The sequence below is a fragment of the Capsicum annuum genome, chromosome 1 (assembly GCF_002878395.1).
Source record: "Capsicum annuum cultivar UCD-10X-F1 chromosome 1, UCD10Xv1.1, whole genome shotgun sequence".
NCBI classification, from domain to species: domain Eukaryota; kingdom Viridiplantae; phylum Streptophyta; class Magnoliopsida; order Solanales; family Solanaceae; genus Capsicum; species Capsicum annuum.
Genome location: NC_061111.1, coordinates 153,549,502 through 153,621,590, shown reverse-complemented (window position 1 = coordinate 153,621,590; position 72,089 = coordinate 153,549,502). Strand labels below are relative to the sequence as shown.

The 72,089-nt window shown below is 34.6% G+C and overlaps 1 protein-coding gene and 5 pseudogenes across 1 annotated transcript; 3 read left to right on the top strand and 3 right to left on the bottom strand.

Moving 5' to 3' along the window:
- Positions 1-20,741: 20,741 nt before the first annotated feature.
- On the bottom strand, positions 20,742-21,908 carry LOC107858932 (annotated as a pseudogene).
- Positions 21,909-22,790: 882 nt separating this feature from the next.
- On the bottom strand, positions 22,791-24,297 carry LOC107840005 (probable carboxylesterase 13). The gene has a single exon (XM_016683695.2). The coding sequence runs from the start codon at positions 23,948-23,950 to the stop codon at positions 23,033-23,035; it is 918 nt and encodes a 305-aa protein (XP_016539181.1). The 5' UTR covers positions 23,951-24,297; the 3' UTR covers positions 22,791-23,032.
- A 943-nt stretch (positions 24,298-25,240) lies between these two features.
- On the bottom strand, positions 25,241-52,879 carry LOC107858939 (annotated as a pseudogene).
- Positions 29,372-30,302, top strand: LOC107856503 (annotated as a pseudogene).
- Positions 52,880-58,857: 5,978 nt separating the features above from the next.
- LOC124898190 lies at positions 58,858-66,668 on the top strand (annotated as a pseudogene).
- Positions 66,669-68,731: 2,063 nt separating this feature from the next.
- Positions 68,732-69,592, top strand: LOC124887995 (annotated as a pseudogene).
- The last annotated feature ends 2,497 nt before the right edge of the window (positions 69,593-72,089 follow it).

Genomic DNA, 72,089 nt, shown 5'->3' with positions numbered 1-72,089 from the left:
AAAGGGGTGTCCTCTCTTTTTATAATAAAACACCCTGAGGTCCTTAAGTTATTGGCCAAAGGATTTTCATCCTTTTGACCAACGGACAAAGTAATTATCCAAAGGGTAGTGTCATTGAGTGGTTGTTGGCAGATGTGACGAGACAACAATGAGTGATCATTGTCGGACGTGACAATACATTATTGTGTAGTCGTTGTCGGATGTGATAAGACATCGAATTATTATACTGCACAAAAATAATTGATCTGACTCAGCATTTGCAGACTGTAAAATATAGATGTTGAATGATAAAATGTGAAGAATATTAAAATTATTAAACTATAATTAATTTAAAAATACTATAAAATATATATATATATATATATATATATAACGTCATGTCATACAGTGTGCGGGTGATTGTAAAATGTTAAGAACGATAATGAATTGATAAAAATCCTAAAATTAGAAAAATTATTAATAAATTATAAAAAATAAAAATATGACAAAAAATTGATTAAAACCCAAAGAAAGGATAATTATTAATAATTTATCAAATAATTGTAAAAAGATGTGAAAATTATGCTTCATGTCCTTTAACGAACAAAAAGCCTGAAGACATTAATTTTAGGCATCAAGAACAAAAATTGGGTGTCAACAGTTGCCTCTTTTCATTTGAGGACGATGTAGAAGTCTTCATATGAAAATGTTGATGTGTAGCCAATTTTGCTCGAAAAAAATGATTTGAAGAAAATTCGATCAAACTCCAATTTAAAGTTACTTACATACCTTGAGTTGTATGAGGATCAGGTCAATGTAGTTCAAACAAATTTAAGCAAATCGCCCTGTTGTTAAGGGTGAGAGATCATGCGAAATGATTATTGGGAAAAGGACTAATTGGAAACAAAAGTGTTCATCTATTTTCGATGCCCCTTTCAAAATTGCCCGTGTGAGATGCTGGAGACGCAAGATTGTGTACTTACTAGGGAGAAAGAATGATTGCAGTTATGATGATCAAACTTTGCACAGAGCTTCCTAAATATCTCGATTGTTACGAGAATCAGATCACTGTAATTCAAATCACAACAATATCAAAATTTGCCTCAGTGTAGAGTTATGGTGACACTGGGTTCCTTCAAAGATGACAACAAAGATTTTAACACGAATGGAATGAATACGGGTGCTTGTTCCAAAATTGACTGTTTGGGTAGCTGGAAATGAGTAGATGTCGGATAGCACAATTTGCTGGGGACTTTGAGGGAAAAGGAGATTGCGAATTTTCAAAGATTGCCCTAGTATCAATTAAGACGACATTGAGCAATGATAATAAGAATTATAAAAATGAGAGTTTTGGGTCGAGTTGAGTTGAGTTTTTCTGCCAAAATTCCTGACGTAACTAGGGATCCCTAACATTCCGCTAGCTTGCCCCAGTTTGCTGCTAAGAGCATAGTTCTACATTGTACTACATGTTCCAGTATTGTCTCTGTTTTTGAAGGAAATCCACCTGGCGGGGTGATAACTGAAATATAAATAGCCTTCTTGGCTTAGTAGTAATTGAAATGTAAATAGCCTCTGTCGGCTGAGCAGTTGATGAAATATAAATGGCCTCCATCAGCCAAAATTTAAATAGCCTCCATCGGCTGAGCAATTGCTGAAATGTAAATAGCCTCCTGCGTAATTGCTGAAATGTAAATAGCCTCCGTCGGCTGAAATGTAAATAGCCTCCGCCGGCTGAAATGTAAATAGCCTCCGTTGGCTGAAATGCTTGTTGAGGAAGTGAAAGTTGCATTGGGGGCGGGCGTGCCCTGTCCTGTTGTTTGGGGTGGACTGCCCTGTGTTATATTAGAGTTTTGTGAACATCTGTTAGTACTTGATGACCGAGTCTTAATGGGGATATCCCTTTAATGCGACCTGCAAAAAATTATGAAATTTCTTTTAGAGTTAGAAAGTATTAGCGAATGAATTGATAAAACCTGGCTTCCTGGCTTGTGATAGAGATGTGATGTTGAGTTTCTGATGGAATGTTGTAAGATACTTGACACGTGCCTCCTTGAGCATTATTATGACCTGCAAGATTCGAGAAGATTCTTTAGTGTCTTGGAATAAATATGGATAAATTGATGACACCTGGATTCTCAGCTTGTGATGGTGAGGCAACATTTAGACTTCCAAGATGTTTGAACCTTTGTTGTAGCTATGTTGTACCTGCGCTTAAAGAAAGTTTCTTAGTTTGGAGAGGAGATGTTGATTTTGTGTTGATCGAGAACTCGGCCGAGCAGCTATCTCGTCCTTCAATCTTTCTACAATCTGTAATTTATTCAGGATTTGGAGTAGTGACACTTCCTAACTCCACATAATGTGCTTATACTAGTATGTCTTCTGGTGGGAACTTTCTCCATCTAGATCTTTGCTTTCAGACTTCCATCAAAGTGACGTGGTTGTTGTAGCTTGAGATGATAAATGAAATTTTAAAAGATGTAAAATATTATGTTGTTGATATGACAGAGCCTGACTTAAGCTGCCTACATATCCTAGAATAGGAATTAAGTCAAAACGTAGTTTTGTGTGAGGGAAATCAATAAAAATTTGGCCACAAAGGTGAGTATGTGGAGAATGGTAAGGTTGATAATCATGAGTTTGCTTTGGAAAGCTTATTTGGCCATTTTCTGAAGCGGTGCCTCTTATGTATGAGTCTTCAACATCTTATGACTTTTTCTTGTGCTAACGATTAACATCAACGAATTTCTTAATTTGAGCAATGCTTTTGTAAGTTGTTGGAGTTGATCAAGCGTTGAGAGTAGTGAACGCGTTGTATAAGCTATCTTCATATATAGTCTCGCTGACTTGCATTTTGATGAAAGCAAGAGGATTGGGTACATGCGCGAGTCTTCTTTGTGTAAACTCTAAATATTTCTTGGACGCCTCATTGATAGTCTCCTTATCTTGTGGGCGTCTTTGTATATGAACTCTTTTTGGGTCCACTGCAGTCGTTCTTTCGTGTACCTGTTTGAAAAGAAATAACTTGCAACAACAGACACAACAACCCTTTTGGTTGTTGCATAATTATTTGTCAGTTGAATGTGTCTTCAAAGTGGGGTGCATCTTTTGGACACCGATGCCACTTTACGCAGAAGGGCCTCTGCGATCGTGTAATCCTGTGTTGATGTGGTAACCCTTTTGAGTCACCTATAATGCTTGTGGAATGATAACCTCTCTGGTTATTGCTAATAAATCCTTGCATATGATCTCGAAAAAGTCTTGCGCATCTTTTGTATCAATACTACTTATAGATTCCTCTTGAATCGTCAATCTTTAGATTATCTTGCCCATTATTTGATGTTGGATACGAGGTAACTTATGGATATCCTTTGAATTGTCAGCCTTTAGGTAATCCTGCGCATTATCCGACTTTGGATAAGAGACGACTTAAAGATATCCCTTCAATCGCTAGCTTTTAGGTGTTCCTGCACATCTTCCGACCTTTGACATAATATAACTTATAGATATCTCTCAAATTGTTAGTCCTTGGGTAATCCTGCACATAATCGATCTTGGATATGACGCGGATTATAGAGAACCCTTTGACATACCAATTTGATAATCTCGCATATTCTCCGGTAAGGATTTAGTCGCGATTTATGGGTAACCTTCGGACAATCAATTTAGGTAACCCTGCATACTATCCGGTTAGGATGTTATTGCATCTTACGGATGACCTATGGGCTATCAACTCAGAGATAATCTTGCACACTATCTTATTTCAAATAATATGACTTATAGATGATCCTCAAATTATCAATTTCAAGGAAATCTCATATGACGTTCGCTTTCAAATAACGACTTAAAGACGAATCATATGCTTTTGATGAATTGAGATGCTGATTCATAGGATGATGAGATATCCTCGACACCAACGTATGCTATCTCACGTGTCAATAGATATTGAATGTTGATATCCTCGATTAATGTATTAGTCATAATCCAATCTTGAACGCTTTTAAGCATATTTTAGAAATCCTCCTGAAGATTTGGTTGACCTCTTTATGACTGAAGTAACGAGTGTTTGATCCTGCGCTGATCGTTGATGTGATTTTGGAGCATTTGTATTGATAGTATCTTTTAACAATATTTGTAGTGAAGATCTTTGGTTAAGTGGTGGAAGTGTCTTCTGTATTGACCCTTGGTTCATTTCTTTTGATATTGTAGTTAATTCATCCCCCGTTGATGTCTTGTAGCTCTAATGATGTCCTGCATTAAGTTGTTGGAAATTGTGCAGTAAGCGTCTGTATATATATTTATATGTGTATCATTGTTGTTGATGGTAAAAAATGAAACAAAAATGGAGGTTGTTTTCTATATATGCGTGTGTTTGTGTGTTTTTTTTTATATTTTTTTTTTGTGTGTGTTTTGAAGAGAAAAATGGAATAAATAAAATATACTTGTATTTTTATGAATATGTGTGTGGGTTTGCAAAGAAAAAATGTGTCCAAAATGTGTCCTCCCACCACCTATTTATATAAAAAATTGAGCACCCCTTTTATCCAATGGATAAAGGGGTGTCCTCTCTTTTTATAATAGATCACCCTTAGGTCCTTAAGTTATTGGCCAAAGAATTTTCATTCTTTTGACCAACGGACAAAGTAATATCCAAAGGGTAGTGTCATTGAGTGGTCGTTGTCAGATGTGACGAGACAACAACGAGTGGTCATTATCGGATGTGACAATACATTATTGTGTAGTCGTTGTCGGATGTAATAAGACATCGAATTATTATACTGCACAAAAATAATTGATCTGACTCAGCGTTTGCGGACTGTAAAATATAGATGTTGAATGATAAAATGTAAAGAATATTAAAATTATTAAAATATAATTAATTTAAAAATACTGTAATATATATATATATATGTCATGTTGTGCACGTGTGCGGGTGATTGTAAAATGTTAAGAATGATAATGAATTGATAAAAATTTTAAAATTAGAAAAATTATTAATAAATTATAAAAAATAAAAATATGACAAAAAGTTGATTAAAATCCTAAAGAAAGGATAATTATTAATAATTTATCAAACAATTGTAAAAAGATGTGAAAATTATGCTTCGTCCCCTTTAACGAAAAAAAGCCTGAAGACGTTAATTTTAGGCACGAACAACAAAAATTAGGTGTCAATATCGACAATCAATGCACATACGTCAAGTCCCGTCTTTCTTGGGAACTAGTAGCACCGGAACCGTACAAGGACTCATGCTCTCCTTGATGTACCCTTTGTTGAGAAGTTCCTCAACTTGGCGTTGCAATTCCTTGGTATCCGTCGGGTTGCTTCTATAAGCCGATTTGTTGGGCAATTGTAAGCCCGACACAAAATAAATTTGGTGCTCAATGCCGCGAAGTGGAGGCAATCCTTTCGGCAATTTCTTTGGAAAGACATCCTCAAAATCTTCCAAAACATTAGAAATAGGAGGAGAAATAGAAATATTAGCGGGGTTAGTATTAAAACAATGAGCCAAGAGGAGCATCGGAGTGTCCTTATCATAATCCACAAATAGTTCCTTCCATGCTCCCGTGCCCCTTAGAATTTATGGACCCCTCAGCTTCCCCTACTTCCTCACTCTTGAATTCTCCTCTTTTCCCCTCACTCTCGGCCTTCTTTCCCTTTTCCCCCAATTCCCGCATATTTTGGTGTAATTCATTCACTTGGGAAGGCAATAAGGGATGAAGAGTAACCTTTCAGCCATCCTTCTCAAGTGTATACCGATTGGACCTTCCATCATTTTTGGTCGACCTATTGTATTTCCAAGGCCTTCCTAACAACAAGTGACAAGCTTGCATTGGTATCACATCACAAAGCACCTCGTCATGGTAGTTGGCAACCTTAAAATGTATCACACATTGCCTTGTGACCTTTAACTCACCGCATTCATTCAACCATTGCAACTTGTAAGGACTAATGTGAGGTGTAGTTGGCAATTTCAAGAAGTTCACCATTGCAACACTAACCACATTCGCACAACTTCCACGATCTATCACCATAGTGCACACACTTCCCTTCATAAGACATTTAGTATGGAATAAATTCTCCCGTTGGCTAGGATCATCTATCGCCTTACTAATCATGGCACGTCTCACTACAAAGTTTGGAACCACGCACTCCCCTTCTTGCAGATAAGCATCCTCACAATCATCATCATCATCATGTGGCTCCTTTTCGGCCGTATCTCCATCTTGAGACTAGGCCTCACTCTCATCACCCTCAATACCCACTTCTTCTCCAAGAAAATACAACCTACCTCCCCTTAGGATTACATTGCGTCGGTTAGGGAATTCATTGGCTTTATGCCCCCAACTTGGCACTTGAAGCATTGAAACCCTTTAGGATTAGGATACTTGTGAATTTCTTGCCTCGAAGGGATTTTGTGGGCTATTTTGGGCTCGGGCAGCCTAGTAGTGGCGGGTTGGTCCTTGTTTTTGGGCCAACCCAAAGAGGATTAAACCATATCCTTGCCCCTCGGCCAACCCAAGGTTGATTGTCCCTTTACTTTGAACGATGAACTCTCTCTAAGTTCCCTTTCAATCTCAAGAGTCGCTTGGAAAATACCTTCGACGGTATCAAAATTGTGAAGTGTCAAATGAGTGGAGATCTCTTTGTTCAACCCACACTTGAACCAAATAATGTCATGACTAATGTGTTCTCCACGATGATCAAGCTTCAACATAAGTTGTTGAAACTCATCATAATATTCCATTACACTTCGATTCCCTTGCCGCAAGATGTACAATCTAGCAAGCAACTCATGTCGATAACTCTCGGGAAGGTACCGTTGTCTCATTAGGTACCTCAACCGAAACCAAGGTGGTGGTTTCCCATCAATCAACTCATAGCCAAACCGTTTGACGTATTCCCACCATGTGTTAGCATAGATTTCAAAGTGAGCTATGGCGTAACAACTCTTCTTCTCCTCCGAGATATCATTCACTTGGAACACTTTATCGCACACCGACTCCCAAGCAAGATACACCTTAGGGTCACTTTCACCCTTAAAGATAGGTAGGCTCAATTTGATGGTATTAACGCCTAAGTCTCTCTCTTGGTGCCGGTTTTCCCTTTCTCCATAACTTCGGTATCTCCTTGGATCCACATGTCCTTCTCTCATCTCCTCCTCCCTTATGTAAGCATCATCAAAGGCTCCATACTCTTCATAATCCTCTCTACCATATTCCTCAAAGTGGATGGGATGGTTTTGGACATTTAGAACTTGATTTGGAGGAATTGGATTTTGTGGATGTGGTGGTCTTCGGTTTAGTGGAGCTTGGAAGGGAGGGTTTGGATTTAGTGGAAGTATTGGGCGTCTAAGTCCTTCTTGGAAAACTTGAGGATTTTGGGAATGGGTTTTTCTATTGGAGTCTCGGGTTAGGGGGTTATGGGTGGTTTGGCTTGCGGCATTTAGTGGAGCTAGGGAAGGATTTGGTAATTGAGGCCATGTTTCGGGAGTAACGGTAGCGGAGGAATTTCTATCATGTCCACTTGATGAAACATGTCGAGGAGTAGAAGGGCGAGAGTTCCTTTGACTCTCCGCTTGTTCTAACCTCCCACTAATAGTCGTCACTTCCCCCTTTATGGCTCCAACCTCCGTACTCAACCTTTCAAGAGTTTGGGTCATAGCCTCAAGAGTAACCCTCATATTCTCTATTTCATCAGAATCCACAGTTTGAGATGTGGTACCCTCCATTGTCAAGGTATCACCTACACAAACAACAAACAAGTTAGTTAAAAATCCCTCTGCTCATTCACACTCTTTCGGTTCACTCACACTCGAGCTCCACAAGTTTTGTAGATTAGCTAGTAACCCGTGAATCCTTAAGGTATGAGTATGATCTTGTCTGGAATGGGTTCTTGTTGGAAACTCAAAGAATTCTCGTCGGACTAGAGCCAAGAGCTACAACGTATTCAAATGACAAAAGCACACAAACAAACGTTGACACGAACACTAAGCTTCAAAGGACTAATTAACAAGCTAGTAGGAATGTACTAGGTCGTTAATTAGTGTTCGAACCAACAAATAAAACTAAGAAACAATGAAATGAAACTAAGAAATCTAAAATTTGAACTCAAAATATTGCGTGAACAGTAATTTAGTGATGTGGCAGTCCACTATTGGCCTCGGTTTTGTCAAAATTTTACTCTCCAATTTCAAGTCTTGACCAATCTACAATTTGGAAATGGTGGAATTGGTTAATAAAGGGAAATTTGGTCTTGAAGCTTCTTTTTTTTCAAGTTCAAAACAAGACTTGACCCTTTTGGTACTTTCTCCTTGAAACAAGATCCTTAAATCAAGGAAAGTAGGTGAAAAGTGGTTGTCAAGTCTTTTGAGTAATGTGATCAAGTCTTTCATCAACAAATACTACAACTTGGTGCTTCACCTTTTGTGAATCTAATGTTCACTTTTTATTTTAACAAAGATGAAAAGGGTGAAGACTAACAAGAACACAATAACAACACCAAGAACAACCAACAACAACCAATAGCCAAAACAGTCCACCACAACAACTATGTTCAACAATGGACAGCCAAGTTCAAGTTCCCAATAACAACATCAATTTTTTTAGAGCTCAAATCTAGATAGACTCCAAGTGTTAGTGAACAAGAGATCTAACAATAGAAACAACACTTAAGACAAGTAAAAATCTTGGCCAAGACACAACAAGAATACAATTTTCGGCTAAGAACACAACAACAGACATATTTGACTGTTTCTGAAATTTTTCAGTTTTTAATTTTTTTTTGTAGTTTTCAAATCCCAAGCCTAAGATTGATCTTATTAGAACAAAATAAAATATGTCTTTGATACCAAATGATACAAGTTCAAACTTACAACAAGGAATCAAGAGAACAACAAGAACAACATCACTAGAGAATCAAAGGCCCCACTCGACTTCTCTAGGCTTTCAAGGCCAACAATTTTCAACAAGATAGATAAATAACACAAGATTCCAATAACTATAGTGAATCAAAAGAGCCCCACATAGCTTCACTATATCAAGATAGAAACAACAAGATTACAAAATGATGGATAGTAATTTGACACAAAATATCCTAAAATCTAAGAACCCTAATATGAAGACTAGGACCCTAAGACTAAAAGATATTTACACCAAATTCTTACTTGAATCAAGAGGAACTCATGACCCTCAAGACCCCAAGTTTCTAGCCAAAGAACAACAAAAATGTTACTATACTTTGTAGTCTAGTTTTGGGTTCACTCTTAAGAACAAGAGAGAGAAGTTCTCAAATATTACAAGACTTGTGTAGTGAAAATATCAATAATGAACTAAGTCCAAGAAATAGCCCTATTATTGTCTATTTATAGTACTCCACAAAATAAAAGAAAAATGATCATTCTAGCCTTTGTCTTGTGTGGCTTTGGAGTGTAATTAAAAAAAAGTGTTACTACACTTTTTGGAGTGTAATAAACTTACACTTCAAAGACCCTCTTCATACTTCAAAACATAAAATACCTTAGATGAATTAATTACACACTCACACACGACCATTTGCATGAACATGACTTGAAGTTTTTGTAACTCCCGAGCTGGCTATGTGTGAATGGTCTTGAGCTAGTTGTACTTGTATCACACAAGCAGGTGCATATTCGGGCAGCTGCTTCAGCGCGCAATTCAGTTGAACCCTACTTTCAGCTAGACTTATGCTTATGTAATTAGAAAAGCCAAAATATTTATAAATATAATCACCATTATCTTGGACTTGATAACTTTAGATTCTAAATCTCTCTCTCTCTCTCTCTCTCTATCTATCTATCTCTCTCTATCTATCTGTCTGCCTGTCTGTCTGCCTGTTTGCCTGCCTGTCTGTCTGTCTGCCTGTTGATTGATTGATCCATCCATCCATCCATTCATACATTCTTTCTTCCTTCCTTTCACCTCTTCCATCCCTTCGATCTTTCCATCCTTCCATCCATCCCTTCCATCCATCCATCTTGTCCATCCCATTTGTCCCTTTTATCCTGTCCATCCCATCCGCCTGTTCGTCTATTCGTCCTGCCATCTGTCCGTCTGTCCATCCATCTGTTCATCCATCCATCCATCCTTTCATCCATCCATCCATCCATATAGCTATCTATCCCATCTATCCATCTATCCTTCCATCCTTCTATCCTTCCATCCATCTATCTATCCATCCATCCATCCATCCTTCCATCCATCCATCCATCCTTCTATCCATCCATCCATATATCTATATATCCCATCTATCCATCTATCCTTCCATCCATTCATCTATCTATATATATATATAATAGAAGAGGCAAAAACTTCACGTGTCAGCACTATATAATTCTACAACAACAACATACCCAGTGTATTCCCACCTAGTGGGGTCTGGGAAGGATAGAGTTTCCGCAGTCCATACCACTACCTGAGCTGAAGTAGAGAGACTGTTTCCGATAGATCCCCAGCTTAGAACCAATAACAATATAACAAACACAAAACATAAACATATATAAACTAACAACGCTAGCCACAAGATAATATTAGAGCCACAGGATAGTACTAAAACTATAAATTCAAAATCATAGACAATACTCAACAACACGGACAAGAAACTACAGACACAAATAAAGAACACTCCCCTATTGCTACCGATGCACTCTCACCCCCTAATTCTCTACCCTAATCCACATCCTCCAGAGCACCACATAATTCTAATTTAAAAAAATAAAAAATAAAATTATAAATCCAATTAAAAGCCTTATGGCATAAACACAAAAGATATTTGATTTTAATTTTCTCCAGAAACTCCCTTCTTCCCCAATTGTCAAATGCACTCCACATTCTCGACGCAATATTTGAGAAATGAAATTTCAATCCCTTATCCATTAATTTATATCAAATACAATTAAGAAGGAAAATCAGACATCAACATGTTAGTTTCTTTACAACAAATATCTCAATCTTAGTTTTTCTTTCAATTTTGCCTCTCTTTCAATTTTTTTCTCATTCTCATTGGTTGCTAAAAAAGTGTTATTGATAAATTTTTATGATAAGACAAGGAAAGAACTACCAGTACTACGTAAGAAAGTAGAAACAAGGAATTCCATTTTAATGGGTAATGTTTATTTCGTTATTTGTTAGTTTTTGGGTTCAAGAAAGTTTTTGATCTCAGTCAAATTTGTGATTATTTTCATGTAAAGAATGATAAAGCTTTTAACTCAACAAATTGTGGAAATTTCAGTTATCTTTCTTAGATTTATCAGTTTCTTCCCTACATATTGCGGAGAAGTTCAAAATTAAATCTATAACTGCTCCATGTTCATTTTATTTTCTTCACCAATAATCTTCAGTTTCTTTTTCCAGATAGAACACTTAGAGATCGAAAACAAACCAAGGAGAAAAAAGTGAGAAGAAAAAAATCACAGAACTGTCACTCAGGTGATCCAATTCTAATTCAATGGATGGGTTTTCGCAAACCATTAGTAACTATTTTGAGATATTCTGCAATCTTACCATCTCGATGATCTTTCATGTTTGTACTTTTGTTTTATCTATGATTTTGTGTTTGTTTTATTTCGGTACTTAACTTTCAAAGTTTTCTTAGTTTGCCTCAATGAGATAAATGTATGATGGATAATCAGTAAAATGAATAATAAATTGAAGCATTTAGTGATAGGTTCTTATTGTCGGTTGATATGTTCCTACAGAACCATACAAATTGAGGTGTTTCAAGGCAGACTTTTATTCTCTAAATAAGCAAGGATATGATGAATGAACCACAACTATGATCAGATTAAAGCAATGTTAAATTAAATTGAAATATATGAATATGTATTATACTTTATGTATTACACTTGACATTATATAAAGATTATGAGTCTTAACTTCTTCATAGTCTTATTCTTGAAGATTTGTCACTACAAAGCATCAAACATGTCTACATTGTTGCCTTTCAAATTTGAAGTACATGGTGGAGAAAAACTGTAGTAAGGACTTAACTGATCTTTAATATGTTATCCCAATCGAAGAAGGGCAAACCGTGTTTGGTGATCGATACATAGAATCTGATACTATCTTCACAAGAAAGATATACATATTAGGATAAATTAGTCCAATGCATATCTATAGGCATGACACTTTGATGAGAAAGTACGAGACATACTGTATATAAATATATTGTTCTATATACGGCATCTGTAAGTCAATGATATACGTGAAATGTCTAGAGCACACAATTCACATGGTTAAATGCTACAGATATAGAGGACAATAAGAAGATCTAAGAACCACCAGATCTCCATTCATAAACCTCTTGGGTTTTGTCTAATCAAATTGGCAAAAACTATTTCAAATTGCATAAATGATTAACTATTGGAAATGTATTTATTGGAAATGTATTTAGTTGTAGACTTAAGATTTTGCTCGAGTTCTTAAGTCTAATGTCCAGGTACCAGTTGATGCATTGAGTACACCGTTCTTTAAGAGTTACAAATTTTGATTGGAAGGTTCTTGTAATGATCCTTCAGGTTATTTTTAATATTTATGTTTATATTTACCATTTGAGCTTCTCCATAGCTGCCAGCAAACCAACGGTTTGGTTATCGGGCAGTTCGTTTGATTTTTAGAGTCAATTCCCTGTTTAGAAGTCTTCACTGGTTCCAAATGACCATCGAGTGAAAATTTTAGTGAAATGATCTCGGATGCAAATTCTGACTACGCCAGCAGATCCAAAATATCAATTTTAGTCTAGGTAGACCTTTTGTTCGGGTCCCAATGTACCCGAGCTAATTTCGAGCTATTGAGTGGAATTTATGAAAAATGAAACTATAGGTGTAGGCCCCACTTTATGCCAAAATAATCTCGAATGAAAGCTTTGATGATTCCAATAAATTTAAAATGTGGTTTACACTCAAACTTCACTATTGGATCATATATTTTGGATTCTGAATAAGTTCTGAGGGTCAAAAATAAGTTTTTGACTTTGCAGGTGGCCTAGACAGTGACTGCGGCATCTCCAAAGCTAGTAGGGGTATTTAAGCATCCTATAGGCCGCGTTTTCACCATTTTTGACTCATTTTTGAGAGCCTAAAATCCTAAATAGGTATGATAACTTAAAATTGAGTCTTGTGGGTGTCTAGGGAGCTTGGTAAACATCTTTTATCATGATTATCATCTGGATTAAGCTGAGATTTTATCATTTTATTGGTGAATTTCTTAGTTCTTGACCCAAAACCTTAATTTAGCTTAGGGCTTGATTTAGCCCTAAATTTGATTTGTTTTCACCCATTAATTGAGGGTTATGATTCCTTGGTGATATATGAGTATTGGGTTGACCTTGAAAATGCAATTTCCATATGTGAGACCCACTTGAGGTTTTTGGTGTCATTTTTGGACCTGAAGCACAATAGTGCAATATGTGTATCATTAGACTCGTATTGATGAGTAAATTATATTTTTGATAGTGTGATGGCATTTTGGGGATTTTGGAGTGAAGACGAGCATGTGGTGCTTTAAGTATGATTTTGCAGTTTAGCCTTGAGGTAGGCTCCTTTCCACTTTCCTTCATAGATGATATATGAAATGTATTGTGTGTGGATATGAATGTTAGGATTTATTATGAGTAATATAGCTTAGCCTTGATTATTGATGTTTTGAGAAATTAGATGATGGTCTTGGACCCGTAAGATAGTATGTTTATAACCTTGTGGACTCCTATTGCCTTCTCCCTAGTTTAGATTGAATTGTAGCATAGATTTGATATATTGATAGATTATGGATGTGGTTTTTATTGTTGAAAGCACGATTAGTATATTTGATCTTATTGGTCTAGTGTGGTATTCTTGGAATCATAATTTGGATGAAATTGACTTAAGTGCCCTTATTTCTAGTTGAAGTACCTATCTTAGGCTTGTATGTGGCTTACTTGACATCTAGAAGTTGAACTAGATATCTTAGCCTATTTTGGGGCATAATGTACCTAATTAAGGAAATTGAGGTTTAGAAGTGGGATTGTCCAGCCAACTTAGGCCTAGACTTGTGTTAGTCATTGTGGAATGAGCTGCAGATGTTAGACATAGTTGAGAATAGTAAACCTTAGTATAAGGTTACTTTGTGACTCAGTATATTGTAATGATGTTCCTCGGATTGTGACTTATGAGTTATAGCTATGTTGTTTCTAATAAAAATGATGTGATAAATGGGCCCATAGAGATGTTATTTCCTCTTAGACTTAATACTTGGCCCATAGAGATGTTATTTCCTCTAAGACTTGATACTTGGCCCATAGAGATGCCATTTTCTCTTAGACTTGATATTTGGCCCATAGAAATGTTGTTTCCTTTTAGACATGATGTTGGGTCCTTAGAGATGATTTTCCTCTTAGATGCGATGTTGGGCCTATAGAGATGCTGTCTCTTTTTAGATATGATAGTTGGCCTAGAGAGGTGATATTTCTCATCGTCATAATGAATGACCTTTATATATGAAATAACTTATAGTCGCGTCATGCTTATTGATATTATACCTCGTATATGCAAGATGCCTCCTAGATGTGAGAGGATTAGAGATATGCTATGACTTATAAATATGATTATAAAGATGAGTTCCAGATATGTATATGGGACGAAGGTCATGATGATGATATTGTGATTATTTTGTACATATTATTGGGCCGAGGGTCGATAGATGATATCGATTGGACATCCGAGAAGTGTTTATCCTTTTTGAGGATGAGGCTCCAGTTTATGAATATATATATATGTGTGTGTGTATATGCGTATACACATCTCTTCGGTATGGGGCAGAGGAAGGTGTGGTATGACACTTATGATTTCACTGATTGAATACTGGTGATGGTATGCATAGATTCGATACATTCATGATTATTATATCGGTTGTTGATGTGATTCTAACTGAATGCGATCTTATGACTGTTCTTCCTAATTATGGTATAAGCTATGTGATAACTAGTTGTCTATTAGGTGACTATAGTACTTAATGCTTGGAATTCTAAATACATTAGTTAATAAGCCTTGCTTAGTAATATGGTAGCTAACGACTAGGGTTGATACGTGGCTATGAAGTTAGGTTTATGGATGGTAGTGATATGTGGCTATTGATAACAAGTTATAATGCCAATTAGTTGTTAAGTGGGGATAATGTAGTCAACATTGCTAGGTGTTAAGGGATGCTAGTGATAATGATGCCTAGTTACTGATGCTGACTAGCTAATAACGAGGACTAGTTAATAATGAGGATTAGTTGGTAAACAATATTAGATATTGATTGGTGTTAGTTAATAAAAGATGTTTGATTGATAAATGATGAATAATGAATAGATAGATATTATGGTTTAATGGTGAACCTTAACTAGACGTTAGGTTTGGCTAATTATTGATTAATGGTTAGTTACTATTCCATGATTAATGATTATGTGAAGAATCTGTTAGATTGATAACTAGAGATCATGTGATGACTAGTAAACTAGCGGTATAATAATGTGTCTTGTCTAGTTAATAATGAGTAGATAGAATATAATGATAAGACAGTTATCTTTGTGATATTATGATTACGGTTATGAGTATATCGGGTTGCATCTATACACCTATTATATGCCTATATTTATGTGTTGATAGTTACGATGATATATTGATACCCGGTAAGGCCAAAGAATATTGTGATGACATATTAATACTTAGCAAAACTGGAGGATATTATGATAATATTGATACCTGGTTCGAGTTCGGAGAATACTATTAAGATGATATTGATATCTAGCAAGGCCGAAGGATATTGTAATGATATTGATACCCCGCTCAAGTTCGGAGAATACTATTGAGATGATATTGATACCTGGTTTGAGTTCGGAGAATACTATTGAGATGATATTGATACTCGACAAGGCTGAAGGATATTGTGATAATATTGATATCTGGTTCGAGTGCGGAGGATACTATTGAGATGATATTAATTCTCGATAAGGACGGAGGCTGATTATGATGATGATGGTCCTAATGAGGATAGTTATACTTTTCATTCATTCCTGCATGCGTATCGCCTATCACCAGCATGCACCTATATTTATCAGCCGGTATGAGACGGTTGCATAGATACAGGTGAAGGATATATCTTGTGTTATTGTATGTTGATTGAACCTTTTGAGCCTCGGGCAGTGGGGGTACGCATAGGCTCTTCTAGGTATTTGGTTGTCTGAAGTAGTCAGTTATTAACACTGTTATTGGTATTGTTATTATCATTGTTATGGCTAGCTATGATAGATTGGTCATTGATCTGGTATTGGGATTTGAGGTATTTCTTAGGCCTCTCCTATATTATGATTGCATTATTATACATGAGTATTTCATGTCTAGCCATGTGGATTAGAATCCTTGAGTATGATAGTATTAAAATCATGATAGTATTATAATGAGGTCTTAAAATGAGAACATGATGATCTAGGTTATGTTTGAGATGACCTCCTATTTATATGCATTATATATATATATATATGTATAACTATACGAATCCATGGTACTATCGAATATCCCTTCTTTCGTTGTTCATATTGTATAGTCATTCCTTCGCTTGTATATTACAATATATCTTTTTCTCTCTCTTTATTTGTATATTGACCTGGGATATACGGTATAACATTGGCATATATTGAATGTAACTGGAATAGGATAGTTCACCTTGATACTTCTTTAGTCTTATTATGTTAGACTCTTGGACATGAATAGGATAGTTGTCCCTTGTTATTCTTATTGACTTATTATATGATTTATGGACTCTTGGTTGTAGTTTTTATTCTGTTTATATGTTGTATATTTACTTTATCTTTGGAGCTCAGTTGGCAGTTGCCTACTAAGTACCATTCATTTGGTACTCATACTACACCTCTGCAGCCTGCAGATCATAGTACGAGTTATGGCCGTTGATGTATGCATCGTGCGGAGTAACCCTGATTCGGAAACTTAAAATGAGCTCCTGATGTTCGGATTATTACTTATCTCTCTCCTATGTATTAGACTAGCCTCTAAGTTGTATTCAGAGGTAAGTTGAATCAGTGTATTTCTCCTTGATATATCACTTTTATACTCTTATTATGTTTAGAAGCTCTTATACTGATACCACCAGGTTTCGGGATTCGTCTATGTATTGATCTTTATTTCATATATTCCGTATTCTTTTCCTTATGTTATTGAGTAGTCTGTTACTAGTTGTTCCGGACTACAGGTTGGCTTGCCTACTGGTGGTGGTGGGTTATGGTAGGCGTCATCATGACCTGAAAAGTTGGGTTGTGACAGTTCATTTCTTCCTCATCAACTGTTATCGTACTGGCTTTAAACATTTCTTTGTAGTATTCCTTTGTTATTGATTTGGGTATGTGATTTTTGCGGTCTTATATATAAAGCTAAAAGCCATGCTCTATATTACACCATAATCAGTTAGATAACAACATCAAGCCTTTTTATAATCTTTTATAAAGCGTGATGCCTTATAAATTTAGGTGTCTCAATAGCATATAAAATTTTTGCTTGAGATAATTCACTAACTTGATTCTTTCTTACATGCCTGAATATCGGATAAAATAGTTGCAGATTGACAAACATAGAGAAGATGTTTTTCATGAATTTTGAAATTGGTGGTTAAGTTGGGTTTCAATATGAATTTTCTATAAATGATACGATCAATTTCGAGTTTTGGTTATAAAAGAGCCTGAAAAGTCACACATGTTTATCGTGTAACATTACAGATCTATCAGCTTGAAGATGCCTTTAGTCGATTTGGTAAAATTATCATTTTCTGATTTGTACTTTTTCATAATTCAATTTTCATTGTAATCTATGCAAATTACTGGAATTTTAAGTACCTAATATGTTTGTGTGTACAATGTGTATTAAATACAACCTTTAAACCTCTTTCTCTCTGTATTTATCAATGTGAGTTACTTTTCTTTCACTTTCATCTGGATTAAGGAGAATCAAGTGGAAGACTTATCTAAGACACCCTAAGATTGAGAAATAGCAGAGCGATGAATTTTTTTATTATGTTTTGTCCTTGAATTTCTATTTCTTTCTCATTCACGAAAAGGGGAGCTCACATTTGTCGTCTGGTTTATTTGAATTACTATTGTTTTGAAATTCAATCATATATCCCATGATTGTCGGCTTGAGGTAAAATTATAGCTAGACTTTTTAACCGTATATAATTTGACAGGAAATAGTTAAAGCCTTCGATGGTACAATAGACTACATATTGAAATCAAATTATAGGGACACTACAATTAGGGAAGGTCACTACACTAGGTATATGCGAAAGTAATATTGTTGTAAACCCTGTTTAAGAAATAAAATACACGTATTTTCTAACAAAAGAGTAAAAATATGAGGGAAGATGTCAATTTAAGAAAATTTTTATTGCATATGAATCAGGTATTGAAAATAGCAGGAAGTTCAAAGGCTAAAAATTAGGTGTGATGGTTATGGAGCTCTATGCCCCGATCCCAGATTTGTCGGTGGTGATGCCATTATGTTCTACTTCCATGGAGCAAAGAAAACTGAATTTGCTATCGTCTCAGATGACAACCTCCATATTAATGCACAATTAATTGGTACACAACTACAAGAAAGGAAGTGTGACTTTACATGGGTTCAAACATTGTCAAACATGTTTGACACCCATACAATAATTGTAGGACCCAAGGAAGTGTCATAATGGGATGAAAATGTTGATGCTCTTACTGTACAGTCATAGTGAAATGGTGAGACAGTTGATGTCCCGATCAATGAAGATGCAGAATAGAGCATTAACTCTACCGAGAGATTAGTGATGGTCGAAAGGATTGATGAACTTAATAGCATGAGGTTCACAGTTTCTAGACTAATGTAATTGGATGTGAAGGTTAGTCCCTATTGGAGAGAGAAAATAAAGATTCACATCTATCAGTTATCAAGAGATGTTTTTGCTCATTTGGAGACATACTTGAAGTTTCTGAATATATATATAAAGATGATGTCGAAGGAATTCTTGGCAAGACTTACCAGTTGGGCTATGTTAGTCCAGTCAAGAGAGGGGTGGTGATGCCAATCATTGGCGGGGAAGACAAATATCAGAAACCATTACTTCATTCATCTCTATACAAAATGTAGGTTTCAAAGACCCTCAAGTGTTGCTTCATCTTGATGATTCAAAGATATTAACTAAATTATGCAAATGCCACCCGATTAAAAAAAATATATTCAATGTAATCCCACAAAATATGACCTGTGGAGGAGGTGTATGCAAACTTAACCTTAAAGATAGAGTAGTTGTTTTCGATCAACTTTCAGTAAAAAAAAATGAGATGTGTATAGTTACGATCGATCCCCCTTCATCAAGGCAGCAACTCTAGCCCTTTGTCACTAGCACTAACCTTATACCGATTCAAAAAATACGCTATTGTTTCGTAATGCAGCTTGACTATCTTAACTAGCCGTAAATACTGCTAGATGTGAACAAGTAGTATTTTGTCTTATCTTATAATGAGCTCTTGCCATCAATCTTAAAATTGTGGCATTTTTATCTTATAATTATCATTATTTGGCTCATGCAATATAAATTATATTATACCAGGTCATACACGTTTTTTTTTTCATATAATATTTATAAATTTTACCATCAATTTGTAATACTCCCTCCGTTTAAAAAAGAATGACCTATTTTCCTTTTTAGTCCGTTTAAAAAAGAATGATCCCTTTCCTTTTTTGGCAATATTCTAATTTCAAATTTCCACATGGCATGTTTAGAACCACAAAATTAAAGGACATTTTGGTACATTTGACACAACTTTAATTTAAGGCCACAAGATTCAAAAGTCTTCTTTATTTTCTTAAACTTTGTGTCAAGTCAAAGTAGGTCATTCTTTTTGAAACAGAGGGAGTAATGAATTTCTTTTTTATAAGGGGATAGTTGCGAAAAAAAACATATTGAAGAAAGAAACAACAACAGTAGAATTTTTTAATCTCAAATAAATTCTTTATTACTCTATCAATTTAGGTGAACAAGATTTTCACCTAAAGCGGTGACTCCATAAAATGTCTTCTTATGCCAAACAATTAGTTGATGATTATATTACTTATTACGGGATATTTTGGAGAACTGAGATATGTACTTGAACAAGTAGAAATTGCAGAATTAGTAGACAACTTGGGTTGTCAATTTGACTATTTTCTCAAACTACTTTATTATCTATAACAAAAAGCAAGTTATACAACACCCTTCATATGGTTAGGAGAATGAATATTCTTAGAGAATACTATTTAAAGGAGATAATTTGTGTATTTGTTTATTGACGTTTTTTTTTTCTTCATACATATATGATATCACTATTTCTTGATAGCTATTTTTTGAGAATAAAAAAATTTAAGCCAGTTGAACATTGGATAAGTAAGAAACAACTTTTATAAGGAGATTTTTAAAAATAAAGCAATCAAACTTTGTATAATGAAATACTTAATCAAACATAAAATAGAGATTATACGTTTTTTAATAGGCTTAATCTTAAAACATGAAATTTTGCTTATTAGTTGTGATTTCGTGTATAGATTTAAAAACTTAATTACTATCCATTTTTTTGTGTTGTTTTCAGAATATTGACTACGTGTTATTTCTTGTTGTCAAACTATTAATATACAAAACATTCAAAATTACCTAATTAAAAGTAACTCCAAATGATAAAATAAATAAAAAATCATAAAAAAAGACGGCAAATAATGTTGAATTTAATTGCAAAGGTTATATAGTTATATTAAAGATAAGTTGTGACCTCTGAACTAATGACAATAACAATTAAATTTGATCAAATAAATAAGATTATAATATTTTAATATTGTTGGCGCATCGTGAATACGTATACTAGTTTACATAATAACCAAGACTTATCATAGCACTAGACCAAGAAGTGGACCAGAGTATTCATCAGATCCTTGGCTTTCTCAGAAGTTTGATTAAATAAGTGGAAGATATGTCCCTCCCCTTCTGACTCTTTTATCCCCATTTCACCTTTCCACCCAATTTTCTTCATCGTTTCGTAATAAGTCCAAGCTCTGTCTCTCAAATAATTTTTACCAATAGTAAAAACATAAATCTTGGAGCATTTCAATTTTGACAGTATCTTCGGATGAGCTGTCGGATTGTATCTTGGATCATCAATCTCATTAATTTTCGGGTATAAATACGTCCAAAATACATTAGGCTTACCATTACCGAAATATGGATCCACTAGTGCCATCCCCACTAGTGATAGGATAAAATGACTTTCCTCACTTGCTCGAACCATCATGTTGTTAGCAATATTAGCTCAAGCACTATCACCAGCTAAGAAAACACGCAAAAAATTAGTATGTTGTTTAAGCCAAGGCTCTTTCCCTCGTGCAGCCCAATTCATTACATCCCATGAATCATCGTAACATGCTGGAATTGGATGCTCTGGAGCTAGTCTGTAATTAATTGATACGACCAATACATTAGCCTGAGCTGTTAGCATGTGGAGGTGACTATCATATAGGGGCGAAAATGCTGACTGCATGCAAAAGCCTCCCCAGTGGATGTAAAAAAGAAGAGGAAATTTCTGATTTTTTCGACTGATTTTGGGCAGGTAAAGTCGTGCTGATACGAATTTTTGAGGCAAAATTGTAATGTCTTTGGATTGGACTCCTGTTTTGGGATTGTTTGATGGAGGAACAAACTTGATCTCTTCATACCTACGAACAGTTCCATTAGCATAAACTTCAAAAAGAGGATAGAAATTCAGGGCTTTTCCTGCAAAGGTGGAATTCATACATATGCATATAGTAATAAGAAATGATAAAAGGAAAATGAAGATGACTAAACAAATGAAGTGCCATTATTGAGTTATGGTAGGTGTGAATAAATGAATGAAATCGTAGACTTTATAGAAGTTTGTGACACTAAAGCGTGTGGCAGATTGGGTGCCGACGCGCCGTGATAAACTCAGGAGGTGCTTTCATTGACCTGCACAAATTACAAGTTGAATTGAATTTTGCTGTATGACATGCCATACTGAATTGGGACCCATTGGAATAATGTGCTGCATATACAACTTTTTTTGTTTTTCGTTTCACAATAATGCCAAATAGTTATTACAATGCAAATGCAATACAGAATTGGAGTGGTTAAGTATTAGTACTCTCCGGTTTCATATTTATGCATAGAGATATAATTCATCAACCATAGAGTTGTTTAAAAATATATGATATCAGATATATTTAGTGGCGGTGCTACTTAATAGTGAGGAGTTCATTCGAAATTTCTTCGGTTAAAAAATTATAATATTATTTGTATAAGTTTAAAATTATTTTTCATATATATAGTGGATGTTGAACCCTCTTCGATTAATTTTTTTGTTTACTTTTTTTTATTTTAAACTCTCTTAGTTAAAATATTGACTCCGCCACTGAGTATATTATGACATTTTTGTGACTATGATATCAAGTAGTAATTTCTAGGACATTCTCTTATCACCGTTAATGTCTCTGTAAACATTGAACACTCTGTGTTACTGCATCAAGGAACTACACATAGTTCAAATGCACCTTTAGAAAATCTAGCTAAAGTATGAGCTATTTTATATATATATATATATATATATCGACATAATTCAACACGCTTGAGAGCTTCCAAATGTAGCAAGCGTTTCAAAATCACGTCAACAACATTTTTAAGGTCACATAAAATCCTCATGCTCTTCCATCTCATACTAATAGCACATTTTTGCCTTGCAAGTTACCTAATGAGAAAGTCCATGGCAAGAGAAACAGTCACTTAAACAAAGCTCGTACATGTTGTAGTCAGTGATTTATACTCCCCAGAAGGAACAAGGAAACAGATGAGCTATTTTTTGGTCTTAAATATACTGCTAGATCTCAAAAATTCAAATTACAAGAACCACAAAATCAATACTGATGCTCATAAAAACATGTTCATCTTATTTAAATGTAACTACTAAAGCACCAGAATTCAGTCTAAAATAACCTTAAAACAAAACCTAGTACCCTTGCTTCAAGAAACCAACTAGTTTATCCACAATAGCAACAGCTTTCTCAGACATTGGATTGAAGAAATGAAAACAATGGCCTTCCCCTTTCGTCTCCATTATATCCACTTCTCCTTTCCATTCACTCTTCTTCAACCCCTCGTAATAATCCATTGCCCCTTTCTTCAGAGGATCATTCTCCGCCACGAAAAACAAAACTTTCTTACACGCCATGGACTTTAACCTCGGATCGATCAAAGGATTTAACCTCGGATCTTCAGAATATTTATCAGCTATTGTCGGATTCAAAGCCTTGTACAACAGATCATTTTCGATCCCGAAATATGGATGAACCAAAAATATTCCTATAATTTTTATACTCGAATCAAGATTGGCGACCCCTGCTCGAACGGCAACATCATTAGTAATATTTCCTCCGGCACTCTCTCCACCAACAAAAATTTTACTAAAATCAGCGTGATCATTTAGCCATGAATCTGAACCTTTTCCATTAACATGTGAAATTACCCATTCAAATGCTGCCCACGAATCCTCATACGTAGCTGAAAAAGGGTGTTCAGGGGCAAGTCTATAATCAACAGAAACAGCAATAAAATTAGCCTTTTCGACTAAAGTGCTAATGAAACTATGGAAAACAATGGAACGTGGAGATCCAATACAGAAAGCCCCGCCATGAATGTAAATCACAAGGGGGAGTTTTCGGTTTGGATCGGTTATTTTTGGGAGAAATAAACGTGCGGAAACTCCTGTTTCGGGTTGAATTACGACATCCTTTGATCTAACAGGAGCTTGTGGATCGTCACAGAGAGGTGCATTAACATCTGGACGTAATCTATTGATGCTCCCATCTTTGTAGAGAATGAAAAAGGGGGACATATCAACTGCTGCTTCTTCGGTATTGGAAGCCATGGCAATTGTGAATTGAGAGAAAATAGTGAAGTGAGGGAAATTAAGAGTGATGGAAAATTGTTAATGGTGGGAAGGAGTTATAAATAGAATAAATTGAATGGACCGGCTCTGGTGTGGGGCGGGGAAAAAGGAAAATTGGTATGGTGGGTGAACCGTCCAACTGTTTTTCCTTTTACATTAGATAAAAAATAGCAAATAGTTTTATCGTATGTTTTTGTATTTCTCCTTTGGACAACATGGATTATGGTATAGTGATAGGACAATTAAATGTAATTTTATTGAAAGAATTATCTTAAAAGTAGATTTTGCAATGCGAGATTCGAATTAGTTGAACATCAATGAAAAGAAAAAAAGGTATTTCACCTTTGATATGTCAAAAAGATTCTTAAAAAGTTATGTAATTATTATAATAGAGGAAATAATAATTAGTGAATTATTCATGCATATAATTTTTTAACTAAATAGTCGATTTGTTCCATTAAGATGTGCTATGGTGTATAATAAAGATAATTTTTTAAACTATTACTGTAATAAAAGATGAAATAAAACTTATTGTTGTCTTTTAAGAAGAATGAAAGAAACGAAAAACATTGAATAAGACTAGGAGAGAGAAGAAAATTGACCAAGAAAGAAACAAGAATAATTAATTAATCAATGATATCATAACATTGTTGTTTTTGTTCTTCCTCACATACCACACAAAGGGAGTGCAACCCCCCTTTTAGGCCACTTGGCCCTCTTAATGAGTTTTAAATACGCAAATTAATAGTGTGATTATTTAATAATTTAAGTATGAAATTAATAAAATATATATAATTTATGTGTGGTTTTAGTATTTCAAAAAGTTGCGATAAAAAAAATTTATTTGGCTGTTAAGTTTCGAACATTACTATCAAAATTAAATTGAGACAGAAGAAACATAATACATGCATTATATCATACTAAATTCCATTATGGGACTCACTTGAACAAGAAAGTTTAAATTAAAGAAAAGGAAACAAAGAAAGAAAAGTTAACTTCCGTAATTTACTGACTATAAAAATGCAATTAGTTTTGGATCAAATGTAACCCCCCTAATTTACTTGCTATAAAATAGCAGAGAATAGCATTGAATATTTTTTCTGTTTTGGCATAGTTGGTGTACTCTCAATTTAGTCTTCATTTGAAATTTTGAACAGATTAGACTTTCAAAATAGTAGAAATTTCTTTCTCATGCGCTTTATTCAAATTTTTGATTGTTTGGCAAAAATGTTACCTAACTTGAAAGTACTATTAAGGTCAAAATGGTGGCTGAATGAAGATGCAACACAGTGACAAGAGCAATTTGCACTCTGCGAGTATTACAAGACTTTCTCCGGCAATCATAATCACCAACAGCTAATTACTTTCTTTTCCACAGACAGTTGAAATTTGACAGCATATCTTCTAGTTCAAGCAGACTTTCTAAGTAGTACTTATCTAAAGCTCTTCGATTTCTTTTTAGATGGCTTGTTAGGACCTGCAATAAATTCCTTAGCATCAATCTTGCCAATTGATTTTTGCTTCCTGAACTCCTTCGCCTTTTTCTGCAGCAACACCAATATGAATGTGCATCATATCATTAGCAATCCAAGAATCAAATTCCAGACACACAAGGATCAAAATCAAGACACACACATATATATAAGCATCATGGAAATACCTTCAATAATGATGCCATGGCAATGACACCCTCTTTATCAATGTTGGACATATCTTGGTTATGTGTTTTTGGTTCCTGCAGAAGTGCACACAAACAATGTTTAAGAGAAAATGTATATATGGGGTGCAAAAACAAACATGCCCTGATGAGATTATATGAATACAAACCTCAGGTGGAACAAAAGCTTGCTCCCATTTTTTCTTGTTTTCAGCAACCTTCTCAGCCTGTTTTACTTGCTTCTCTTCTCACTGCTTTGCCAACTTCTTCTTGTCACTTAAGAAGTACTCACCACTTTTCAGTTGTTAAGGATATATCTTAATAGATCCTTGTCACCGAAAAAGAGGAGACAATAGACATTTAAAGATCAAAATAAATAAACCACAAAATCCAGTGAACGCCAGTGAGATAATAACAAAGCAAAGCAATAGCAGGATTCAATAGAAAAACTAATTACAGCACCATGCCAGACTTCTAGTAATTGTCTAATGACAATTACACAGTACTGGAGCATACTGAAAATGGTTTATTATGCTTAAAACTCTACATATCAAATAGAGATAGAGAAAAGAAAAGTCAAACAAAATAAACGGACAAAGATATGGCCAAAATAGCAACTCACCTTACTAGGTTGATGAGGAGGTGGGAAAGGCATATATGGTTTTTCTTCATTGGTCTTAACTTTCTTTTATTTAATGTTCTTCCTGAATGGATAAAGACGAACAAAATAATATTCAAGGTTTAAAATTGGCACAACAGATTAAAAAATTAATCTGACTCAACACCATATGAAAGGATGACTTACTTCTTAAACTGCGGAAGAAATCTGTCCCAGTTCTCACTAGCCAGAGCTGGATTTCTTGCAAGCTCTCTCTTCAGCATAAGGATCTATGGTTGAAGATATGCCAGCAAAAGTGAATTATCAGATATTTTAGCCAGAACATAATATATAACCGCAGACCCCATGAAATTCATTTTTAATTATCATGCACTTGCTCATTTACCTTGATATGATGTAGCAGATGTATCTTTTTCAGTAGATAGTCCTCTACAATCCTCCTCACTTGTTTTAGACCTTTAAAGGAACCTATAGCAGCAACTGTGTTTCCTTACTCAATTCAAAGCAAGATTCAGGTTTGTTCTCAATTTTGACAAGAATATTTATATCATGCACTCTAAGATTCAATGATAAGAAAAAGCTTTAATATAAAACAAGAAAAGAAAAACAGCACCAAATTGCCAGTTTACATGTATAACAAGTTATCATTCGAATATACCTGGACAAAGATATAGCAACCAGTCAAAATATCCAGTGCCTACATTCAAAGTGATATATATCAAGCTATATGTCAGAAGGTAATAACTCGGAATGATTTATCAGATATTCACCAACATTCATGCAATCTATATCTCTATATTCTATAGATTATTAGATCTGGATGAGTCGCTGGTGAAGGTAGGAGGGTAGGACTAAATCTCACCTGGTTCTGGTCAAGGGTCATCAGTTTACCTGGCAATACCCATGATTAACAACTAACATAAAGGAGCAATAAAATAATTATCCATAAGAAGGCACTACCAGAAATTTGGTCTATGGCAACACAGGCAAAACCGTTGCAGTAGATGAGTAAACCGTTGTTGTAGAGGTATTGCGATAGTTAACAAACTGTTTCATCAGGTCGCGTGGCGATCGGTCTACTGCTACGGTTTTTGTAACAGTTTCATAAACCGTTGCTATACATGGCTGTAGCAACGGTTTTTACCATCACTATCGCAACACTTATTTGACATCAATTGAAACGAAATAAACTGTTGCCAATGAATTTTATGCAATGGTTATTATATCTATTGCAACAGTTAAATAAATATATTACACAACTCAGTTGACACTATTGCAACAGTTTTGTCATTAATGCTACAGTTTTTTTTGTAACATAAACTCTATAGCAATGGTTTAAAAGTTGTTGCCATAGGGTCTTATGCAACGGTTATTTTTATCAATTTCAACAGTTAATCATATTATTGCAACAATTTTATGGTTAGTGCTACACTATTTAGTGACTTTAAATGAGCTATCACAACATTTACAGGCTGTTGCTATAGCCGTAATAGTTGAATTGAATTTTCTATAGCAATGGTTCGAAGTTGCTATTGCAACAATTTAATGTGCTACAAAAATATGTATCCCTGCAATGACAAACGAATAATAAATACCAATAAACTAAAATACATGAAAAGATATAGAATTACAAAACAGTACGTTATCAATGTTCATCATTAAAATTGTATATTCAAAATATAAGCTTGCCATAGTAGTTAATATCCATAAACTATTGACATAAGTTTCAATGTGCTGTCGATTTCAAAAATGTCCTAGAACAAGTTACAAAAACCATCTAAAATCTTCTTAACGTTCTTCAATGTTCTCCTCATTTGCTTCTTTATTTTCTCCACCTACAAAAAAATAAAATCGTGTCATTAATCTTTGTCAATGTCCTCCTCAATGTAAAATTGTTTCACATTGTTGTCACAGGGAATATGAACTTTTTCAAATGCAACTGCCTCAAAAATACAAACAATAAGCAATAAAGCCACTTCAGAAAACTTTATCAAAATAAAATTGCAAGTAGTTACACCAAATCTACCATATAGTTAGACTAAGTTGCCTAAAACATTCCTACAAATTCATGCATTTCACTACTGTCTACTTTTGCTAATGCAGAATTTCACAACTATGAATTTATTGTAAGTATCCATTCACAATTTTATCTTGTAATTTAGAAAAAAATTTCAATATTATCATGGAATAGTTTTTTAAAAAAAAAAACAGGTTCAAGAAAAAAGTGTAACAAGGCTTTGCAGAACCAAGAATGTAATCACAATCAATGGGCAATTTCCAGGACCAACCTTGACAGTTCGAAACGGAGATACACTGGCTATTACTGTCGTTAATCGAACTCGTTACAACGTTACCATCCACTGGTAACTACCTTTTAAATGACCTTTTATGTGTACATATGTATATATTTTGACATTGTCCATGTAAAAATTTGAGAAGTCTTTAGTAGCTCTACATATCCCTTCACTTCACATAAAATCAATTGTATGTAACTATATAACAAGGACTATATGTCCCCTCTACTCTTTTTTTCCCATTTGCCTTTTATACTTAAAAACTTCTTTAGCTTTAGCTAGCTATAATACGGGGCATTTTTGAAAAGATGGAGGTACAATTACACCTCTCTCTTTGTCTCTCTGCAGGTACAATAACATGACTTCTTTATCTCATTCTCTCTTTTTCTTTGTCAACAACAACATATATACACCACCATGGTTGTCTTAATTACATATTCCACCTTGCTAACTTACATACATTAATAATGCTTACACTCGCACAAACACAAAAAGTTAGCCACTACCTATCGCATAGTTATTATTACTATCATGTATAATTAAGAATATAACAAGCAATATACATGTAAAACCACACATTCACCTGTCTTTTTCAACCATAAAGCTATGCTATCATCAACATATTTTAAAGAAAACATTACATTTCTTTTCCCACTTTTTCTCTGTCTCTCTTATAATTAAAAATTAATATATATACAAGAGGATTATACAGGACAAGTCTCACTTAAATAAAAGAGTCTCAATTAATTCAACTTTGTTTTCCTTTTGTTGATGCAGCTAGCTAGCTTATTAAAATTGATATACACAAGAAAGAAGAAGAGCTTACTTGTCCTTCTCAAGCTCCAGTCCCACCATATAGCCACCTTATCAAGATTTTTTAAGATGCAACCTTCTGGCAATTACAGCCCCAATATTATCAATTCCTCTTCTTACTTCAACATAGATATTCCATCTCCTTAAATGCAATACGAACCCGAATTTGTCCAATATTTTCATGACCTTCATTTCTCCCAACCCCCTCATGATCAGTATAATCTCGATACCAGTATTATGGTAGAAGAAGATTCCAACAAATTAAACAAACAGGAAAAAGAAGATCATGAAGAATTAGTACTAAAAAGCAGCAAGAACAAGAAGGATGAGATGAGCAATACCACTACTAGTACTATGCATAGGAAAAACAATAAGTGCGCTGCTGGTGCTGGTGTGGGTGCTTCAAAGAAAGATAGACACAACAATATTAACACGACTCACGACCCTAGAGACTGAAGAATGAACCTCACTCGAAATAACTCACAAATTCTTCAATTTACAAGGCTTACTCGGGTTTGATAAGGCCAGTAAAATAGTGGAGTGACTACGAGTGGCTACTCATAAAGTCAAAATCAGCAATCAACGAGCTCCAAAAAATAAACAAAGAAAACTGCAACGACACTATATCAATTAGTGCATCATCTCCTTCAGAGTCATGTGAAGTTATATCCGGTGTAATTAATGAATCTGCAACTAATAATACTAATAATGTTGTTCACAAGCAATAGAAGAAGAAGGTTAAGTCGATTCGTAGGAAAATATTTCATCCAGTTGTTGCAAAGGAATCGAGGAATCAAGCTAGAGCAAGGGCAAAAGATAGAACAAAAATAAAGAATAGCCTAAACAATAAGAATAATATTGGTGAATCCATGAACGAGCAGTAGCAGAACAACAAGATGAACAATAATTTGCTAGTGAATTGAAATAGGCCTCACACGGCTTCACTAGACTTTGAGTTTGTGTTTTGAACAAGAAAAGGAGATGAATAACAAGGCAACAATGCTAGTGAATCGAAAGAGCCCCACACGGCTTCACTAGACTTTAGATTCAACAACACAATGTTAACAAAATTACTAATGCTCTAAAATTTCAACAAAAATATAATGTGTAAGTACCTGAACAACACAAATTAAGGATGAATATGAACTTTTTGAGAAGTTCTGACAGTCTTGTACATCTCATTGTGACTGAATGGATGTTTCAAAGACGAGTAACAGACGTTATCAAATATGTTCAGATTAGAAAAATTGAAGCGAGAAAAGACAATAGAAATAGAAAGGAAGTGTGCCTTTCAACAACAACAAAAATATACCCAGTATATTCCCACCAAGTGGGGTCTGGGGAGGGTAAGTATACCAATTCATACCACTACCTCAAATATGAGATAGAGAGGCTGTTTTCGATAGACCTCCGGCTCAAAATAAAGCAATCTAAGATAAGATAAGGAATAAATGAGAAATGAAGAATCAGAAAATAGTATGCTCCCTCCCAAAGATAAGGGACATTTACACCTCATAATTATATCCATTATCATATTTTTTCTTTATTTAATTAGAAGCCTGATTGAGGAGTGAAATAAGCAAGAGCCATAGGGATTATGGAAAAAAAAGTTTTACCAACTATGAGAAAAGATATATATCTACTAGCATAAAGGCCAGTCAATGTAATATCACATTACTTCATCCGTAGACAAAGATAGAAGATAGGAATACCAATTAAGATGCTTATGAGCAAGAAACAAATTCATATCACACTGATCATATTAGCAAACATCTTAACTGAAACTCACATGTAATGTACATATTTAATTTGCCTGCACGGTAACTACTCATTATGGAACTGCCACACAAAAGATCTAGAAGCTAGAGAACCAGAAAAAATGAAATCCAGAAGTAGGACAAATCGCTCTAACCCAAATCAAACTAATACATAGTACAATGCCACCCAAATGATTATACTAGGTGGTCAAGGATCCACCTACAACAAGTAAGAGTGCACCAATGCTAAGAAACAATTACACTCGATCCAAATATATATATATTTTTTTAAATTGTGTATTTATAATTCATCCGCACTCATTATCACAAAGAAATGGGTAGCGCAGACATAATCAAGCCTACTAAATTAAAAAAATAAAGCCACCTCTACATACTGGATAAGCTTTTTTGACAGTTAAAAGAGAAAAAAACAACTACATATCACACAGATCGCATTACCGAACAACCTAGCAACAACTCAAATGGGTGATGCCACAGAACATCAAAGGTGCTACTGAGAGCTAGAACCTTTGGAAAGCTGATAGACCTATCAGGAACACCTGGTTGTTCCCTTTTCTGCTGTTTGGATAGCTCCTCGACCCTTGCGATGATGTTAGTAGGGTAAAGAATGTATTGGTGGATAAAGGTCCCTAGTGGATAGAAGGTAAAGCTTGACCTAACTGCCATTAATGTAATGGTCATGGAAGAAATGAAAGGAGTGTATTGATTTACCTTAAAGTACAAGACATGTGGTAATTTTACATGACCGCCTTTGTTTAACTCGGTCATCAACCATAGCAATGTTAACTTTGGGCACTCCTTTTATCACCACTAAGTCCAAGTAACCATTTGAAAACTGCAAAAACACTAAGTTATAATGCACGTATTGGAAGTTAAAATAGTTGCAGCTTAGTGCTTCTGTGAAATTACAATAAGAATGTATTAGCTAGGATTATATAGATAGGCTAATGTGTTTTCTATGCAAAGCAGGACCATGATATCACTTGTGCTAAATGAAATTTGATTTAACTTTACTAATGGTTTCACCTTCCAGTTCAACTGGTTCACCAAAAGATTCATAACCTAGTGCAGCCATAAATTTTATACAACTATTGTACCTCCTAAGCCGGAATGTTCGTTGCATTCCCTGGCCAAATAGTATCGGACTAAATTTAACGAGCATAATGATATGCTTTAAAGGAACCCCGTGTACTCAAAGTACCCAGTATTACTGCCATAAATGCACTATGATCTACTCAAAGGAAACAGATAGTAAACGTACATAAAAATCTATTAGAGCACTAGCCATCCATCTATGCTTCTTAGACTGGATATCAATACCAGCTATTACACCTGGAAAACAAGAAAACTCCAACATCAATATAATATCAATATCAACTATAATTGTCTATTCTAATTCGTTAAATACTTAATTATAGGAAAAAACACAAAGCTGAAGATGTAATACCCCAAGAGAGCATTAACACACTGAAAAACCGGCTTTTCCCCTGTGAAATAATAGCTACGTCTAGTGATTGCTTGTGAACTACAAAAAACCACCACGTGTGTTACATTAGACGAACACAAGATAGACCAACAGTAAGTACAACCCACCAAAAATCCCTAAAAATACGAAGACAAACATTTCCAATTTTAGATCGAAAGCTTTACCGCTAGTGGCAATTTCTGACAACGATGGCGCCACCTCGCCGAAGCTCCAAACCAAAAATTGGCAATAAAATTTGATGGGAAATTACCCCAGAAACCTAAATTTGTTATAGATTATTTTTTTGCAACCATGACTGGAGAGAAGATGATCGTAAAAGTTGAAGTTCCCTTCAGAAATTCCCTTCAACAGACGAGTTCATAATGGCAATTTCATCTTCAGCGCAACAATTGGAGGTCAAAAATGCGTATTCTAACTTGTTTTTGGTTTAGTGAGAGAAAATTGGAGAAAGAGGGAAAAGGGATTAGATTTTTTTTGCTTTTGGCGGGTTATACAAATAAGAGGGGGAAATACAGAGATTTAATAACTGTTGTAATTGATAAATATACGTGTTGCCATAGATTATTTTGTAGCTACTATTCATAAATTATTGTTATAGGGATGCCTATTGCAATGGTTATAAATTAGTGGCAACAATTGTGTTATTAAATTGTGGTATTAGAATCAAACTTTTTAACAACGGTTGTAACCGTTGCAATAGACTATCTACAATAACGATTTATGAACCGTTGCTTAAAAACTTGTTGCCATAGATCCAATTTCTGGTAGTGAGGTAGATTATTTACTCTCTAGAAGTTCAATTTAATTATTTGGCAGTTCAAAATCACAAATTTATCATTAAATATTATGGAAAAGTCTTCTTGTTGGAAGTTGGTCCATCCACTATAAATAAATAATTCATCCTGACTAGTAACAAACACAGTACAAATATTCTATAGTTCATGCCTGGCCTAAGCAAAGAAATAAGAAATACTCCTTGATAAAATGGTCTTTGGTCAAGAGAACAGTGTTTTGACAAAAATATTATTGTCCAAGTCCTACACAACAACAACGTACATAGGAAGTTCTCCTAGCTAGTTGCTCTTTTCCTAGAAAGGTGCAGAACCCAATCCACTAACCTTTAAAGTTGACGAATTGGGACCAACAAGATATTGTCTGCGTTTCATAAAACGATCCTGAAAAAAAATTAGAGTTTAAACACATGAGTTTAGACAACGCCAACCAAATGCACATGCCGTGAATACCTAAATAATTCATTATGTGACGATGAGCATTACATCCAATTCCCATTATAACTATTTTACTTATCTTGATTCAAAATTGAATGACACTGTTTCCTTTTCTGGGACATATGTTTGACACTATTCGACTAACAATATCATTCTCTATAACTTGTACAAGTTTAGGCATTCAATGTTTTGACTTTTTTGTGATGTCATTCCTATGAAATTTCCTTTGCAGCCACTACTTTAACACTTTTTCCCCTAACATTAATCCAAGATATATATAGTATATAAATATCACTATATATTAGCATCTTAAACTATATATCTAGTAAAACACTGTCATATAAAATGGAATGGACAAAGCAGTCTTTAATCGGAGAAGCTAAACATTCTTTCAAGATGCATAAGAAATAATATCTTAAATATAATATGCATAAGAATAATAATTAATAACTTAAATTTATATTGTAAGTTTAGAAATCATATCCATCTTTACTAGTACCTTTGACACAATAGTGATAATCAACAAGGCAAAAAGAACATATCAATCTAACTGCATATGGTGCAATTCAAGATACTTTAGTGAAGAACTGGTAAATAGGCAAACCTAGAAACAAATTTTATGCTAAGGAGATTGAGGTTCGAGTTTTCTCAAGGCAAAGGGATATGCACGATGGGAGAACAAATATGTATGCGACGAGTAGGGGGGCTGCGAGCCCTTTCATACTTATCAAAAAATATAATATTGTGGATGAACATACTTATCAAGAGTGTGTGTATATAGTGAAGGAACATTTTTACTCTACGAGCGTCCAACAACAAATTTGACAACCATAGTAATGCATATTATTATCAAAATTATCCGTTAGATAAAAGACAAAGTTGAAATATATGTACTTAATTTGAGTAGGGATGAGCATACCACACCTTGTTGTAAACCCGATTGCTGATCTTAATGATGTCACATTGCATCTTATCATTCAAGATTTTGACAACCTGTACAAGTAAATATCATTTAGAGTTAAACAACAGTTGAAGAGACTATTGGTTGATTTAAAGAACACATAAATATAGTGAAGCAATCCTCCAACTTGACATTCAAATTCCAGAGGAGACAGGAACAACAAACATGTTGATAAATGAATGTATTTTCTTCTCTTCTATTATACCAACGATCAGACAAAGTGAAAAACAAAAATAACGTAATAGAAAAGTAGAATAGATGGTCATTGAACTATATGCAATAGGTAGCTGAGTGCAGATCTTCTTTCTGCGAAGCAAAATACAAGCAAAATGAAGATATATGTTCTGCTAAGAAAATAAAATGACACATAAATCTCAAATATCACGCAAAAGTGACTTAAGAAATTTTTGAACCATTACTTGATAGCAGCCATATACCAAAGCCTCCCACTTTTTTAAAAAAAATCCTTTCCTTTGCAAACCATTCTGATTAAGCATAAGACAACTGCTGATCAAATTAAACATAAAGATGGTAAATAACTTTATAATTCAACACATAAACAACAACTCGATAAGTTAAACCTCCCCTGGATTATTGATTAAAACAAAAGTCAAGCCTTTCCTGGTTTTGAAACAAAGTGAGCACCATTCCATGAATAGAAGCAGGGCTCACTTCTAAAATAATGCTATTTACTAATTATGTAAGACCCCGCAAAATACTAAGTCTAATTCAGCCTCTTAAAGCTTGATAAGGGATCCAACACTTAAAATTTTTTAGCTAAGTATTAAAGACTTAGTTTCTTTTTAAGCCATTGAACTTTGAGGATTTATTTTGTGACCTTTTCGACCTTTGTTTGTCGATTTTTAAGTTGATTCATGATGGGGTAAGTCAATAGTACATCTCGGGTTATTTTTGAGATTTTTGGAATAGCATAAGGGCATGTTTAGGTTTCCAAAATAGTAGGTCAAAGCGATTTTGAGGCGCCGCCCAGCTTAGTCCCCCTCTCTAAGCAGGGCACCACCCTGGGTATTCCTCCGCTCTAAGTAGGGTGCCGCCCAGGGTATTCCCCTGGGCTATTTTTCTACAGTCTATCCCTGAACTCTTGAGGGTAAAAGGGTCATTTTCCCTTACCTATATAGCCCCAAAACAAGAGATTCAACCATAATTGAGCAATATATACTTGATTTCTCTCAAAATCTCCTAAGCACAAGACCTAGGGTCTCATAGAAGATTCAAATTCAAGGGATTTCACCGTTAATTTTCAAGAAGCTTTCATCCAAGGTATGTAAAGTATTCGTCCAAGGATCCCTTTCATCTTTGGAGTTCAAGAATCCTATTTTATATCATAACTTATGATGTTCATATTGTAGGTTGATTATGACCATGTTAATGTTGTCATATGATTCCCAAGTTGGAATACCTCAGAACTATGTTACACGCTTAGTCATGCATCTACAGATAATACAGTTTTCATAAGATTCATGCTCAGTTACCTTATGTTACCTAGTTATCCATTATCTTCTATGCATAATACTCTATTGTTTCAGTCCAGTTATTCAGACTAAGTATACTTTAGCCTTGTAGACCCAGTAGCCAGTATCAGTCATTCAGTTAATCAGATAAGTTAGTATGTTAGTGAAAAATCCTAAGTCTAATTCAACCCCTTAAAGCTTGATAAGGGATCCAACACTTAGAAAATTTTAGCTAAGTGTTAAGGACTTAGTTTCTTTTTAAGTCTTCGAACTTTGAGGATTTCTTTCATGATCTTCCCGACCTTTATTTGTCAATTTTTAAGTTGATTCATGATGGGGTAAGTCAATAGTGCATCTCGGGTGAGTTTCAGGATTTTTTGAAAAACATAAGGGCATGTTTGGATTTCCAAAATAGTAGCTCAAGGCAATTTTAAGGTGCCGCCCAGCTTAGTCCCTCTCTTTAAGCAGGGCGCTACCCTGGGTATTCCCCCTGGGCTATTTTTCTACAGTCCAACCCCGAACTCTTAAGGGTAAAAGGGTTATTTTACCACTCCTATATAGCCTCAAAATACGAGATTCAGCCATAATTAAGCAACATATACTTAATTTCTCTCAAAATCTCCCAAGGACAAGACCTAGGGTTTCATAGAAGATTCAAATTCAAGGGATTTCACCATTAATTTTCAAGAAGCTTTCATCCAAGGTATGTAAAGTGTTCATCCAAGGATCCCTTTCATCCTTGGAGTTCAAGAATCCTATTTTAAATCATAAATTATGATGTTTATGTTGTGGGTTTATTATAACCTTGTTGATGTTGTTGTATGATTCCCAAGTTGGAATCTTTAATGTGTTTTCATGAAATTATGTAGCATGTGGGTTGAAATCTATGATTTGATTGGATTAAAGTGATCATGTTGTATTATTTTGATGTTCATGCCTAAGTCTAAATTTATGCATCCTATGTGTTTGTCAAAATGCCTAAGTGAATAAGAATTGTGCATTATGACTCAATTGTGGACTAAATGGTGAAACCATACTTTACCCTCATGATCAAGATGACTCCTATGCTAAAGTTATGTCTTATAATTGTTTGATAGAATGCCCATGAGACTAGAATTGCAAAACTATGATATATTTGAATGCATTCTTATCCATGTACAAGATTTTGAATATCAAGTGCTTTATGAAGTCCCTTAATGATTGTATTATGAATTGTAGAAAATGGTCATGAGTTCAAGAAGCGTCATGTCCTATTTAGTTTCATCCTATCTATTCTTGGGGGTATTTCATACCCAACAATTTAACTGTGTGCCTAAAGCCAGTGTCAGTCTCATGATAATCTCAGTCATTATATGTTCAGTATAATCTAGTAGAAATCAATCAGTTACATGACTCAGGAAAACTCAGTAAGTCTCAATATGATTCCAGTCCAGTTCAGTATTCAGCTCATGTCTCAGTAATCTCAGTTGGTAAACAGAACTCAGTAGTATTCTGTGAGATAATGGAACTTAGTGAACTCAGTTTAGTTTAGTTAAATAGTACGATCAATAAGTTCAGTCCAGTATACTTAGTTCAGTGTCTATTCAGTTGGGAGTAGGATTCAGCACTGAGTAAACCTAAGGATGAGGGCACACACTGACATTTAAAGGATGTGATCCTTAGAAGCAATCCTTACATTCCAGAACTACGTAGCCAACGTAGGTTGAGATACTTCCTTAACAGAATAGGGTTGATACATCTCATTTGAGTTTTCTTTCTATGAGGGTTGACGTAAGAGCTTCCTAACAGAGAGGGTTACCTCATAACTTGTCTTAACTCGTGGCATGGTTTTGACACCCTTCTAGCTAGGGTTACAAGTTGGACCCTACCAATTTAGATTCAGGTCATGTCAGTTAGATGATTACCTCCTACAGTCTCAGTTTTAGATTCAGTCTTCAAAATAGAACTCAGTCCAGTTCTACAAAAACCAGGATTGTCATATACAGTTACTCAGCTCAGTAAAAAACTCAGATAGTTCTACAGATTTAGGACTATTAGATACGATTATCTATTTCAGTATAGAACTTATATAGTTTTATATAATTCAAGACTGTCAGAAATAGTCACTTCTTAGAATTAGTTATTCAGTATCCTACTATTAGTAAACTCAGATATCAGTAAATCTATGTTATTAATAGACTCAGTAATTAGAACTCAGTATCCAGTACTATCATGACCTCAGTTACAGTTATGTATTCATGCATGTATTCTCACGTAGTCATGTTCATGTTATTTAGTCAGTTAGTATTGTTCATGCATATGAACCCTTGAATTCAACTTACCGCACTTTGCATACCAGTACATTCCTACGTACTGACGCATACTTTTCTCTTGTGCTATGGTGTATTATACCATAGGTTCAGAAGCACGAACTTTAGAGCACCCTTAACAGTTTAGATCCTATCCGCAGTAGTAGACTTAGCAGCGAGTCCTCCTCATTCGAGGACACGATTATTTGATTATTTCATTCTTACAGTACTTAGATATTTCAGTTGATGGAGTTAGTTGGGGACATGTCCCATCAACTCCTTATTCAGACTGTTTAGATAGTTAGCAGCTTTCAGACTCGATGTTTTAGACTATAGCATATTCAGATATTTACTTCAGTTTTGGTATTATGATACCGTATTATTCAGATGTTATTCGGTATTGAACCTTATGGCAATTTTCAGGTCATTATTTCTGCATTATACAATATTATGTTATAGTTATTGTAGCAGGTACCAGTCATGGGTTAGCTAGTGGTCTTTCGATATTATTAGCACCGTGTAATGTCTGGGGTTTAGAATTCGGGGCATTACAAACTTGGTATCAGAGCCTAAGGTTTAATAGTGTCCTAGGAAGTCTGAAAGGCATATATAGTAGAGTCTTGTGCATGGGTGTGTAGCGTGCCACACTTATGTACAAGAGGCTATGAGATATTTTAGGAATAGTTTCCCTTCTTTCAGTATTCATGTTATGAGAGTGAGCATGAGCTCCAGTTAAACTCTCAGTCTAATTTGTTTCTTCCTTTCATTTATAGAACATGACTCCCAAAAGGACTAATGAAAGAAGAAACGGTAATCAGTCAACACCTCATCGTATTCAGGAAGATCCCTTGGAAGAGCATGTCTCTCATATAGAATTCAGGATTGCATTCACTACTCTAGCCAATTCGATCACAGCTCAGAATGAACGACTAGCTACTGTTCCAGATAACCCAGTGGTTAATTCTACTGCAGCTAGGATTCAAGACTTTACTAGAATAAATCCTCCCCTATTTTCAAGTTCTAAATCTGAAGAGGCTTCGCAAGAGTTCTTCAATCAAGTCCAGAAAGTCACAGATATCAGGCGAGTGGCTTCCAATGAGAGTGTTGAGTTATCCACCTATCAGCTACAAGATGTGGCCCATACGTGGTTTAAGTAGTGAAAGGTAGATAGAGGTACAGATGCAGAGCCCATAGAATAGGAAGAATTTGCTACAACCTTCTTAAATAGGTTCTTTCCCCTAGAGCAGAAAGAAGCCAAAGTATTAGAATTCATCAACCTCAGACAAGGTAGCATGAGCATAAATGAATACTCCATCAAGTTCACTCAGTTAAACAGGTATGCTCCTTATATAGTAGCAGATAGTAGATCCAGGATAAGTAAGTTTGTGTCTTGGGTATCGGGTAGAGTGGTCAAAGAGTGCAGGGTTGTGATGTTGATTAAGGATATGGACATATCTAGGCTTATGGTCCATGCTCAATAGATTGAGGATTAAAAGCTTAAGAAGAAAGAGAGGGAAAATAAGAGAGCTAAAACTGGCAATTATAGTTTTTCTCAGCCAGGGTCGCAGGGTGGTAACCGTTATCAGCATAGTTAGAAGTTTTCAGCACCTGTTCTATCTTTAGCTTGTGCACCAGTACCAAAGTTTATAAATAACCGTAGGGATGGGGAGCTAGGATCCAAGGCCCAGGGTAGTGAGAGAAGGATTTTTTCTAATCCACTTTGCGAAGAGTGTGGCAAGTATCATAAGGGTATATGTAGAGACGACAGTGATATATGTTTTGGATGTGGCGAGTCAGGTCACAAAGTTTGAGATTGTCCTAGGCCTAGCCCTCAAAGTCAGCACGATCGTCCTTCAGCTCAGTTCGGTCGCCCGAATTAGTAGGGTGCCACTTCTAGTGCTACTAGTGGGCAACGCCCAAACAAACTCTATGTACTTTAGTCCCGACAGGATCAGGAAAATCCTCCTGATGTTGTCACTGGTACATTATAGATCTTTTATTTGTATGTTTACGCTTTGCTAGATTTAGGAGTTTCTTTGTATTTTGTTACTCCTTATATAGTAGTTAATTTCGATGTCAGTCCCAAAATTCTAGCAGAGCCCTTCTCAGTCTCTACCTCAGTAGGTAAGTTTATCATAGCCCGGTAGGGATACAGGAACTTCTTGATTATGATATCTCAGGAAGTCAGGCTTTTGGATTTCAGTAGTAATATCAATATACGTAGAGGAGACATGGGTGGGAATAATGCCCAACCCATCTTTACCTCAGCATAAAGATTTGTACCTCAGTTATCATGATGTCTATACATGCCTTACATGTCAGCTCTATGTAATGACACCCATATTCGTGCACGTTAACAAAAATTATGTACGCTTATAGTTCCTAGTATAAGGAGTTCTAATTTACTCAATAGTACGAATCATGTCCCACAAATACAGAAACTCTGAACTTAGGTCATGCAGCTCATGACTATGTACTTATGTCATGCTTTATAGTATACTTAGTTCCCTCAACTCACGCTACGCTCCTAGCGATCGAATAAATTTAGATTACATCATGTATACCCTCAATTTAAATCTCTTGATAAATCCATGATATTGATATTCTGTCCCTCAGGCCTCAGTTAAGTGTCAAGTTTGGTATAGTATTTATTCAGGAATCATCAGATCCTCGACATATGTCAATCTTCCCCATGTAGTTATCAGACCTCAACATTTAGTTTCTATATGAGTCCCAGTTACAGTCTTAGTTACAGTGTCAACTTCAAGTCAGTAATCATATCAGAAACTCAGTTTAGTATCAGGTTTACTTAAGCATCGTGTACAGTTATCAGATACTCAGTTGTTAGTGTTTTAGTACCTTAATTTACAGAATACCTCAAAACCATGTCACACACTTGGTCGTGCATCTACAGATAATACAGTTTTCACGAGATTCATGCTCAGTTACCTTATGTTCCCAGTCAGCCATTACCTTTTATACATAATACTCTATAGTTTTAGTCTAGTTATTCAGACTAAGTACAATTCAGCCTTGCATGCCCAGTAACTAGTATCAGTCATTCAATTAATCAAATAAGTTAATATGTTAGTACATTCGTTCTCAGCGCCTGTGCGAACATCTTCAGTAGACTCAGGTAAAGTATCGCACAAAGATAGAGAGTGTAGTTGAGTATATGTTTCAGTATAAGTGAGTTCGTAAAACCAGTAATCCAGCATGGCAGTCAGACGAACAAAATTCATATAACGTGGTTTTCCATCTTTCCATCTAGTCACACTATCCGGAGTCTCATGAATGTGATCATTCTAAAACGGACCAACCAAGTAGTTGCGTATTCAGCTTAGTTCATTTATCATGTCTTAGTTTCAGATCCCAGATATTCAGTCATGATTTAGCTAGTAGGTGCCTTGAGCACCACCTCAGTTTTCCTCAATAGCTCAACAAAGTCAGCCCAGCATTCTTCAAGGGACATAGTGTCCCAAGGAGGAGATACACTATAATCCTTCAAATTTTCATGAAATAAACATGCCACTCTCTTCTCTTAATGAATCTAGTTTGGAGTAAGGGGTACTCATAAGTACACCCTCAAACTTTAACCCCAGTCGTAAGCCACGTATTCAAGGTGCTTAATACAGATCACGATATCCAGCTCATGTATCATGTTCCAGACTCAGTTATATTCTCATGTTTCCGCTCATGCATATTTATTAATTAATCTCAATCTCATTAGCATTTTCAGTTTAAGGTGACAGTCTTCCTTGAACTCGTTCAATTTCATGCTTAGATTTCAATTATTAACTTGGTATAAAATACCATTGGATATTCAGTCATGCATTCATGAGTCAGTTCAGTTATTCATGCATCAGATATGCATGCTCAATTTAAGAAAACTTAGCTTATCGTTAATCCCAGTCATGCATTCATGAATCAGTTACTCATGCATCAGACATGCATGTTCAGTATGATACATTCAGTGTATCAGTCATGTCAGTCATGTCAGTTATGTAATCTTATTTCAGATGTTCATGTCCAGTAAAAAAGTTCAGTCTATCAGTGTTCATGATTTAGCCAATCTCATTCGAGGATAATGCTGCCAAGGGGGAAATAGTATAAGATCCCGCAAAATTCTAAGTCTAATTCAACCCCTTAAAGCTTGATAAGGGATCCAACACTTAGAAAATTTTAGCCAAGTGTTAAGGACTTTTTTTCTTTTTAAGTCTTCGAACATTGAGGATTTATTTCATGACCTTCCCGACCTTCATTTGTCAATTTTTAAGTTGATTCATGGTGGGGCAAGTCAATAGTACATCTTGGGTGAATTTTGGGAATTTTAGAAAAGCATAAGCTCATGTTTGGGTTTCCAAAATAGTAGCTCAAGGCGATTTTGAGGCGTCGCCCAACTTAGTCCCTCTCTCTAAGCAGGGCGCCGCCCTGGGTAGTCTCCCACTCTAAGAAGGGTGTTGCCATGGGTATTCCCCCTAGGCTATTTTTTTGCAGTCCAACCCTGAACTCTTGAGGGTAAAAGGGTCATTTTCCCACTCTTATATAGACCCAAAACACGAGATTCATCCATAATTGAGCAACGTATACTTGATTTCTCTCAAAATTTCCCAAGAACAAGCCCTAGGGTTTCATAGAAGATTCAAATTCAAGGGATTTCACCTTTAATTTTCAAGAAGCTTTCATCCAAGGTATGTAAAGTGTTCATCCAAGGATCCCTTTCATCCTTGGTGTTCAAGAATCCTATTTTAAATCATAAATTATGATGTTCATGTTGTGGGTTGATTATGACTACGTTAATGTTGTTATATGATTCTCAAGTTGGAATCTTTAATGTGTTTTCATGAAATTATGTAGCATGTGGGTTGAAATCTATAATTTGATTGGATTAAAGTGATCATGTTGTATTATTTTTATGTTCATACCTAAGCCTAAAGTTATGCATCCTGTGTGTTTGTCAAAATGCGTAAGTGGACAAGAATTGTGCATTCTGACTCAATTGTGAACTAAATGATGAATCCATTCTTTATCCTTATGATCAAGATGACTCCCATGCTAAAGTTTTCTTGTAATTGTTTAATAGAATGCCCGTGAGACTAGAATTGTGAAACCATGATATATTTGAATGCATTCTTATCCATGTACAAGATTATGAATATTAAGTGCTTCATGAAATCCCTCAATGATTGCATTATGAATTATAGAAAATGGTCATGTGTTCAAGAAGTGTCATGTCCTATCATGCTATCTAGTTTTGAGGTATTTAATATCCAACAATTTAACTGTGTGCCTAGAGCCAGTGTCAGTTTCATGATAATCTCAGTCAAGCCATTTTCAGTAGAATTTAGTTAGTTATATAACTCAGGAAAACTCAGTAAGTCTCAATATGATTCCAGTCCAGTTCAGTATTCAGTTCATGTCTCAATAATCTCAGTTAGTAAACAGAACTCAGTAGTATTCCGTTAGATAATGGAACTTAGTGAACTCAGTTCTGTTCAGTTAAATAGTATGATCAATAATAGTTCAGTCCAATATACTCAGTTCAGTGTATATCCAGTTGGGAGTACGATTCAACACCGAGTGAACCCAAGGATGAGGTCACACTGATAGTCAGAGGGTGTGATCCTTAGAAGCAATCCTTGCATTCCAGAAGTACTTAGCCAGCATAGGTTGAGATACCTTCTTGACATACTTAGGATGATACATCTTATTTGAGTTTTCCTTCCAGGAGGGTTGACAAAAGAGCTTCCTAACAGAGAGGATTTCCTCATATCTTGTCTTTACCCGTGGCACGGTACCGACACCCTTCCGACTGTGGTTACAGTTTGGACCTTACCAGTTTAGATTCAGGGTTTGTTGGTTAGATAATTACCTCCTACAATCTCAATTTCAGATTCAGTCTTCAGAATAAAAATTAGTTTAGTTCTCAGAAACCAGGACTGTCAAATACAATCACTCAGCTCAGTAAAGAACTCAGATAGTCCTACAGATTCAGGACTATCAGATACGGTCATCTATTTTAGTATAGAACTTATATAGTTCTACAGAATTCAAGACTATTAGAAATAGTCACTCCTTAGAATCAGTTATTTAGTATCTCAGTATTTGTAAACTCAGATATTAGTAAATCCATGTGATCAGTAGAATCAGTAATCAGAACTCAGTATCCTGTACTATCACGACCTCAGTTATAGTTATGTATTCATGAATGTATTCTCATGTAGTTATGTTTATGTTATTCAGTCAGTTAGTATTGTTCATGCATATGAACCTTTGCCTTCAACTTACCCCACTTTGCATACCAGTAAATTCCCACGTACTGATGTATACTTTTCTCTTGTGCTATGGTTTTTATATCATAGGTTCAGAAGCACGATATCTAGAGCACCCTTAGCAGTTCAGATCCAATCTGCAGCAGTAGACTTAGCGGTGAGTCCTCTTTATTCGAGGACATGATTATTTGATTATTTTATTCTTATAGTACTTAGATATTTCAGTAGATGGATTTAGTTGGGGACATGTCCCATCAACTCCTTATTCAGTCAGTTTAGACAGTTAGAGGCTTTCAGACAAGATGTTTCAGACTATAGCATGTTCAGACATTTACTTTAGTTTTGGTATTGTGATACTGTATTATTCAGATGTTGCTCAGTATTGAAACTATGGCAGTTTTCAGCCTATTATTTCTGCATTATACAGTATTATGTTACAGTTATTGCAGCAAGTACCAGTCATGGGTTAGCTAGTGGTCCTGTGGGATTGTTTGCACTGTGTAATATCCGGGGTTCAGAATCCGGGGTGCTATAGATTACTACTAAAAAATTCTAACCAAGCATCTAGTATAAAAAATGAATCATAGATGATGAGGAACAACAGGAATAAAAAAAAATACAAACACGGGGAGTAGGGACACTTCTTGACAAAAGTTTTATCAGATCCCTAGCTTTTACAATAATAAAAGGATCCCTTGTTTTCATAGTAGTCAAAACTGTCATGGATCCTGCAACCTGACCAACAACAAAAGAAAACATAAACATATAATATTACTTGCAAAAGTGCAGACAAAATACTAGTATTCATTAGAGAGTAAAAATGGGAAGACAAATATAGAAAAGCAATACTAATAAATAACAGCCGGTCAAATGTAATAGATAGTGTGATGCTCTTTAAAGTTGCCGACATATCACAAAAACTTAAAATATTACCAATATACAACCCCTATCAATGAAATAAATATTGTATTTTGCATATACTTTCTCTATGTCAGAGAACAGTTCTCTTTAAAGCCCCTAACAATATAATAAATTTCACAGATATACATGTTTTCCCTACGTAGGGAACTTCTTCGCCAAATCCCCGGAACCTTAACATCGCTTGATATTAAGTAGATAACTAAATAAGATGTTAAAGTATGACAAATAAGGAACCTTAACCCAGTATCACTCAGGCATCCTATTTTTCATTTTTTATTTTCTTGTTAATGTAGAATAGGTTTCATTTTAACAATACCACGAAGGTACTGAGAAGAGTTTGAGATGAAAGCGGTTACAATTCTTAACTCTCCTAATTCTATTCAAAAAATCCAAAAATTATGACAGACAATCCAACATTTTGATGAAGTAACTGTTATTGATTGACATCAAGAAGATGCTAAAAATAGTACAAAGAAATTAGAGAAAGCTAATTTCAAAAGAAGCACTGGAAGAAGTTTTAAAAGGAAGTGATAGCAACGGTTTAATGGGCTATGATTTACCACACATGGAGAGCTAGGAATTAGAGGCTATTCAAAGGAACCACTATACAGACCGCTGAAGTAGTTATACTGATCAAATGAGAAATTATAAAAAAGTTGAGTCACTGCGATCATCAAGGAAGGCAACAAAATTAGGTTCTTTTTGCATATGTTACTTTGTCATTAGGATTACCTTATTGCAGAAAATTGGCTATGTAATTCGTTTTCCTTGCTAGAGGTTTGTTCTTCATTCGCCCTTCCTAGAAGGTGGATATAGGAATAAATACTCTTTAGCTGTATTGATTTTGTTCGTTAATGGTAATTTTCACAAGGCTACCAAAAAAAATATAGGGAAAGCTCCTAGATACAAAAACCTACAGATAGAGCAATGAGCCATTTCTTTAAATGAACAAAATGTCTAGTTGTTAAGCCAAAGACAAAAATCTAACGAAATCTGGGAATAACATTATTTACAGGGTTAAATTATTCTAGATGAAAAGAAACATCAAACACTTAAACTTCAGAGAAGAGTTATCTAATGCCCTAAGTTTGGTAACCCAGACGCTACACGGTGCTAACAATCCTGAAGGACCACTAGCTATCCTATGACTTGTACCTCCTGAAATAACTATATAATAATACTAAAATATCCAGTAGATGGGATGAAATTTCCATAAGGTTTAATATTGAAATACAGATAAAAACATAACATCTGAAAATACGGTATATCAATACCAAAACAAAAAAAAATACTGTCTGAACATCTAGTCTGAAAAGCCATTAAAACTGAATTGTCTGAATGAGGAGTTGATGGGACAAGTCCCTAACTAACTCTGATTGCTAAAACTAACAAAGTATGAAATAATGAAGTAATGAAATAATCATGTCCTTAAACTATAAGGACTCACCACTGACTATGACTGCTAAAATCTGGAATGCTACTAATGCTCTGGAGCTCGTACTTCTGAACCTATGGTATACAACACCATAGCGCAAAAGCAAAGTATGCGTCAGTACATGGGAATATACCGGTATATAAAGTGGGGTAGGCTGAATACAAGGGTTCATATGCATGAACTATAACTGACTGAATACTTGAACATGACTACGTGAGAATACATGTATGAATACATGAACTGTAACTGAGATCATGATGACACAGAATATTAAATATGAATACTGATAACATGAGTTTCATATAACCGGTATACTATTAGCTGAGTGACTTTGTCAGACAGTCCTGATTCTAATAGAACCATCTGAGTTCTGTACTGAGCTGAGTGACTATATCTGACAGTCCTGAATTTGAAAAAATATCTGAGTTTTATTACTGAGACTAAGACTGAGACTATGGGAGGTAATCATCTAACCGACATGCCCCTTTTTTAAATAAATTTGGGGTCCAACCTAACCTCCGTTGGAAGGGTGTCATTACCGTGCCACTGATAAAGACACTGAAGAGTGACCCTCATCTGCTAGGTACTCGAGTATGAACGGTAGGACCCTCATTTGTCAGTTTAAGCCACCTCATCAACCCTCAACTTTTAGGTTATGATGTCTCAACCTACGCTAGCTACCTAGTTTTGAAACACAAGGATTGCTTCTAAGAATCACACCCTCTACTGGTAGGTGAGTTCCCATCCTTGGGTTTAATCGGTGCTGAATCCTACTCCCATCTAAATAGACACTGAACTATTTATACATGAGCTGAACTTAACTAAGTTCACTGAGTTCCATTGATTGACAAAATACTATTGAGTTTCTGATAACTGACTAAGTTTACTGAGGATCTAACTAAATATTGAATGGGACTGAACTGATACTGAATTTACTAAGTTTTTCTGAGTCATGTAACTGACTGAGTTCTACTGGTCATGGCATGCCTGAGATTATCTTGAAAATAACATTGTCTTTAGGTAACCAGCTAAATTGTCGGGTATTAAATACCCCCAAGACTCGATAGCAATATATGTAAATCATGGCATAAGCTTAAAAGCTCAACAATGGATACATGTTCATAATTCACTCATTAAGACATTTTAACAAACACTTATGATGTATTACTTGTACATGAATGAGGAATACATGTTAGCATACTATAGCATGGCATCATTCCATTCTCATGGGCAATTTATCAAACACTTGTATGAAATAACTTGCATATAAGCTAACATGGCATGGTTTCTTTCTCTTTCTAGTTCATATAGGCAATTCATCAAGTACTTAGTGAGCATGGTATATGTAGACCACACTACCCAACAAGTAAGCATCATAATTCAAATCCACATTGACAATTTCAAGGTTTAAACATGGATTCATGGGATATTACACATATATCAATTAATCCACATAAAATTTATCATAACACATGGATTTGAATTCCAATTAATTATTATAGATATGAAAATAATCAAACCCAACATGAAATTCATGAAATTCACATACTTGAACTTTAAAAATAGTTTCTTGGGCTCCAAGGGTGGAAGGGATCCTAGGATGAACACTTTACATACCTTTGTTAGAGAATCTCTGAAATTTAATGGTGAAATCTTGAGTTCTTGATTTGAAATCGAATCACCTCGGGTTTTTGTTCTTGAGAATTTTGTGAGATAATGAGTTTATTTGCTCTTTAAGGTGATAATTTTGTATTTTAGGGGCTGAGAGTTGAGGGAAAAAGACCCAAATACCCTCTGGACGCGGGTTTAAAAGATAGAAAAACGTGCACAGTGACGCTATAGCTGATGTGGCGCATCGAGGATACCAATGTCATAACCACTGCATCGCGCCAACATCGCACCGGTTCACTGGAAATTGCCCTGAGGAAAAATTTCTCTGTCGACGCGATTGGTGATGCGGCGCGCCAACATCGTGTCGACTCACTATTTTGGTCAATAGAACATGGTCATAACTAGGTCCAAAAAATCTAAAACTCATCCGGGAACCCCAATTGACTTGCCCCATCATGAATCAACTTTAAAATCAACAAACGGAGGTCAGAAAGGTCATGAAATAATTACTCAAAGTTTGGAGGCTTAAAATGAGATTATTTCTTTAAAACTTTGCTAAATTTTTGAAGTGTTGGGATCCCTTAAGAAGATTTAAGGGATGAATTTTTGACTCAAAATTTTACGGGGTCTTACGATATCTCCCCATTGGGAATATTCAACCTTGAATGAAACTAATTGAGGTGGGAGAAATGATAAACTGAAGTACATATAGGACATGCACAACTGAAACTTGATTTCATGACTGAAACTGATATAGCTGATAAGATTAATTTCTCATACTAAGCCTGCATATCTGATACATGATTACGTGACTGAACTGACACATGAATGCATGATTGAATATTCAATGGTACTTGGTACCAAGTTTGTAATGGAAATCTGAAAATGAAATGGAATGAGGTTAAGGAAAAATGTTACCTTAAAATGAGTCTGAGTTCGCGGAGAAGAGGTTAGGATACTTGGCTTGCATGTTTGCTTTTGCTTCCTAAGTAGCTCCCTCAACGGACTGATTCTGCCAAAGAACTTTGACTAGAGGAACTTCTTTGTTCCTAAGTCTGTGAATCTAATAGTCTAGGATTTTGACTGGAATTTCCTCATAAGAGAGATTGTTCTGAACATCTATGCCCTCTGTGAGGATTATAACAACTGGGTCACCTATGCACTTCTTAAGCAAGGAAACATAGAACACTGGATGAACTGAGGCTAGATCTGATGGCAATTCGAGCTCATAAGCTACTTTACCGAAGCGACTGAGAATTTTGAAGGGACCGACATATCGAGTACTGAGCTTTTCCTTCTTGCCAAACCTCTTCACTCCCTTTATGGAAGAGATCTTTAGATAGACAAATCCACTAGTCTCGAACTCGAGATCCTTTCTGTGCACATTTGTGTATGATTTCTAAGTGATAGGAACGGTTTAAGGGGCTATGATTTACCACACATGGAGAGGTAGGAATTGGAGGCTATTCAAAGGAACCACAATACAAACCGCTGAAATAGTTATACAGATCAAACAAGAAATTATAAAAAAGTTGAGTTACTGAGATCATCAAAGAAGGCACACAGAAGTAGGGTCTTTTTGCATACGTTAATTTGTCATTAGGATTACCTTATTGCTGAAAATTGGCTATGTAATTAGTTTTCTTTGCTAGAGGTTTGTTCTTCATTCGTCCTTCCTAGAAGGTGGATGTAGGAATAAAAACTCTTTAGCGTTATTGATTTTGTTCGTTAATGGTAATTTTCACATGGCTACCAAAAAAATATAGGGAAAGCTCCTAGATACAAAAGCCTACAGATAGAGGACTGAGCCATTTCTTTAAATGAGTAAAAAGTCTGGCTGTTAAACCAAAGATAGGAAGCTAATGGAATCTGGGAATAACATTATTTACAGGGTTAAATTGCTCCAACTGAAAAGAAACATCAAACACTTAAACTTCAGAGAAGAGTTAGAAGTTGAAATCCCATCAAAACATCCAGTTCTATTTTGTGCTACTATGGAGTCAGGGTTCACAGTTCACCGATAGAGGTTTGGATGAGAGATCTTCAAGGGTTGGTCGAGAACCCATTTTTCATTCCAGAAACTCACTATATTTCCATTCCCAACAAAAAATGAGACATCAAGAAAGAAATCATCTATGAGCTTTTATAACCCTCACACCATAATTAGATTTTGTAAACATTTTTTCTTAAAAAAATGTGAGCAAATCAAGAATCCTGTTAAAAACTTGACGTTTTATCCATAGCCATTTGCAATGAGGAAATCCATTTTTTCAACAATAACTTAGATTTCATTATTTCAACTCAGCAAGCTCATTATTATATGAGCGGTTGAAAATGACATGATGGGCAACGCCTCTCGTGTTAGTTCCCCAGCGAGTTCCAAAAAGAATCAATGTTAAGCCTAAATTTTGGGTGGCACATCAATAAGATTTAATTCTGGATAAATACTGTTTAATTAAGGATCATTAAACACTAGCCAACTCAGGAATGTTTATCCTGTAGTTAGCAGAGAGCAATTTTACTTCTTGCCAAAACACATGAGTCAGATGTATGTAACCTTCGCTCTCAAGCTCGCTGGTACGATTTAACACCTTACCAACTAACAAATACTACATAGTTCTAGAAGTATTCTACCAGTTATAGACAACAATGAAATTTTCTTTTTTTTTTACATGTATGTGTGTGTGAGAGAGAGATAGATGAGGGTTATAATGACTTACCATGTTCAGTTCATAGGTAATTCCATATTCTTTCAAGGCACCTTTTACAATAGGACAACACTCTTGCAAATATTTCTCTGATAAAAATGTTCAATTATAACATAACACACGCTAATGTTTCAAATTACAAATTCACAAGAAATATTATTAGTTTTTTACAAAAAAAAAAAGTAGAACGACATACTTATCAAGAAAAAGTTAAACGCAAACATCATCAAGTAAACGGATAATTTATAAGGAGAAACTCAATAATGTATTTTAACTGATTGATTCATTAAAAATCCCGACCTGCTCAGCAGACTTTGTATTGTCAATTCTTTATTAACAAATTATTGAAGAAAGAAACAACTAAACGGCACTCCAATAGATATAGGAATTGCTTTCTCTTTCTTCAATTTGGTATTATCAGAACTTCAACTTACGTTTAACCATATCATGTATCCAGATATTGGCAAGCAAACGATTAATATGTTCCAACCAAAATTTACATTCAAACAACATATATAACTATTGGAATAAGAGAAACACTACAAGGAACACACATTCCATCAAAATTCCTAAGGTGCCTAATTCCAACCAGCCCCTGCACACACATTTACTCTAGTTTTTACGATTTGATCATGCATGCATTGACTAAGATGCAACAATTAGTAGGTGTGAAATTTTGGTCATTGAAGTTGTTAAAAGGGGACCTGGTAGATCTAAAATCACACGAAAGAAAGTTGTTCTGAAAGACCTATAAATTCTTGGAATCTATGCCGACTCAGTTATAGATAGAGCACAATGAAAGAAAGAGATCCCTACAGACAACTTTTATTTTGTTTGGTATGATGATGATTATGTGCGCTGAGGAAAAAATGAGGATTCATAAAGTCGACTCCAACTTATTTTCGAACTGAGGTGTTGCTGTTGGTTTTTGGTTTTGCAATTAACCGTACTAATCTAAAATGTACCCAAAGCTCCAACTTGGAATTTGACTATGAAATTAGTGAGTTGACATTGGAATTAATGCGGTGAAGTTTTATGATTTACCAAGTCTTCGTTAATCCAACATCAAAACGTATTGTACAGTAATTAGTAATGCAAAGAGTGATGTTATGAAGTAATTTCATTCTTTTTTTAAGTATTCATTGGACAATGGATAAAACTCCCTAACCTCTGTACTGAGGGAATAGAGTTGAAAAGGTAGAGACTTCAAGCAGTCCACTCTGATTCCACTCTGGATCAAACTTTTCAATCTTCCAACGGTCAATGCTTGGATCACCCCATGGCTTTGGCCTGCCATGTTTCTGCTTGTGCTTCCGCTTTGGATTCGACTCTTCATTCACATTTAAACTCTTCTCTTCTGCCATTTCAGTTAATGAAATTTCCCTAAATTTCCACAAATTATTATTATTCTAAAGTGACATTACAATCCATAGTTGAATCAAAAGAGCTGCCAAGGCATAAACTTTATTAATTCATATCAATCAACAACAGTTTTTACCTAAATTGGTTGGATTTCAATCAGCAAATAATTTTAATTTCAACTTCAACTTCAACAAACTAAAACTCAAAGTATAAAAGCTTGATTTTTCGAGCAAGAAAAAAAAGAGAGGAGGCGGCTTGTTTGGGTTGGGTACAAAAACCCTTGAGCCATTCGATATTTTATTAGTAGCCATTTGGCCATGAAAATTACCTTTTTCGGAGTTGGAGTTGGAGTTGAAGATGAAGTTGGAGTTGGAGTTGTGTTTGGTCATGTCTTTTTGAATTTTTTTTTAGACTTTTGAAAAATCTTTTTAAAATATGATTTTATGCCTCAACTTTTAAAAATTATCATAATTACTCAACTATTAATTTACCTACTAACATACAACCAAATGTTGAGAAAATAATTTATATGTCTTCAATTGAAGAAATAATTAACAGCAAACCAATTATTATGATTGCTATTCTTCTAAAATTTGAATAAACATATCACAAGCACGAGCTAAATAAGTTTATTTAACCATAATCGATTGAATAGAGAAAATATATTTTGATAAATATGATTGATGAATATAAATATATTTTATATATTTTTAAATTTGTTGATGAAAATTATCAATTACTTTTACTTGAATTAATTATTTTATTGAATTTGGACTTTTTTAAAAAAATTACGGATGAATTATTTTTGAATAGATTAGTGCTAATTTTTTTGTTTTTTCTTTATTGAGGATATTGATTTTCCTTGAATATTATTGTATCGTAAATATGGATCGTTATGTATGATATGCGACTTTATTGACCACATTTTAATAATTTATTAAAATCATAATAGCCATTATATGACATATACAAAAAATTAGAATGGCAAGAAAAAATATTAAATTTTTCACTTTTAAATAACATAATGCACTAGGCCTTATATTTCTATAATATAGTTCATTCAAAACAAACTTGATATATTTTCACCATAGATTGCCATTTATTATTTTTTACTTCACGTTAGTAATTTTGATTAAAAGAAGAAAAAGAGATTAGAATATCTGTAACAATTAAAAATGATGTTGTACCATAGAAAATAAATTTTTTGGTGGTTGGTTGTAGATATAAGAGGAGTTTGTGTAAAAATTTAAAGATTGAGGTTATATGTAATAATAATGAAAGTTGAAAATGGAAGTGAAAAATTGTGTTGTTTTCACTTTTTAGAATCCAACTCCGGAATAATTTTACGAATTTTCATAGCCAAACACCACAATTTTTGAAAAAATAAAAAAAGTAAAAAAAAATCCGGAAAAAAAGAAAAAAAAATTATGGTCAAACGGGCTCTTAATATCCAGTTTACAAGAATACCTGGAGTGTTTCTTAAAAAAAAAATTCAAAAATATCTTTTTTGAAGATTTTCAAATTTATTATATACTAATAGCATGATTAAACTTATTTTTTTTTCCAAACATATTTATTTTTTTTATCAAAAATATTAAAAAACAAAAAGGTGTCTGGCCAAGTTTTCATGAGAAAATAAGTGCTTTAATGTTTAAGGAGTAGCAAAATTTATTTTTTATAAGCTAAAAAATAGTTTTTTTCTAAAAGTACTTTTGATTAAAATATATAGAAAGGGTAAGAAATTGGGAATTACAGCATGTAATTACACTAGCACACTCAATTTGATAAGGCCTCAACCAATGAATGCAAATATAACCAATCAAACTCCATAGAGCTACTACATTGGTAGTAATTTCCGAACATTGTACGCACTATTCTCTTATATATATGATCAGTAAGACACTTTTATCAACGAGTAACACCTAAATCAGGGGAAATGAATGTCCCAAATGCAAACCACGAACCCTAGGGGTGAACAACACTGTAATTTTTATACATTCTCACCTAAACCCTTATAACATAAGCTATTTTTCATATCTCCATCAATACCTTCTTCTTCTTCTTCTTTTTCTAGTTAATCATACTACAAATAAGAATAGCCAAACAAACAAATTTCAGCTATGCAATAGGCTTGCAAAACCCCAAAACTAAGAAGGAAAAAATTCAGCTGAAGCTTAAAAATACGAACTTGTTCAAAATTCTTTACCAATCTATAGTTATTTATTTTATACCTATAAATTTTCTACTTACAATATGCACAAATTTGAAGCTTTTACTAAAAATCTTTAATTTATAATTCCAAATTTAGGGAAGTTGAATGTATAAAATTAAGAACTGCAAAATAAAACAAAAGAGTAAAGGAAGAATTAAGAAATTCAGCATTTTTACCTGGTTTTATACGAGTAAAAAAATCCAACCGGTTCAATGGCGGAGAGTAGAGTTCAGTCGGCGACGCTTTAACGGTGAAGATAAACCTAGGTTTCCGGCGGAGGTCAGGGAGAACCATGTCAGAACTGCTGGGGTTTCACTTTTGTTTCTTAGTAGTAGTAGTACTACTTTTTATTGATTTTACGAATTTATTCGAGAGGGCATTTTTTTCCAAACTTTTTTAAGAGAAAAGGACAAAAATAACGCCTAAATTAAAATATTTCTACAAAACTAGCACCTAAATTTAAAAACCTAGTAAATAGTCATTAAGGGATGGGCACACATATTCCCTTCAATTCTACATCACAATTCAGCCCCTTCCATTTTATGTACTGGGTCGACCTTTCATCTTTAATGGGCCCGTATTTCTTTTGCAACTTTTTTCATTCTTTGTTTTCTTTGAGAAAGTGAGAGGAAACTGTCAACTCTTTCCACTCTCTATGGATTGAAGGAAATTATTGTCATCCAAGATTTTGACTTTTCAGTACTCAACTTGCTGACAATTAAAGTACTCCAATTTCGTGACTTTGAGAAAATATTTCGAGTCCGTCTATCATATTTATATATAATAATTATACAGTTTCTATACATATACATATTTTATATAATAATTATAGCATTTTTATACAATTTTTAACTACAAGTATTATTTAGATACATATTTTATATGGCTCTATATAGTTCATACATGCATTCTAAAAATGTATCAATTTAGAATAAGAGAGTATCAATTGGGTATATAGACACTGCAAGTGTATTAATGTAGTATAAAAGTGTATTAATGTGGTATAAAAGAGTATCAATTGGGTATAGGGACTGCATGTGCTTGCATAGAATTTTCTTTGTCTTTTTTAAAAAGCGTATAAATATAGTATAAAAGTATATTAGTGTGGTATAAAAGTGTATCAATTGAGTATAGAGACTGCTTGTGCCCAATTGGGTTAAATGGCTAAAAAAGGAAATTACTTTAGCCGACTGGCTACAGCATGTCCACCTTTTCAATTATAAGTCTTTTTTTTTTCTTTAAATGAACATCCCATGTCAAATGACATGGGCTGGCCATTTTGAAAAGAAATGGGCAGCAATTTAAAAGTTGGATAATTGGACCCAGTCGGACCAATTTAATTCTGGTTTTTAGCCATTTGGCCTGTCGGTCGCATGCAGTCTCTATACCTAATTGATACACATTTATACCATATTGATACACTTTTATACTACATTGATACACTTTGATACCACATTGATACACTTTATACTAGATTGATTCACTTTTATACCAAGTCGATACAGTATATATACCACATAAATACACCTTTTACCGAGGAAATTCGAAGAAGAGAAATAGAGGATGACTTGTAGAAAGTGAATATATGTATATAAGAGGAAAATAGCTTTGGAGGTGCAGAGATCGCACAATGTACGAAGAAGAAGACGAGAGAAAAGTGACAAAGAGAGAATTTTGGGTTTAGCCTAAAAAAAAATAAAAATAAAGAGAGAGAATTTGTTCTGGGTTGAAGATTCAAACAAGTTTCAGTATTACTAATTCAGTAAAGTGTATTTCACTACTACCGTATAAATGACTATGATGGTGGTTATTTAAATAAAATAGTTTATACATAAAATAAAAAATTACTGGGTAAAGATATTATTACTAAGATAATTGGTTTGTTTTATCATGATTGTTCAGACTAGGTAGAAGAAATATAATTAAAAGATGTCAACGTGAAAAGATTAACGTATGAAGAGTGAATTGAATAATGGAATTTGTACACAATATAATGACGAGGAATATTGGACATTTCATTTTTCCATTTCCAAATAATTAAAGCACTCAACATTCGAGGAGATGGGCCACACTACTACTGTATAAATGGGTTATGATGGTGGCTATTTACTGGGTTTTTACATTTAGGTGCTAGTTTTGTGGAATTATTTTAGTTTTAGGTACTATGCTTGTCCTTTACCCTTTTTTCCTGTAAAACTTACATAAATCCCAACACCTTGATTATTTTATCTTTGAGCTGGGTGTTTATCGGAAACAACCTCTCTACCTCACCTTTGAGGTAGTGGTATAATCTGCGTACACTTACCGTCCCCAAACCCCACTTGGTATAATATACTGGATATGTTGTTGTTACATAAATCCCAACAGGAGAGGGGATGAGATTTCTGATATATTCTTTCAGGGAGCAAAACTTAAACAGTGAAGGTTGATACAAACACACATTGCATTTATAAATCATTACCAATGGTTGAAACGTGAAATAAGAGAAGAATGTCTACCATCACAGAGATGATATCCAAACCAAATGGAGAATATTCATAAATTTAAATTTCTGAATTCACCACTTCTAAAACGGGGGAACTCTTTCAAACCAAGAATGTAGTCTTAAATTTCTGGATCCACCACTATCTACGAGGGAATATTTCTTTGGAAATGATTTTCAGGATTAGAAATGAGCTAAACATATTTCGCAATAGCAATTCACAGAACAGTTCCAAATGCATGCAAGATTTAGTTAAAACTATTTTACATTTAGTAACAAAACAAAATTTACAGCTACAGAGTAAACATTACTGTTATAAAATATCTTTACAAAGCAGTTTCCAAGAGCACACATTTAGAAGGGAAATCAAACAATACATAACAGCAACAGTCACTAAAAAAGACAAAGGAAAGCCTGAATTGCTGTAAACTGCATTTCATATATAAGAGGCAAGCCTGAATTGCTGTAAACTGAATTTCATATATAAGAGGCAAGCCTGAATTGCTGTAAACTGCATTTCATATATAAGCAGTGGATACCAAAAGATCGACCAGCTGACTAAGAACTGTGGGACTCAAACTGGTTGTGTTTGATCTGTCATCTTCGACATCCTCATATATTTTACATTGCATAGACAACCTCTCCGCTGCCTTCAATATCAAGGTCAGGATTACTCTCCAAGTCTTCTTCCATGTCATCGTCAATGTCCAAGCTTCCAGTGAGGTAATGATTGAGACTGTTGGTCCCGGCAGCAGGAATGGTTGCCTCAGTTATTATCTGCAGGATTTCATCAGTGCTCTGCATACGTTGATCTGGCTCCTCAAACTGGTTGTTTGTAGTATAATCCATGAGATCTGCAGGAAGGCTCCTCAAGAACTACTCATGGTTCTTGATCTCAGGGATTGTTATCCTCTGTTGCAATGCAAAATGATAGCATGAAGATATCAAGAATTATGATATATTAATCGGAAAGAAAGATGAAAAAAGAATATCTAAATATCACAAGTAAAATACTATCTCATTCACCAGGCAACTCAACAAACAAATGAAAGAAACCTCACATAAGAACTGAGTATAAGATATTTCTAACCAAGACAGGATTGAAGTCCAAATAATTACGAACAATGCACCAAAGTGCTACAACACCACAATCGACAATTAGTGGAAAGACCTCAAAATCATATTTTGAAGCAGAAGATGACCAGAGAAAATTTGATACAGGAAACTGAAATTATTTGTGGAAAGATTACCTTTGCAGGATCAGCAACAAAAATCCTTGATATGAGATGACGACATTCTGGAGAGATATGTACATAATCAGGAATTGAATAATGTACGTTCAAGATTCGCTGCATAACAGGAAATGATTTTAGTCAAATAAGACAAATGATGAGGATCTTGCAGTAATAATAGAGCATAAGAGGTACCTGTATTAAAAAAAAAAAAAAAAAGGGCAGCCCAGTGCACTAAAGCTACCGCTATGCGCGGTGTCCGGGGAAGGGCCCCACCACAAGGGTGTATCGTACACAAACTTACCTTGCATTTCTGCCAGAGACTGTTTCCAGGGCTTGAACCCGTGACCTTCTGATCACATGGCAGCAACTTTACCACTTACTCCAAGGCTCCCCTTCAAGAGGTACCTGTATTGTCTTTCGAAAATTTTTAGGCTCCTCTGGGTCTTCAAAAGGGTATGCTCCCACAAGAATGACATACGAAGTCACTCCACAAGACCAGACATCTGCAATCTGCAATAATTTGATGCAATGAAGAAAAACAATTAACAAGATCGTCATCAGGTTCCCGCAGTATAGAGGTTAGGGAGTTTTATCCATTGTCCAATGAATACTGAAAAAAAGAATGAAATTACTTCATAACTTCACTCTTTGCATTACTAATTACTGTACAATACGTTTTGATGTTGGATTAGCGAAGACTTAGAAAATCATAAAATTTCACCGCATTAATTCCAATGTCAACTCTGTAATTTCATTGTCAAATTTCAAGTTGGAGCTTTGGGCACATTTTAGATTAGTACGTTTAATTGCAAAACCAAAAACCAACAGCAACACCTCAGTCCGAAAACAAGTTGGAATCGGCTATATGAATCCTCATTTTTTTCTCAGCACACATAATCATCATCATACCAAACAAAATAAAAGTTGTCTGTAGGGATCTCTTTCTTCCATTGTGCTCTATCTACAACTGAGTCGGCATAGATTCCAAGGATTTGTAGGTCTTTCAGGACAACTTCCTTCCGTGTGATTTTAGATCTACTTGGTCCCCTTTTAACAACTTCAATCGCCAAAGTTTCACACCTACTGATTGTTGCATCTGTAGGTCAATGCATGCATGACCAAATCATGGAAACTAGAGTAAATGTGTGTGCGGGGGGTGGTTAGAATCAGACACCTTAGGAATTTTGATGGAATATGTATTCCTTGTAGTGTTTCTGTTATTCCAACAGTTACATATGTTGTTTGTACTCTATGAATTAGAATGTAAAATTCTGGCTAGAACATATTAATTGTTTGCTTGCCAATATCCTGATACATGATATGGTTAAACTTAAGTTGAAGTTCTGATAATACCAAATTGAAGAAAGAGAAAGCAATTTCTATGTCTATTGGAGTGTCGTTTAGTTGCTTCTTTCTTCAATAATTTGTTAATAAAGAACTGACAATACAAAGTCCACTGAGCAGGTCGGGATTTTTAATGAATTAATCTATTAAACTGCCATATCGAGTTTCTCCTTATAAATTATCCGTTCACTTGATGATGTTTGCATTTAACTTTTTCTTGATAAGTATGCCGTTCTACTTTTTTTGTAAAAAATTAACAATATTTCTTGTGAATCTGTAATTTGAAACATTAGCGTGTGTTATGTTATAATTGAACATTTTTATCAGAGAAATATTTGCAAGAGTGTTGGCCTATTGTAAAAGGTGCCTTGAAAGAGCATGGAATTACCTGCGAAATGAACTTGGTAAGTCATTATAACCTCCATCTCTCTCTCACACACAAACAAACATACGCACAAAAAAAAAACTTTCATTGTTGTCTACAAATAGTTGAATACTTCTAGAACTGTGTAGCATTTGTTAGTTGGTAAGGTGTTAAATCGTACCAGCGAGCTTGAGAACAAACATTACTTACATCTGAGTCATGTGTTTTGGCGAGAAGTAAAATTGCTCTCTGCTAACTATAGGATAAGCATTCTTGAATTGACTACTATTTAATGATACTTAATTAAACAGGATTTATCCAGAATTAAACCTTATTGATGTGTCACCCAAAATTCAGGCTTAACATTGATTCTTTTTGGAACTCGCTGGGGAACTAACACGAGAGGTGTTGCCCATTATGTCATTTTCAACTGCTCATACAATAATGAGCTTGCTGAGTTGAATTAATGAAATCTAAGTTATTGTTGAAAAAATAGATTTCCTCATTACAGGTGGCTATGGATAAAACGTCAAGCTTTTAACAGGATTCTTGATTTGCTCACATTTTTTTAAAAGAAATATGTTTACAAAATCTAATTATGGTGTAAGGGTTATAAAAGCTCATAGATGATTTCTTTCTTGATGTCTCATTTTCAGTTGAGAATGAAATTTAGTCAGTTTCTAGAATGAAAATGGTTTCTCGACCAATCCTTAAAGATCTCTCATCCAAACCTATATCGGTGAGCTGTAACCCTGACTCCACAGTAGCACAAAATAGAGTTGTATGTTTTGATAGGATTTCAACTCCTAACTCTTCTCTGAAGTTTAAGTGTTTGATGTTTTTTTTCAGCTGGAGTAATTTAACCTTGTAAATAATGTTATTCCCAGATTTCGTTAGCTTCCTTTCTTTGGCTTAATAACCAGACTTTTTGCTCATTTAAAGAAATGGCTAAATGCTCTATCTGTAGGTTTTTGTATCTAGGAGCTTTCCATATATTTTTTTTGGTAGCCATGTGAAAATTACCATTAACGAACAAAATCAATACAGCTAAAGAGTATTTATTCCTACATCTACTTTCTAGGAAGGGCAAATGAAGAACAAACCTTTAGCAAGGAAGACTAATTACATAGGCAATTTTCAACAATAAGGTAATCCTAATGACAAAGTAACGTATGCAAAAAGACCCTACTTCTGTGTGCCTTCTTTGATGATCTCAATAACTCAACCTTTTTATAATTTCTCGTTTGATCTGTATAACTACTTCAACGGTCTGTATAGTGGTTCCTTTGAATAGCCTCCAATTTCTAGCTCTCCATGTATGGTAAATCATAGACCCTTAAACCGCTGCTATTACTTCCTTTTGAAACTTCTTCCAGTGTTTCTTTTGAAATTACCTTTCTCTAATTTCTTTGTACTATTTTCAGCATCTTCTTGATGCCAATCAATAACAGTTACTTCATTAAAATGTTGGATTATCTGTCACAATTTTTGAATTTTTGGGATAGAATTAGGAAAGTTAAGATTTGTAACCCCTTTCATCTCAAACTCTTCTCAGTACCTTCCTGGTATTGTTAAAATGAAACCTATTCTACATTGTCCAAGAAAATAAAAAATGAAAAATAGAATGCCTAAGTGATACTGGGTTAAGGTTCCTTATTTGTCATACTTCAACATCTTGTTCAGTTATCTACTTAATGTCAAACGTTGTTAAGGTGTCGGGGTTTTTGCAAAGAAGTTCCCTACATAGGGAAAACATGTATATCTGCGAAATTTATTTCATTATTAGGGGCTTTGGAGAAATGTTCTCTGACATAGAGAAAGTATGTGCAAAATACAATATTTATTTTATTGATAGGGGTTGTATATTGGTAATATTCTAAGTTTTTGTGATATGTCAGCAACTTTAAAGAGCATCACACACTATTACATTTGACCGGCTGTTATTTACAAGTATTGCTTTTCCATATTTGTCTTCCCACCTTTACTCTCTAATGAACACTAATATTGTCTGCACTTTTGCAAGTAATGTTATCGTTTTTATGTTATCTGCAGGATCCATGATAGTTTCGACTACTATCAAGACAAGGGATCCCTATATTATTGTAAAAGCTAGGGATTTGATAAAACTTTTGTCAAGAAGTGTACCTGCTCCTCAGGTTTATATTTTTGTATTCCTGTCAAGAAGTGTAAATAACGTTGATTTAGGAGTAAGCCCTGCTTCTATTCATGGAATGGTACTCACTTTGTTTCAAAACCAGGAAAGGCTTGACTTTTGTTTTGATCAATAATCCAGGGGAGGTTTGACTTGTCGAGTTGCCGTTTATGTGTTGAATTATAAAGTTATTTGCCAGCTTTATGTTTAATTTGATTAGCAGTTGTCTTATGCTTAATCAGAATGGTTTGCAATGGAAAGGTTTTTTAAAAAGAGTGGGAGGCTTCGGTACATGGCTATTATCAAGTAATGGTTCACAAATTTCCTGAGTCACTTTTGTGTGATATTTGAGATTTATGTGTCATTTTATTTTCTCAGCAGAACATATATTTTCATTCTTCTTGGATTTTGTTTCGCAGAAAGAAGATATGTACTCAGCTACCTATTGCATATAGTTCAACGACCATCTATTCTACTTTTCTATTACTTTATTTTAATTTTTTGCTTTGTGTGATCTTTGGTATAACAGAAGAGAAGAAAACACATTCATTTATCAACATATTTGTTGTTCCCGTCTCCTCTGGAATTTGAATGTCAAGTTGGAGGATTGCTTCACTATATTTATGTGTTCTTTAAATCATCCAATAGTCACTTCAACTGTTGTTTAGCTGTAAATGATATTTGCTTGTGCAGGCTGTCAAAATCCTGAATGATGAGATGCAATGTGACATCATTAAGATCGACAGCTTGGTTCGCAACAAGGTATGGTATGCTCATCCTTAATCAAATTAAGTACATGTATTTCAACTTTGTCTTTTATCTGGCGGATGATTTTGATAAGAATATGCATTGTTGTGGCTTCAAATTTATTGTTGGATGCTCGTAGAGTAAAAATGTTCCTTCACTATATACATACATTTTTTATAAGTATGTTCATCCGCAATATTATGTTTTTTTGATAAGTATGAAAGAGCTCGCAGCCCCCCTACTCGTCGCATACTTATTTGTTCTCCCATCGTGCATATCCCTTTGTCTTGAGGAAACTCGAACCTTGATTCTCCTTAGCATGAAATTTGTTTCTAGGTTTGCCTGTTTACCAGTTCTTTACTAAAGTATCTTGAATTGCATCATATGCAGTTAGATTGATATGTTCATTTTCCTTGTTGATTATCACTATTGTATCAAAGGTACTAGTAAAGATGAATATGATTTCTAAACTTACAATATACATTTAAGTTATTAATTATTTTTCTTATGCATATTATATTTAAGATATGATTTATTATGCATCTTGAAAGAATGTTTAGCTTCTCCAATTAAAGACTACATTGTCCATTCCATTTTATATGACAGTATTTTACTAGATATATAGTTTAAAATGCTAATATATAGTGACATTTATATACTATATATATCTTGGGTTAGTGTTAGGGGAAAAGGTGTTGAAGTAGTGGCTGCAAAGGAAATTTCATAGGAATGACATAACAAAAAAGTTAAAACATTGAATGCCTGAACGTTGTACAAGTTATAGAGAATGATATTGCTAGTCGAATAGTGTCAAACATATGTCCCAGAAAAGGAAACAGTGTCATTCAATTTTGAATCAAGATAAGTAAAATAGTTATAATGGGAATTGGATGTAATGCTCATCGTCAGATAATGGATTTTTTGGGTATTCACGGCATGTGCATTTGGTTGGCGTTGCCTAAACTCATGTGTTTAAACTCTAATTTTTTTCAGGATCGTTTTGTGAAACGCAGACAATATCTTGTTGGTCCAAATTCATCAACTTTAAAGGTTATTGGATTGGGTTCTGCACCTTTCTAGGGAAATCGTAACTGGCTAGGAGAATTTCTATGCACGTTGTTGTTGTGTAGGACTTGGACAGTAGTATTTTTGTCAAAACACTGTTCTCTTGACCAAAGACCATTTGGTCAAGGAGTATTTCTTATTTCTTTGCTTAGGCCAGGCATGAACTGGAGAATATTTGTATTGTGTTTGTTACCATTCGAGATGAATTATTTACTTATAGTGGATGGCCCAACTTCCAACAGGAAGACTTTCCTACAATATTCGTCTTAATAATGATGAATTCATGATTTTGAACTTTCAAATAATTAAATTGAACTTCTAGAGAGTAAATAGTTTACCTTAATTGTGGGTAATTATTTTATTGCTCCTTTATGTTAGCTGTTAATCATGGGTATTGCCAGGTAAACTGATGACCTTGGACCAGAACCATGTGAGATTTAGTACTACCCTCTTACTTGCACCAACGACTCATCCAGATCAAATTATCTATAGAATGTAGAGATATAGAACGCTGAATGTTGGTGAATATCTGATAAATCATCCCGAGTTATTACCTTCTCACATATAGCTTGATATATATCACTTTGGATGTAGGCATTGGAGATTTTGACCGGCTGCTATATCCTTGTCTAGGTATACTCGAATGATAACTTTCTATACATGTAAACTGCAAATTTGGTACTGTTTGTCTTTCCTTATTTTACATTAAAGCTTTTGCTTATCATTGAATCATAGAGTACATGATATAAATATTCTTGTCAAAATTAAGAACAAACTTGAATCTTGCTTTGAATTGAGTAGGGAAACACAGTTGCTGCTATGGGTTCCTTTAAAGGTCTAAAACAAGTGAGGAGGATTGTAGACGACTGTGTACTGAACAAGATGCATCCGCTACATCATATCAAGGTAAATAAGCAAGTGCATGATAATTAAAAATAAATTTCATGGAGCCTGTGGCTATTTATTATGTTCTGGTTAAAATATCTAATAATTCACTTTTGCTGGTGTATCTTCAACTATAAATCCTTAAGCTGAAGAGAGAGCTTGCAAAAAATTCAGCTCTGGCTAGTGAGAACTGGGACAGATTTCTTCCGCAGTTTAAGAAGTAAGGCATCATTTCATATGGTGTTGAGCCTGATTAATTTTTTAATCTGTTGTGCCAATTTTAAACCTTGAATATTACTTTGTTTGTCTTTGTCCATTCAGCACGAACATTAAACAAAAGAAAGTTAAGACTAAAGAAAAGAAACCATATACTCATTTTCCACTTCCTCAGCAACCTAGTAAGGTGAGTTACCGTTTTGGCCCCATCTTTGTCTGTTTATTTTATTTGTCTTTTCTTTCTATATCTCTATTTGATATGAGTTTTAAGCATAATAAACCGTTTGCAGTATGCCCCAGTACCATGTAATTGTCATTAAACAAGACAATTACTGGCAGTTTGGCATGGTGCTGTAATTAGTTTTTCTATTATATCCTGTTAATGTTTTGCTTTGCTATTATCTCACTGGCATTCACTGGATTTTGTGATTTATTTATTTTTGTCTTTAAATGTCTATTGTCTTCTCTTTTGCGGTGACAAAGATCTATTAAGATATATCCTCTGTTAATTTAATCCAACATATATAATTTTTTTTGGATGTAGATTGATCAACAACTAGAAAGTGGTGAGTACTTCTTAAGTGACAAGAAGAAGTTGACAAAACAGTGGCAAGAGAAGCAAGTAAAACAGGTCGAGAAGGTTGCTGAAAACAAGAAAAAACGGGAGCAAACTTTTGTTCAATCTGAGGTTTGTATTCACATAATCTCATCAGGGCATGTTTGTTTTTGTACCCCATATATACATTTCCTCTTAAACATTGTTTGTGCGCATTTCTGCAGGAATCAAAAACACATAACCAAGATATGTCCAACATTGATAAAGAGGATGTCACTGCCATGGCATCATTATTGAAAGGTATTTCCATGATGCTTATATATACATGCGTGTTTGTATCTTGTCTTTGATCCTCATGTGTCTGGAATTTGATTCTTGAATTGCTAATGATATGATGCACATTCGTATTGGTCTTGCTGCAGAAAAAGGCGAAAGAGTTCAGGAAGAAAAAATCAATTGACAAGATTAATGCTGAGGAATTTATTGCAGGTCCTAGTAAGCCATCTAAAAATAAATCGAAGAGCTTTAGATAAGTACTACTTAGAAAGTTTGCTTGAATTAGAAGATATGCTGCCAAATTTCAACTGTCTGTGGAAAAAGAAAGTAATTGGCTATTGGTGATTATGATTGCTGGAGAAAGTCTTGTAATACTCGCAGAGTGCAAATTGCTCTTGTCACTGTGTTGCATCTTCATTCAGCCACCATTTTGACCTTAAAATTCTGGACCTTTCTTTCTATGTCCATCAGCACGACGTTCAGCTAATCCTAGTAGCATTAAAAGTGGATACATTTTGCCTTTAGGTCTCCACACGCCATCAAAATTTCTGCGGCTAACTAAAGGAAAAGTGAAGGATATTTAATACAAGCCCAATACCTCACTGGTCCTGCTTTAATTTAGAGTTTGGATAGGGAAGACTTGATAGACAATGAGTTTGGCAAGTTCCCCAACTAAAAAAGATAGCTTGGTGCACAAAAACTCCAATTATGTAAAGGTTAAGAGAAGGTACGCACTGCTAAGATCCAATATGTACAATCTTATCATACATCTCTGTCAAATTTTATCTTATATTTCTATCGGAGCTTGTTTTCATCTTTTTATAAGGAAAACCAAAAGAGAGATCGAAGAGAAGTACTTCATTTTACTTCTCAAGATTTTAGAAATATTGTTGGTTTAACCATATGATATTTTAGAATTTCTTTAATTGTTAATTATGGATTAGAGTACTATGGTTAATTAGCTGTTAGACCACTTCTCGTTTGGATTAGAACTAATGTTAAAAAATGCAACTAAAATCTAAAGAACCATCCAACATATTCATTAATAATACTTTATTAGTATGTCATAAAAAATATCCATCAAATAATTTTAGCATTTATTGTTTGTTTTGTTTTGTTTTGTTTTTCCTTTTTGACTAAACTTCTACAAGATTTAATAATACTTTTAAGTTAGGTTACATTTTTGCCAAACATTCGAAAGTTAGAATAAAGCGCATGAGAAAGATATTTCTACTATTTTGAAAGTCTAAATCTGTTCAAAACTTTAAATGAAGACTAAATTGAGAGTAGGCCAACGATGCCAAAACAGAAAAAATATTCAATGCTATTCTCTGCATTATAGCCAGTAAATTAGGGGGTTGGGGGCCGGGGCAGGGCGTGGGGGTCATATTTGATCCAAAATTAATTGCATTTTATAGTCAGTAAATTACAAGAGTTAATTTTACTTTATTTGATTCCTTTTCATTAATTTGAACTTTCTTGTGCTGAGTCCCATAATAGAATTTAGTTACTATAATCTAATACATGCATTATATTCTTTCGATCTCAATTTAATTTTCATAATAGTGTTCGAATTTTAAGAATCAAATCAAATTATTTTTTTAATGCAACTTTTTAGAATAATAAAACCACACATAAATTATATATTTTTTATTAATTTCATACTTAAATTATTAAAAAATCACACTATTAATTTTCGTATTTAAAACTCATTATGAGATCCAAGTGGCCTAAAAAAGGGGCTACACTCCCTTTGTGTGTGGTATGTGAGGAAGAACCAAAAACAATAATGTTATGATATCATTAATTAATTAATAAATTATTTTTGTTTCTTTCTTCGTTCAATTTTCTTCTCTCTCCTAGTCCTATTCAATTTTCTTCGTTTCTTTCATTCTTCTTAAAAGATCACAATAAGTTTTATTTCATCTTTTATTACAGTAATAGTTAAAAAAAAATTATCTTTATTACACACCATAGTACATCTTAATGGAACAAATCGAGTATTTAGTTAAAAATATTATAGGCATTAATAATTTACTAATTATTATTTCCTTTATTATAGTAATTATATAACTTTTTAAGAATCTTTTTAACATTCAACGGTGGAATACCTTTTTTCCTTTTCATTCGATGTTCAATTAATTCGAATCGCACATTGCAAAATCTATTTTTAAGATAACGCTCTTAATAAAATTACATTTAATTATCCTATCACTACACCATAATCCATGTCCGTGAAATATAAAAAACATACGATAAAACTATTTGCTATTTTTTTATCTAATGTAAAAGGAAAACAGTTAGACGGTTCACCCACCATACCAGTTTTCCTTTTTCCCTGCCCCACACACAGCCGGTCCATTCAATTTATTTATATCTCCTTCCCACCATTAACAATTTTCCATCACTCTTAATATCCCTCACTTCACTATTTTCTCTCAATTCACAATTGCCATGGCTTCCAATACCGAAGAAGCAGCAGTTGATATGACCCCTTTTTTCATTCTCTACAAAGATGGGAGCATCAATAGATTACGTCCAGACGTTAATGCACCTCTCTGTGACGATCCACAAGCTCCTGTTAGATCAAAGGATGTTTTAATTCAACCTGAAACTGAGTTTCCGCACGTTTATTTCTCCCTAAAATAACTAACCCAAACCGAAAACTCCCCGTTGTGATTTACATTCATGGCGGGCCGGGGCTTTCTGTATTGGATCACCATGTTCCATTGTTTTTCATAATTTCATCAGCACTTTAGTCGAAAAAGGCTAATTTTATTGCTGTTTCAGTTGATTATAGACTTACCCCTGAACATCCATGTTCTGGTACGTATGAGGATTCGTGGGCAGCATTTCAATGGGTAATTTCACATGTTAATGGAAAAGGTTCAGATTCATGGCTAAATGATCATGCTGATTTTTCTAAGATTGTCGTTGGTGGAGAGTGTATTGTTGAGCTACATGACAAGACCATAGTTATTAGTGGAGTGGGCTAGTCCATAGTATTTGTGTATATATTTTGTATGATGGCCCATACAGTGTATATGGCCCAATGTCTTATTTATTAGGAAAAAATATCTAAAGTAGCATATTTAAGTATTAAATTACAAAAAATAACAATACTTTTATCAAATTACATTTTGTAGCATATGTATTCGTATGTATTTGTACTTTTATAGCAACAGTTTGCAAAAATATAAAATATATATCGATCATAAGGACAGTAAAAATCATATATATTTGTATTTTTGTAGCAATAGTTTGCAAAAATACAAAATACAACTTGTTATATTATATAATTATGAAACTGTTGCAATGAAACTCATAATTAAGGGAATAAGTATGTTATTTCTGAATTTTGCCCTATTTATTATCCAATTTTATTACTTCATTTCGGGTCATGTATATATATTGTTTGACCCACATTATGTGGAACACTGATTCATAATTGAAGAGATCAGTTACAAGTATTAGATATTTCCCTCTCTTTTCTCTCTTCCCGAAGCTTCGTTTCTCATCGAAGTTTTGCTCTGAATCTGGTATATTCTCGCTTCTAACATAGTATCAGAGCTTAGATCCTTATAGATATTCTCCATGGATTTCTTCCGATCCTACCCTTGTGGTTTATTGTTGGAATTTTCGTGAGTTTTTTTATCTGGCGAACTCCGGTAACCTTTGGTTTTACCTTGAAGGTTTTGATTTCATCCGATTTTTGGTGTTTTCTATGCGTTGCTATAATGGGCTGATCGGAATCTTCATGGATCTTCCACCACTGTCTTTCGGTGCTTCCATTAACATTTTTCTCGAATTTTGTGTTTTTTTGTCAGTTTTTTTGGCATTCAAGACCGTCTTCTTCCGGTTGCGAAGGTGTTGGAAACTTTCTCTCTTTTTTGTGACTGGATATTGTTGCTCATATAGTCAAATATGTCGTCAACTATGGACCCCTCTGCTTCCACGGCTACTAGCCGGACTGTCTTTCACAGTGAGGACTATACTCACTTTTATCATCCTTTATACGTTCACCCTTCCAATATGTTGGGTGCTTCTCTTGTGTCTTGTCACTTTGATAGAACATTAGATATTTTCCTCTCTCTTCTCGAAACTTCGTTTCTCATCGAAGTTTTGCTCTGAATCTGGTATATTCCTAGTTTTCAATATAATCTAATATCTGTGTCTAAACTAGTTGAACACCCTCATTTCACATTACAATTCCCAAAGTCTGCTTGCACTCTACAGGGCCCTTCTCTGAGGAAGCTAGTGGTTCTTGGTAGACTTGATGGTGGTCTCTATAAGATTTTCAGTTCCTCCGAGTCCCTGACTAGTCCTTTATTTCCCCTTAATTCAACTTGTAATTCCACTGTTAATCCTATTATCCTCTCTGTTCCATTATACTGCTCCTTCTTCTGTTCCCTGTACTTCTGTAAATGACATTCCTAGTCTTACTGGCAGTCTCTCCAACAAGTAGTCTTTCAGCTAGCCCATTTGTCCCTTAGCTAGACAACCTCGTTTACCTTTTACTGATAGCACTTCCTCTTCATCTTTCCTTTTTGAGTTGATCCATATTGACACTTGGGGGACTTATCACTCCACTACTTATGATGGTTTTTGTTACTTCCTCACCATCATTGATGACTATTCCCGTGCTACCTGTACACATCTAATGGGTTCCAAAAGTAATGCATTTGATCTTCTTAAGGCTTTCCTCACTTTGGTGGAAACTCAGTTTCATGCTTATGTTAAGGTAGTCCGTAGTGATAATTCTTTAGAACTTGGCTCTTCTTTGTTTGGTTCTTAGTTCTTGAGGCATCATTCACTAAACTTCTTGTCCCTACACTCCTCAACAGAATAGAGTTATTGAGAGAAATCATAAATTTCTCTTAGAAAGTGCTAGGGCTTTGCTTTTTTAGTTCCATCTTCCTATTAGATTCTGGGGGGATTGTCTTTTGACAGCCACTTACCTTATTAATCGGTTTTCTTCCCCTACTTTGCATCACAAAAGCCCTTTTGAATTACTTCATCATAAATCACCCTCATATTCCCACCTCAAGGCTTTTGGGTGCTTGTGTTACTCAACTGTCCCTATTTCTCATAGAGATAAATTGTCCCCTCGTGTCATTCCTTGCGTTTTCGTTGGATATCCTTTTGCTAAAAAGGGTTACAAGCTTTATAACCTTCTTTCCAAGATTTATTTTATTTCTAAGGATGTTACCTTTCATGAAACCACTTTTCCTTTCCATTCACTCTCTTTCCATACCCCACCTTCTTGTCTATTTCCTACTTCTTTCTTTGATGACCCTGTTTCTTCTCCACCTGCTTCTGTCTTCACACCTGAGTCTACTCCATCCCCTGCTTTACTATCCCTTGTTCCAGCTTCTGTTCCCCCTTTCAGAAAGTCTTCTAGGGTAGTCCTATCCTCCTGGTTATCTTTGAGATTATGTGTGTCATTCTTTTTTTCTTCCCTATTCCACTTATTCTCCTTTTTGTGCTTGTCTACATAGTCAACAACCTGTTTGTGAGCCTCACAGTTACTCTCAGGCAGCTGCATTTCCTCAGTGGCAAGATGCTGTGAGACAAGAGTTTGCTGCTTTGGAGGCTAATAATACTTGGTCTGTTGTCTCACTTCCCTATAGGAAGAAACCTATTAGTTGTAAGTGGGTTTACAAGAACAAGTATAAGGC

What these genes read in the sequence shown, in the direction of transcription:
- LOC107840005 (XM_016683695.2), bottom strand. Translation starts at nt 23,950, where the DNA reads ATGGCTTCCAATACCGAAGAAGCAGCAGTTGATATGTCCCCCTTTTTC.